The 72,089-nt window shown below is 38.9% G+C and overlaps 2 protein-coding genes and 1 pseudogene across 10 annotated transcripts; 1 reads left to right on the plus strand and 2 right to left on the minus strand.

Annotated features, from left to right (window-relative positions):
* Positions 1-6,773: 6,773 nt before the first annotated feature.
* LOC104119079 (pentatricopeptide repeat-containing protein At3g54980, mitochondrial-like) lies at positions 6,774-12,786 on the plus strand. Of its 9 annotated transcripts, none has more exons than XM_070187857.1 (4): positions 6,774-9,470; positions 9,566-10,421; positions 11,083-11,114; positions 11,400-12,786. In XM_070187857.1, the coding sequence occupies exon 1, from the start codon at positions 7,805-7,807 to the stop codon at positions 9,374-9,376; it is 1,572 nt and encodes a 523-aa protein (XP_070043958.1). In that variant the 5' UTR covers positions 6,774-7,804; the 3' UTR covers positions 9,377-9,470; positions 9,566-10,421; positions 11,083-11,114; positions 11,400-12,786. The 9 variants fall into 9 exon arrangements, with proteins under 9 accessions (XP_070043958.1, XP_009628786.1, XP_070043957.1 ...); XM_009630491.4 differs by having other exon boundaries at positions 9,566-9,630; positions 9,870-10,421; positions 11,083-12,786; XM_070187856.1 differs by having other exon boundaries at positions 9,566-9,630; positions 10,343-10,421; positions 11,083-12,786.
* A 793-nt stretch (positions 12,787-13,579) lies between these two features.
* On the minus strand, positions 13,580-25,328 carry LOC104119084 (tRNA (cytosine(38)-C(5))-methyltransferase 2-like; annotated as a pseudogene).
* Positions 25,329-51,736: 26,408 nt separating this feature from the next.
* Positions 51,737-52,654, minus strand: LOC138902063 (uncharacterized). The gene is made up of 3 exons (XM_070189874.1): positions 52,554-52,654; positions 52,268-52,466; positions 51,737-52,132 (listed from the first exon to the last, which is right to left on the minus strand). Exons 1-3 carry the CDS (start codon positions 52,652-52,654, stop codon positions 51,737-51,739), a joined length of 696 nt encoding a protein of 231 aa, XP_070045975.1.
* Positions 52,655-72,089: the final 19,435 nt, after the last annotated feature.

The raw sequence follows: 72,089 nt of genomic DNA on the forward strand, positions 1-72,089 counted from the left end.
ATTCGGGGCTAGTGTTATCCCGCCTTAACTAACTTTAACACTAACGAGTCCGCACTAGAGTGGTTTCCACAGATTCCTTCGTGAACTTCTTTCATGACATAATTAGCCTCGGAGGCTCCTAAACATTAGGCCAACGAGACTTGAAAAGACTTTCTATACAATTGGCCTCCCCAGAAACTGTATCGAGCTGCTTTGATGCGGAGTACCCGGGATGCCTTTAGGCTTCGGGTAGTTTACCGTGCTCAAGATAGTCGATGATCTCGTTTCTCCAGTCCTAGACCAAATAGGTCGTAGTTACTTCATAATAACCGTCCACATCCAATATCGAATGCATGAGTTGAACGACCGCACCGGAGTCAGATCCCTTCATTTTTGTGGACGAGCCCAGGTTGGCCAGTGCGTTTGCTTCTACGTTTTCTTCTCTCGGTATGTGGGTGATTGACCATTCCCTTAACCGTGCGAGAAAATCATGGACTTTCACTATGTATTACTGCATGTGTTCCTCTTTGGTGTCGAAGACCCCGTATACCGGATTTACTATCGGTTGTGAGTCACATTTGATTTCAATGACCTCGAAATCTAGTCCTCATGTCAGTTCAAGTCCTGCAATCAAAGTCTCATACTCGGCCTCATTGTTAGTTAAGGGAACATATGGCATGCCTTTGGGTTTCTCCCAATGGCATAATTAGTACTACCCCGAGCCTGGACCCTTTCATGTTGGAAGCTCCATCCATGAACAAGGTCCATACTCTCAATGTCGTTTCCGACACTATCACCGCCTCTTTGGTCGCCAAAGGCAACAGTCTGGGACTGAAATAGGCCACGAAGTTAGCCAAAACTTGTGACTTGATCGCAGTCCTAGGTTTATACTCTATGTCAAATTTACTAATCTAGACTGCCTATTTGGCCAGTCGACCTAAAAGTTCAGGTTTATGAAGGATATTCTGCAGGGGAAAGGTTGTCACCACAGTTATCGGGTGGCATTAAAAATAAGGCCTAAGATTTCGAGCTATAACTACGAGAGCTAAGGCTAATTAGGTGTGGGCAGCGAGTTTCCGCTCCCGTTAAAATTTTACTAACTTAATAAATAAGAGATTGCGTACCTTCGTCTTCACAAACTAAAACGTCATTTATAGCTTCCTCCAAGACAGCTAAGTAGACCAGTAATTGTTCGCAGTCCTCCGGTTTCTATAGTAATGGAGGACTCAATAAATACCTTTTCAAATCCTTCAAGCCTTGCTGACATTCTGGAGTCCATTCGAAGTCATTCTTCTTTTTCAGAAGTGAGAAAAAATGATAAAATTTTGCGAAGACCGGGAAATAAACCTGCTTAAAGCGACCAGTCTTCCCGTTAACCTCTGAACCTCTTTCACATTTTCTAGCTGGTCGGGAATGTCCTTGATGGCTTTAATCTTATCGGGATTGACTTTAATCCCCTTTTGTGACACCAGGAACCCCAAGAACTTACCGGAGCTGACTCTGAATGCATGTTTTTCGGGGTTAAGCTTTCATGTTGTGCTTCCTTAGGACGTCAAAGGTTTCTTGGAGGTGTTTAAGACGATCACTTGTGCTCAAAGATTTAATTAACATATCATCTATGTAAACTTTCATTGTTTTCCCTATTTATTTTTCAAACATTTTGTTCACATGATTCTGATAAGTGGTTTTGGCATTCTTAAGCCCGAAAGTCATCACATTATAGCAATATATGCCAAAGTTTGTTATGAACAAAGTTTTTTCCTAATCTTCCAGGTTCATTTTGATTTGGTTGTACCCGGAATAGGTATCTAGGAAACTCATCAACTCGTGCCCGGCCGTCGCATCAATCATTTGATCAATGTTTGGCAATGGGAACAAGTCTTTTGGGCACGCCTTATTTAGATCCTTATAATCTACGCACATGTGAAATTTATTATTCTTTTTCAAAACTATTACTACATTAGCTAACTAGTCATGATACTTTACCTCCCGAATTGAACCGATATCAAGCAATCGAGTTACCTCTTCTTTGACAAACCTATTTCTGACCTCGGCAATATGGTGTTTCTTCTGCCTTACCAGAGGGATGTTGGGATCTAGGCTTAACTTGTGCGCGACCACCTCTAACGGGATACCTATCATATCCACATGTGACCACACAAAACAGTCAACATTGAATTTAAGAAATTCTATAAATCCTTACCTGAACTCGGGGTTTATTCTTGTCCCCAAGTGGTTCCTCTCCAAGAATTCCTTGAACAATGAGACTTGTTCGAGTTCTTCCGCCGTGGATTTGTTTGCGTCCATTTCTTCTGGTACTTGGAAATACCTCGGTATCAAATAGGATTCCGATGACTCCCCCCCCCCGTCGACTTTGTTTGGATCGGGAGCAGGCATCGATTCCTTTAATTGCTACAACACATGTTCCTTCCATTTGCTACTAGAAACCGATATCGCGTTTATCTCTGTTATCGCCAGTTGATCTCCTCTTATTTGTCTAATTCCCTATGGAGTGGGGAATTTCAGAATTTGGTGGTATGTCGACGGTACAACCTTCATTTCATGTAACTCCCTTTGGGTAACCGATACCTTTGTCTTTTTTCGCGGATGAAAAGGTTACACCATTAACCTTGTTCCCTCCAAAAATCATGTTGATCGTTAGACGAGAAGAATCTTCTCCCGTCTTCGAGGGTTTCGAGTTATCCCGATTGCAGTCGTAGTTATTTTTAGCTCAGTTGCTTAAGAACTCTCTGAGATGGCCATTTTTCAACAATGTCACCACCTCCTCGCGCAAATGACAACAGTCCCCAATCTGGTGGCCATTAGTCTCATGATACTCACACCACATGTTAGTATCCCTATAGTTGGGGTTGGATCTCATCGGCCTCGGGAACCGTGCTTCCTTAATGTTCCATATCATCGATACCAGTTCTACTACGTTGGAATTGAAGTTATACTCGAACAATCTGGGGAAGGTAGAATCTCGGGACCTCATACCTCTTTGTCCTGTAATGATCTGTTATTCTGGCCACGATCAATTCTCCTATCGGTAACGAACCTATCCACCGATCGAAAATCTCTGTTGCGTCCTTCGGCCCTTTCGTAGGGCAAAAACCAGCCTTTAGAGGACCGTCGATCTATGTCAAAATCGTCCCTCAACTTTTCCTTATTTTTCTCTCGGTTCCGACCCTTGATTGATGCGAGTAAACCAAACTGGTTATCCTATATTCTTATCTTTGATTCGTAACGGTTGTGGACATCTGCCCATGTTATTGTCTGGAACTCGAGAAGACTTTCTTTCAATTTTCGGGAAGCGTCAGAGCTCATTTGGTTTAGCCCCTTAGTGAACGTCTCAAATGCCCACTTATCTGGCACGACCGGTAGCAACATCTTTTTCTTCTAAAATCTGTCCATGAACTCTCGCAGCAGTTTAGACTCTCTTTGTGCAATTCTAAATATGTTGGCCTTTCGGGCCTGCACCTTCCTGGCCCAGGCATGGGCCTTGATAAAAGAATCCTCGAGCATCTTGTAGGAATCTATTGAATGCTCGAGTAAAAGTGAATACCATGTTAGGGCCTCCTTCGTGAGGGTCTCCCCGAACCTTTTCAGCAAGACTGACTCAATCTCGTGCGGAGCTAAGTCATTTCCTTTCACCATCGTTGTATAGGTGGTGATGTTCTCCTCAGGATCCGAGGTCCCATAATATTTTGGCACGTTTGTCATTTTGAACTGCTTTGGGATTAACTCTAGTGCCGCGCTTGGTTTGAACGACAACTAGATGTATTTCTTTGAGTCCGGTCAATTCAACACTGGAGGTGCGCCCGAGATTTGATTCATTCAGGCGTTTATTTCCCTCATAAACCTTATGAGTTTGGTTTTAAAGAAATCATTCCCCCTGGCATCGTCGAAGCCAACCTCACCCCTAGGGGTGTTGTTATCAACCCGTTGTGCTCTTTGGTTTGCGGGAGTACCAGGAGGAACTGGTCTTCTTATATTCGCGTTGTTGGAAGCATCCAACAACGTTTGCCTCAATTCTGTCATGACCTGATCTTGTCACGAGAGATGACCCATAATAGCTTTTTGTTGTTCCCTTGGGATTCTCAATGTTTTCACAACGTGCTCGTCTTCAACATCATCAGGAGTTGCCTCCCAAACGTGTCATGGATATTGCCCGCCATGGACCGGCGTCGCTTCATCCCTCTCGTTGCGGATATCGCTAATCGAATCTTCATGTTGAGGTTGATTTCCTTGGGCCTCAACGTTGTGCGTGATGTTGACATCGTTATGTGCCATTTTTTAATGATTTTTTTGCTATGAAACAAAGAATTAAATATGCAAGGATCTACTCAATTACGCAACTATCTAAGCCTCACAGTAGGCGCCAAACTTTTTACCCATAAAACGATACAATTGAATTTGTAACGTGGTTTATAGACAAGCGAATCGATTTGATCCCAAAATGATAAGTAAATTAAATAAAATGCAAGACTTAGCATTGAAATCGAGATAAGACAACAAATATCTTGGTTCCGGGAGTAGAGTTTTCGAAGGCAATAATACAAATATCAATAGATAAGAAATCACGTATTATTGAGCTTTTGAATAGTATATAGCATAAGTTTGTGAGAAAATTTGTTTCCCTTACAATGACTGTTGAAGTCACTATCTATAGTTGTACCTAAGGAACAAGGTCCTAGGATCAAGCCACTCTTAAATGAAAATTACGGGGGCCATTGATGAATATGTAACAACATGCTATGAATGCCAAAATTCTCTATAACGGATTGTGTATTTAATACTGCAAAATATTGTTCATTGAATGTTATCGGGTGACAGATATTTATTTGTCTTCATTAGCAATACGCCCTTCGGGATCATCCCGGTGACAACCGAAGTTGTTGTCCCCGATCTTGGTTTTCACTTGTCTTATTTTTTGTCTGTCTCCAATTTCACGTGTCGTTCTATTATACGAGTATTTAATACGAATCGATTTTACCCGGTACAAAGCTAATTGTTCTTGGTTAATCATTTCTATTACTTCCATCGAGCAGTTTGTGACCTCAAGCGGTATGAGGTTATTCTCATACTGCTTCACTTCTCTAGGTATAACGAGTTTAAGAGAATGCTATCAATTTGATTATCAAGTAATTTTTTTTTACATTTTAATACCAAATCTTTTGAATTGCCATTGACATTCACGTTTTATTTTTCTCTTTAGAACCCATCTTATTACTGAGCTAAGTTTGAAAAACAACCCATCTTGGGTTTGGACTCACCTATTAGTCACTCACTTATAGAATTAATTAAAATTATTTTTATTAAAGTACAAAACTTATGTTCTAGTATGTGGGCGAATATAAAATTGTGTGATATATGGTAATTGCACAATTGATGATAGAATATGTTGAAATTATCATGATGATATTATTAAATATTAGAACTAAACTATTATGTTCAAATAATGACTTAAAAAAGTTATGTGTAGCCGAAGTAGAGATATTATAAAAGAAAATGATTTTTGCCAATTAGTGAGGGAGGTAAATTTATCACTACTCTTAAAAATAATAATTTAAATAGAACAAATATTTTGAACAATTAAGATAATTTCATCAAGAAAAAGTATTTTGACAAAATATTATTCTTCATATCAAAACATTAAATGGCAGAGTTAAAGGACCAACTAAAACTGCCAATGAAATGTTTCATGTTTGAGGACGAATAGGTGATGAATCTAAACATGAGGGCTCAAAAGAAAATTCCATCAAAACATTAGCCAATGAGTCAATAACACGAATTCTTTGTTTCCTGAGATGAAGGAAAAAGACAGCAACTGCTGCTCTGGGGATTAGGGTTAGTGTGCTTGCGGACTACTGGCGGCTTTAGCGCTGATAACAAAACTAGCTTAGAGCCCGTTTGGATTAGCTGATTTGAATTAGCTGATAAGTATTAGGTGCTGAAAAGCACTTTTAAGTGCTGAAATTGATTTAATAAATAAGCAGTTATGTGTTTGGATACAAGTGCTGAAATTGATAATAAGCTGCTGCAGTATTTGATTAAAAAGTGCTGATAAATTTTTTTTCTGTTAAAATGACTTAAATAACCTTAGAAGTGTTTACACCTATAAGGGCGTAATATCTTCAAAATTTTAGATTCCAAATCGATCCAAATACAAAATATTCTATTTGTCATTTTATTTTAAATATAATTGTGCTTAGATAAGATAACTTTTATGATAAATATAATTTATTTTATGATAAGCATATAATCATAAGTTATAATAATTAATAAACTGATAAAAGTTTTTCAGTAAAAAATAAATCTAAATAGGACAAAATATTTGAAGAGAAACAAATACTGTCTTTATCACTACAACACTTAGAAAGTAACGTACCAAAAATTTGATATGTCCTCGTTTATTACATACAGTCCAAAGATTAATACACAATAACATAAATATAAATATGCAAAGGAATATAGAATTTTTTATCTTAAATAGTCAATGAGCATTGCAGACTTGAAGAGACGGAGTGAGGGGGTTAGGTTGAAATAGTAATTGAGTCAGTGAGTATCGATACAACAGTTTTGTTCTAAAAAAGAATATTTTAAGGATAAAATAGTAAAAATTTTGGTCAAACTTAAAGTGCTTATAAGCTAAAAATTTATAAGTTGGGGTGATCAGCTTATGACTTTTGGCTTATTTTTAACTTATAAATAGTTGACTTATAAGCACTTTAACTTTAGCAAACGCATAAATAAGGCGAAAAGTGCTTATAAGCTACTTGCTTACCCAAACACCTCTAAAAATGAAAACTTTAGTCCTCCCTTCTTCTTCCTCACAGATTCCCCCATGGCTAATCCTCTTTTGCAGACACCATCTTTGCACTTCTTCAATCTCATCCTCACTAACAAATCAACACCCACAAATTCCTGAACTTTCCCCTTCAGATTCTCTTGAAAATCCCATCTTAAACACTCAAGATTCTGAAAAGCCTGTTCCTTTACATGACATTGACCATTCTTGTGACAAACCCATTTCGGAAGATGGCGGATTTACCAATAATTATGTAGTTGATGTACTTTTGAGCCACAGAGATGACCCTGATTCAGCTTATAGGTATTTTCAAACTGCTAGGCAACAAAGGAGTTTTTGCATACAAAATATGACCCTTTCTTTGTTTTGCTTCACATATTAGTAAGTTCTACAATGCATCAACATAAAGCTCGACGTTTGCTTGATAATTATGCTTTTAGTGACTCTGGTCCATCTGCTACTGTTATTTTTAATGGTTTAGTTAATTGTTGTAAGGCTTTTGATTTCGAGTTAAATCCTCGACTTTTTAATTTCTTGATAAATAGTTGTGTGAAAGTTAATAGATTGAATGATGCAATTGATTGTTTCAATGGGATGGTTGAAATTGATATAATGTCGCGGATCCCGATTATGAACAAGCTTTTAAAGGCATTGGTGAGGCAGGGCATGATTGAAGTAGTGCGAGATTTGTATGCTGATGTAGTGTCTAGAGCGATCTGTTATGATTGTCGTACTGTGCATATTTTGAGGTCTGCTTGTCTGAGAGAAGGGAGCATGGAGGAGGCGGTGAAGCTTTTTAAGGAGGCTTAGATGAGTGGGATTAAGCTTGACACAGGGTTGTATAGCCTTTGTGTTTATGTCGCTTGTAAGGAGCAGAATCTTAGTTTCGGGTTGGAGTTGTTGGGGGAGATGAAAGACAGGGGTTGGGTTCCTTCCGAGGGCACTTATGTGAACATAATTTCCACTTGCGTGAAGTAAAAGAATATGGTTGACGCGTGAAGGCTCAAGGATGAAATGCTTAGTAATGGGCATCCGATGAACTTGGTGGTTGCAACAAGTTTGATGAAAGGGTATCATGTGCAGGGCAATTTATCAAATGCTTTGGATTTGTTTGACAAACTGGCCGAGTATGGACTCACTCCAAACAAGGTGACATATGGAGTTTTAATAGAAGGCTGCTGTAAAAATGGGAATATTGAAAAAGCAGTAGAAATTTACAGGCAAATGAAACTTGCTGGAATCAAGCCTAATGTTTATGTTGAGAATTCGTTAATAAAGGGATTTTTGAGTGTTAACTTGTTAGATGAAGCATTGAATGTGTTTGATGAGGCAATAAATTTTGGGACGGCCAATGTTTTCACTTACAATAGTATAATAGCCTGGTATTGTAAGAAGAGTCAAATGGATGACGCTCAAAACGTGTGGGATAAGATGGTCGATAATGGAGTCGTACCTTCTATAGATTCATACAACAATATGATTCTTGGAAATTGCAGAAACGGGAATATGGACAAAGCATTGGATGTGTTCTCTCAGTTGCCAGAAAGGCAGTTGAAAGCTAATATTGTAACATATAGCATTTTGATTGACGGATATTTTAGAAAAGGTGACACTGATAAAGCGGGGAACACATTTGATCAAATGGTCTCTTCAGGAATTGCCCCTACTGACTGCACATTCAATATTATTATAAGTGGTATGTCCAAAGCTCGCAAAATGTCAGAGGCAAAAGATTTTCTTAAAAAGATTGTTGCAGGAGGTCTCCTTCCAACATGCATGTCTTGCAATAGCCTAATAGATGGATTTTTGAAGGAAGATGATGTCACCTCAGCATTGGCTGTTTACAGAGAGTTGTGCGATAGTGGGATTTCCCCAGATGTTGCAATTTACACAACTTTGATTGATGGATTCTGCAAAAGCAATAACATTGATCTAGCTTTAAAAATGTTGAATGAGATGAGAAATAGAGAAATTAAGTTAGATGCTATTGCGTATGCTGTTCTTATAGATGGCTTTTGCAAAAGAAGAGACATGAAAAATGCTTCTGAACTTTTTGATGAAATCCTTCAAGTTGGTCTACCTCCTAACCTATTTGTGTATAACAGCATGATAAATGGGTTTAGAAATGTAAATAATATGGAAGCAGCACTAGTCTTGCATGATAGGATGATCAATGAAGGCGTTACATGTGATTTGGAAACATACACCGCATTGATTGATGGGCTTTTAAAGGATGGAAAAATAGTTATGGCATCTGATTTGTTCACCGAGATGCTTGTAAAGGGTATAATGCCCGACGACATCACATATAATGTTCTTATACACGGTCTTTGCAATAAAGGTCAGGTTGAGAATGCGCACAAGGTCTTAGAGGAGATGTTTAAAAAGAGTACGACTCCTAATGTTCTGATTTATAATACATTAATTGCTGGATACTTCAAGGAGGGAAATTTGCAAGAGGCATTTAGGTTGCATGATGAGATGCTTGACAAAGGTCTTAAGCCTGACGATGCAACCTATGATATTCTTGTAAGTGGTTCATTCAGAGGAAACAGTTTCGCTCTTGGTACTTCATTGCCGCAATGAACTAGACACCCTCTAGCATGCCTGTTTTAATTTCTTGAAGATATATATTGTCCCTTGGATTTCACTCTTGTCACATGTCTCTGTTGTCTGCAAGGTAAACTGAACTTGCTAACTAGTGTTTACAGTGAATTGAGTTAGATACTGATGAGGTTTGGTTTCACTATGACCATTCATTTCTATATCTCTTAGGTTGACAGCTTTAATGGTTGGGGTCCAATGAACTACTTTCGCTTCGTCGCTTGAGTCCCTCGAAGGTATGAATTCTAGTTCATCTTTCTAAGATTGTCACCTGTTGCATTCATAAAAGAGAGGGTGGGGTTGGGGGGAAATCAAAAGAGAAGCAGGATTTTCCGCTGATTCATAATTTAATTTGGATATGAACTTGGGTCTTCTAAAATCTTGAAATTGAACAAACGAGTTCAAGCTGTCTGGTAAATGTTGATCAATAAGTGAACAACTGGATCTTTGTTTTTTGTTTGGTAAATTTTAATAGTTTAATTTGGAGATACTCGAGGCGTGCTGGTGCTGCATTGTCTTATTTGGACCTTATAGAAGGATGAATAGCAGATAACCTGTTTTTGATAGGTAAGCTTATTTTTATTAACACAAAAGCACTATTACTGAGCGCTGGATATTCACAGAGGAGATTGCAGCAAAAAGCCTCAGCTCCCTATTTTTTCAGCTGAGGAGAAATCTAATAAGCTATCTAGCCATTTACAATCTGCATCTTACACCAAAAATCTGGAAAAAGAAAGTCAATTTTATTTTTAAGCTATGAATATCCTCTCATCTGCTTGGGGAAAATCTCAATTCTCTTTCTTCTCAAATGATCGACTATAAATAGGGTGGGCTAGCATCCCAAATCTTCCTTCTGTCTTTATCTCTTCCTTTCCTTATCCAGCTATGCAGTTGTTCCTGCTGTTGTAGCCTTTTAGGCATTGCTCATCTTACTCTAAATATATTCAGGAAGCGGTACCAACAGTTCTGAGACCACTTTGCTGTGAAGGAACAGATGATTGCTATCTTAAGCCACCATTCTACGGAGGTATGATTACCCTCCTTTGAAATTCACCAAGTCAGGGCTGCCTCATAAGACACCACCTGACAGAAGCAAGCCCCTTAATATATAGCCTTGTTCCTCTAGATTCTCTTCCAAGGCCATTGGCCGTGTTGGTCAGCAGTAGATAGCAGGTTTTTACACTGAATTCTTCATTCGTAGTGACTGATGAGTACCTGAAGTTTTGGGGAATGTCTGATCTTTTTTCAAATCTGAAAAATTTAGTCTATTAGTTTGTTAGGCAACTCTTTCTTATGCAAAAAGAAGTGGTTGATGATTGAGGATCTTCCACAATTTTCTGGTTCCTTTGATATCAAGGGACTTTGCTATTCCCCTCTCTCTCTCTCTCAAGTGTAAGAATTGAGGACCTTGCACAATTTGTTGGCTCCTTCTACACCAAGCGATTTTGCTATCCCCCCCCCCCCCCTCTGTGTCACACACACACACACAAAGATCCTTCATGCTGTTTGCAAAATCATGATGTAACTTGACCTTAGCCAAACAATGTCATGATGTAACTTGATCCACCTTGTTGGTGCCCATCTTTTAAAGTCCTTTCATCAATCAAAATAGATTTAAAAAAAAAAAAAAGAAAAAATATTCTTGTTAATAACTGAATCTTATCTGTTCAAACAATTTCTTACTCTAGGTTGAAGGCATGATATGAGAAAGCTTAAAGAGGTACGATCATATTGAGTTCAAATATCTTGTCTTAAACTTTTTGCTGAAGTATAACAAAAAAGAAAACAAGAATTAGGAGGCTCATGGAAATAAGGAGGGAGAGACTTGCTGATTTCTTTTTCTTCTTTAACAAGGGAATTCCTAGTCTTTTTCTTGTTATATTTTGGTGAGACAAAATAAATCTTCCTTGTTAGTCATACTTAATGGTTGAAAAAGCTGATTAAAATGATTTGCAAATGATTGCCTTTTTCACTTAAACAGGGAAATCTGGCCTCTCCTTTTCAGGTTTTAGCCCTGCCTAACGTAGTGTAAGTTTACTTGGATTTCACTTTGTCTGTGAAGGCTACACTGAGGAAACACTAGATAAGTACTACAGCGAAATATTTACTTGGATCTCTTGAAATCTTGAAAAGCAGACTACAGAGAACTTCCACTGAACATGCGGCTGCTAAATTAATTGATAAATTTAGATAATTGAAGAATTTTGAATCGTAGACAAAGATTCGATACTAATTCGATTAATTGTGTGCCAAATGTCATCACTATAACATGTCAAGTTCAATTTTTTAGGAAAAAAACTCCAACAAAAGTTTCAAAATTATTAAAACGATACCAATTTTAAAAAAAATTATACTTCCTCCCACGTATAAGAAAAATTAAAACTTCCTCCCATGTTTGTTTGGTAATTTTTTTTTGATTTATTTATTAAACCTTGCAATGCAAAAAGAAATAAATATTTTCTCTCACGTTATTTTGTGCTGCAGTTTGTAATTTATTTATATATTTTTGTAACACGAAAACAAAACAAAAAAGAATGAAAAGATATATCAGCCGAAAATTCAATTCCACGACTATTGTCTTCCCAAATGTGTGCTTGGAACAATAATTCTAATCTACCTCCATAGTTGATTCATATCCATGTTCTTTTGTGCAAATAATTGTTTATGCGATTTTTTTTTTATGTATCCACATTAAGCCAAGTGGCAGAATAATAATAAGTTACTTGACATTGCTCAAGACAATTAGCAATATTAGGATAATATAAATAAATAATATAATAAAATTAATTAGTTTAGAATTAGTGTAGTTAATTTTGCTATATGATTGTGAAATGCGGCATTTTTAATTACATTAGACGTGATTTTTTTTAAATGATTTTATTCCTCAGATAAGAGATTGTTATAATGTCGTGTAATATGCTCTAAAATTAGATGTTTGAGTTGATTTGGTTAAAAATGCTAGCACATAACCTAGCAGATTTAAGTTTGTGATAGTTTGTTTTCTCCTAAAGTGTAGGAAGCTAGAAATTATATAGATTTATGGAAGAGAAAGATAGGAGTCTTTCGTTAACAGATTTTTATTATTCACATTCTTTAATTTGTCTAAATTTATAAATAATACTTCTACATATCAAGCATATTTGAAGGATCATCTAATTAGTTTGAATTGCAGAATTTAATAAACTACATGATTCCTACGTGGGGTTATCTATTTGAAGATAACTACCATATTAGGAAAAAAAACTACTTCCCAATTTGAAGTGACAATTTTTATTTTTGAGCTTTTATTTTAAAATAATTTTGAAACTCCAACTATGTTGAGCTTTGTCCTAAAAATTTACACTTGTCATCTTATAGTTATGCCACTTAGCATCATATAATTGTTTTGCTTCTATTTTTCCATATAGATAGATTAACAAATTTTTATTATTCATATTCTTCAATTTGTCTAACTTTATAAATAATAATTTTGTATATTATTTATTGACTTTATAATTTTAAATATCAAACATATTTGCAGGATCTTCAAATTAATTTGGATTGTAAAATTTTAAAAACTATATGATTCCTACGAGAGGTTATCTATTTGAAGATACTTACCATATTAGGAAGAAAACTACTTCCCAATATGAATTGTCAATTTTATTTTTTTAAATTTTCGATTTTTATTTTAAAATAATTTGAAACTTCAACTTTCTCGGAGCTTTGTCCTAAAAAATTATACTTTTCATCTTATAATTATGCCACTTGGCATCATATAATTGTTTTTCTTTTCTTTTTCTATTTATTTATTGAAGAAGATTAGTTTGTGTGTCATATCACGTGTTCCGCTGTGTATTTATTTTCTACTGTCCCAAAATTGAGTTCAATTTCTCAAGGAAAAACTTATTGCTCGCTTTTTAAACCAAAAATTTGTACAATAAATTGGGTTGGATACCAGATTGGGCTTCGTTTAGTGGACGACCAGATTTTTGGAAATTGAATGTATCTTTAACAAGAATAGGGAAAAACCTCATGCCCAGACAACCTTAGGATGAATTCACAAAAGGGTCCTTACACATATCCAGAATCAGAGAGAATATGTATTGGTGATAAAGTCCAATAAGGTTTTCACCATGAAAACTTGCTCATAACGACCAGCTCGTACTGTGGGTAACAAGTAATTAGTAATGTATAAGCTGAACATCGAGAAAATGTAGTTAGATAAAAGAAAAAAAAAGAGAATGTATTTAGCCAATGTTTGTAACTGGAAACAGGGGCGGAGCTAGAGCTTCGGACGCGGGTTCGGTCGAACCCAGTAACTTTGTCCAAACTCTATATTTGCCTTTAAAAATTCATTGAATATGTACAAATTATTAATTTAGAACCCAGTAACTTAGAAGGAATAAAATCCCGAACCTATCAGCTTCAAATCCTGGCTCCGCCACTGGAATTGATGAAACCTCCTTTCCCTTAATTCAAATGTTTTACTTCTTTCCTGACCTTGAACTATTTTGATAGCCCAACCCACTTTATCTTAGATATGAAATTAGGCCAGCATTCTTGCTGTTGGCAATGGCTTCAATCTTATACATTTCAAAGTATTGTGAGTGCAGTGAGAACCACTCTATGCACAAGGCCAATGAGCAGAACGCAGAAAGGGCATCTCAGTTCTCTCTCTTTAACACGGTTTGCTGAAGTCAGATGTAACCCTCTCACTTGGATCAGGATTAAATGTTCTTAACCGCGATGGCTGCAGATTGTTCTTCTGCATTAACGTGTCAGCACTGCTTCTCTATAGTGTATCCTACTAGACAATCAGGTTCAGGGAAAATGTGTTGGCTTTTGAATTTTCATCAAGCAAACCTTTTAAGGATGGAGCTTCAGATAATAGCAAGCAAATCTTTTAAAGAGATATTGAAGCAGTGGAGCGACTACTCCCACACTTGAACTGTTTCCTAGCATTGCATAACTGCAACAGAAAACCAAAAGGCATATCTTAGCAAGCAAATCTTTTATGAAACCCAGAAAAAAATTACTGAAATCTTTTGTGAAGTAAAAGCCAGGAAGAGCTCCTAGCCCTCCTCACTGAATTTAAGCTAATTAAAGTGACGACTCTAGTTTCACGGCAATCTGGTGTGGTATTACCATGTTTACTTGTTTGTTTGTTCATTTACTTGTTCACTTATAAAAATATGGAGTTTTAAATAAGATCTGAATGCCTTCTATACCGATTCAAATAATGAAATGATCAGAATCATCATATACTCTGTCTTTTTCTTGCTATATGGCACTCTTTCTGCTTTTGCCTATTCCAAAATGAATGACATGTTCTATATCTGAAAACCTTTTAACTTTAAACTTCCCGTTTTACCCTGAATGATATGCTCTTATAGCCATAAAAACGTCATGGCACCACAAGTTTTAAGAGTATTTTTTATGTCAAAAAGTCTTTCTTCTTTCTTAAACACAGTGCCCACGAGAAAAGCACCGCATAAAATGAAGCGGAGGGGTTACACTGTTTCTAAAATAGGAAAAGACACTATGTCTCGTAGCAGGATAGGGACATAAATTTTTTTCTAAAAGTTCAGTCCATCCACAAAGTCCCTATGGCCTATGCAATGTCAGCTTCTATGAATAACAAACAACAATTACACACTAACAATTTGAACTATAAAATCACAAGAGTTAAAAGAAAAAAAATGATTCATTACTATTGAAGTATGAGTACTGGGAAAAACGACATACCGTTGACGAAACTGGAAGTCTTCCGGAAAAGAATGCAAATTTGCAACCTACATCCCAAAAGAAAGCTATGAAGTAAGAAGAGAGTAGTTCATGAACTGAAGAGAATGAATACCTCCCTAGGTGTGAAGTATCTTAGACACAGATCCTGCAGTGAAGGCGTTCTATTCTCTGTCTTTTCCTGGATTTATGAAATGGTACCCAATGAAATCACTGGAGAGAAGTGTTTTTAAAGTGAAAAGCACAAAAAATGACAGTGTTGATGAGGCTTGAAGCGAAAAGCATGAAGTGAAGCGTACAAGTTACAAAAAGTTAAAAACTACTAAACACATATGAGTTTAGTACTATAATAACCAAATTGCAACTAAACTAACTAATTTCAGCCTCCAAAATACAATAATGCCGCTTTTAATCCAAAAATTCTCAAAGTTGAGATTCGACAAACCAACTGCTTCTTATTGGGAAGAGGGAGATATGAATGATGCATTATTATGAGCCCACAAATGCCACCTTGGCAAGCAATGACCATCCTCACACAAGTAATAGGAGTTGTATTTAACACACTGTAATATTTCTCCTCTCTTATAGTCTTCATTCCACCTTCATTGACCGCAAGAACATCCTTGGATGCTAAAACTGCTCCTACTAGTGTAATGTCTGACATCTACAACAAATTCGTTCTACAGAGAGAAGAGAGATAAACCTCCACAACCATCACAACTTGCAGTCAAAAAGAATCTATGTGATCACTGTTAACAAGATGTACATAGGCCTCATAGAAACAACACGCTCAAGTTGGGGTTTTCAATTAATGTAAATACAGAAGGAGGCATAAAAGAGAAAGAATAGATCTCTCGTAAAATTATAATGAATATGGAACTACTTAGGGGTTTTTTGGTTCAAAGAGAAGTTTAGGAATAAGTAGTTTAGGGATAAGTTATCCCGGGATTATAGTGCAGAGATTATTTCTTGTTGAATTTTTAATCCATGTCTGCTAATACCCATATTGTTATTCCACATCCTATCCGACATAAAATAATACATAAATTCCGCCATAACTTAACAAGTATTATTATAAGGAAAACCAAACTAGTAACCAAACAATGTACAGAACAATGCTGAGTTCTATGCGGTGATTATTTCTCCATACTAACCACCCAAACAAGCACTTATTGTAATGGGCTACGAAAATAAGCAGTAATCAATATATCCTCCCTGATACGCAGAATCATGGTTGCATGTCTGACATCTTATGTTCCTTAAAATTACCAAAAACTTGCATTCAGCTATTCAGTTTTCTTCTCCATTTCTATGGAATATCTAAACAAGAAATATCAAGGTAATCCCATAGAGTAGCAAAAGAAGAAATAAGAATATAAACCACTTTTCAGAAGCTACAGGGATTCTTTCTTAATTGTTATATTATAAAGACGAGAAAAAAGAACATATTCAAGGAGAAAAGTGAACAAATTGATACTTTAAAGCTTTACCTGGACGGTTGCCAGCAGGGAGCCAGTACCCTTCACATATCTGTAATAGCTTTTTGTAAAACAACAGCAACGCTTTGAATGAGGATAAACAATATCTCTAATATTTTCACCCCAACAATAACTGACAAGCAGAGAAAGCTATATTATGACATAAGAAACAGAGGAAGGAGTAGGAATCAACAGGAAGAAGGATACCCATGGCACTTCCCCATCTTTCAACCAAGCTTGATGAAACAAAGTACACATTACTTTCCTCAGCACTTCTATCTGATTTTGCTTAGTCATTGGCATGGAAAGAGGAAGTTGATGAGTCTTCCCCCTTGCCAAAAGTTTTAAATACAAGAAAATCATCCACAGGTTAACAAGCTTGAAGCAGCTCATCCCAATACTCTGCCAATTGCAGCTGTTCGTTTTCCATTGTGCTTTCAGTCTGTCCAAGTAAAGGGCCCGGGGTCCGAAGAAGCTGATTATTAAATTCAGGGACTTCAAAGGATAAAGGTTTCCTTTTGACCTGCAGTAACATATTTCCAGTGGATTCAAATTTGTGTTTTGCAAAATAAATAAATAAATGATCAATAACTCTTAGTCGATATACACAAGCATAGAACTTGCTATGAAATGCTTTTTGGTCGCCAATAAGCCACATTTGTGTTATACTAAAGTCCCATATCTAAACTCTTTAACAAGTAATAACGATGAAAAGTCTTGATTACTTATTTTCCAACTCAAGCATGTCTTCTGCAATCTATAAGCCATTGTTCATATTCACCGAAACTTTTTCAATACTAGATAGCTGTCTGTTGCCTGTGGTTCAAGAGACAGAACAAGTTTTATGAAAAATGGACTAACTTAAAGATAACTTGAAACAATTACAATTTTTTTGATAACCAAGAAATCCTTGAGGACAGTGGCGCACAGTTCGAAACTCGGTGGATGATGCCCCCCTCCCTCACCCTTCTCCATTTGAACATACATGCTTTTGTCTGCCACATCGTCCAAAACCTGCGACGTGTGCCTAACCCACACATTACGCGTTGCATTCTTACCGCTAGATCAAAGCCCGCTCTGGGGCAACTCAAAACAATTACACATTAGAACAGGTCAAGTGCTACGACAAGGTATACTAAGCTAAGCCTGGCCTAAAATCGAAACAGGACTGCATTTTTACCTTACAAATGTTTGTCAACTACGCGGCCCACGTTTTTATAAATGAAGTATCCAACATAATATAAAATGTAAGAACTTGTAATGACTATTTAAGCATATAAAAAAAGGTAACTGAGAAGCAGTTAACAGAAAACCATAATGTACTGAATATAATTCGAAAGTTAAGAGGAACCATGTTAGTTACTTACGTATTTGACTAAGATTTTTATCTTTGCTCGTCTTTGCCAAATATGAACATTGCCTTTGACTTTGTAATCAAATACAGCAATCTTTGCTCCACATAACATGTTTACTTAAGCACAATTCACTTTAGGTTGTGAATGATGCAACTTAGAAGTTTCATGTCAAATTTAGTATTTGAGAAGAATAGACAACAATCAGTAGGTAAAACTGCCTATCCCTTCCCCATTTGCTGGGGAAAAGAGAACTTTTATTTAAACATGTGGGTAAGCTTCATAAGCCAGCCAAAGGGAAAAAAATGCCCAAGTTCTTCCAATTTCTTTAATTATTTTCTTTGTTCTCCTCATTAATCTGTTTCCCATAAAAGACTTTACTTTCTAAGAAGAAATTTTAGTCAGTTCCCAAATACACCTCAGTCACTTCTCATTAATCATAAAGTGTGATCCATCAATCAATTAATTGTGACTCAATCAGAAACAAGTTGGGTAGGGTATACGAAATCCTTTGGTACTATTCCACTCTATTCAGCTAATTCCTTTCAACACATTGACAAATGCAATACATTCACAAAATATTAACAACGTTACAAATATACAACTCTTTGAAAAAATGAAACAAGTCCAAACATGCAAAATGAATGAAAACATACATGTGATGACGATGTATATTAGTGATACAAACCCAAAGAGGAAGACATACCAAGCAGTAATAACGAGGCCGAGAATATGGCAGTCCAAATTGCAGCGGACTCAAAATAAATTCTTGTGTAACAAAATTATTCTTTTCCAATATTTCGACCAATATCTCATGGGTATCAGAAGTCTGCAATAAAGAAAAAAGTATAGTATATTCCAAGATGACCATCTTTGAAAAGTATAGCAAAAGATAGTTGGGTAGACTTAATGGAGCATGGATTGGAAGGATACAAACCTCAAATCCTACAACATTTTCCACAAAAAGATATGAGGGAGGCTGCAATAGCTGTGGTATAAGTTCCAGAATTTTAATAAAAGATGATGCCCGCGCATCACTGGAACCTTTCTGGAGCCCTGACACAAAAATGTAACAAAAAGGTTTCAGTTAATGTGACAATACGAAGAAGACGAAAATAAAAGGGAAAATTGGGAACACAATTCATCACCTTGACGAGTATTAGGAGAAAGTAACCAAGCATCAGCATTGTAGCGGTCAAGATCAGCGGCATTCAGAGTCTGAATGTTACCCTAAGGTCATCCAAAAACATAAACTTTACCAATACTATTTAGTGTCACAAAAACATCTGACACTTACCAATGGATGAATAAATTCTCAGCGACTTTCTCTTTCGATAAGTACACATTGTCAGCTACATTCCTATAAAAATCAACAGACTAAAATGCTCTCTCCATTTCAAATTGAGTTTCACATTGTTGTTTTTAATCCATTTGATAATAAAATGGTACACTTTTCATACATAGTAATAGAGGACTCACTTCTACTTTTCTCTATAAACTTATTCTCTACTTACTAAACATAAAATAGAAGATACCTAAAATGCTAAAGCATGCCATGCATATGATAGTAAACTGTATTTGTAAAATAATTCTGGAGAAGATAAAATAACATATAAACAGAAATGTAAAAGAAACAGAATTTAATCCGAGCTCATTGAATTCACAGTGTTTCCTTAAGGAATTTAATCCCCTCCTAGTACCCAAGGTTGTGGATTATTTCCTCCCAGGATAGAACGAATTACACACTGGTGTAGCGGTATTTCAAACCCCAGTGTTTCAGCGAACATAAAGATCGGTAGCAAATCACACTTACTGTTGTTTTCTTTGTAGTTAAAACAATGCAGAAAAAAGGAGGAGAACTCAGAAATTCGTATTGAAAATCTGAGAGAATGGACTGGTATTTATAGCCAATGTTGAGCTCAAACTAAAGAGTTGCAACTCTTCAAAACTGAAGAGGTGCAACTCTTCAGAAGGGCTGTTTGTGTAAAACGGACATAACGTAAATGACTTTTACAAAAACCGAAAGGGCATATAATGTTCCGTTGGATTTAATATTAATTTTTCGTTTAAAAAAAACGGATATTTAATAACATTTCTGTTAATATTTACTATTAATAAATAAATTTGGTCCAAAAAATTAATCAATCAATCGATCATTTGACCAAATCCAAATCCAAATCCAAATCCGAAGCCGAGTCGAGCGAGCGACGACGGCGGCGCGAGACTTGCCTTCTTCTTAACTCTTTAAGAGCTAGAAGAAGAGCAATTGTATATATACCCATCAAAACCTTTTCCTCTTCCAATATGGGACAATGTCCCTTTGTCAAGGAGGGAAACTCAAATATTTTCAATTTCCCTCTATTTCCCATTCACCCTCTTTTAAGCTATATTTAAGCTTAAAACCCCAACAATCCCGCACATGAACGGGGAATGGCTATATCACGGAAATATGCATGAAAAACTGTGTGATTCGCAAGCAAAGATTAATTGCATCTGGATAAGTAGGTTTCCCTTTGAACTTTCCGTAGTGAACTTATGTCGGATATACTCGGTCAATCGGTAGATTTGATATCTTTGAACCGTCGAACTTTGGTGTATACCTAGACAACCATAAGTCACATAACCAACCCTTAACCGTCTTTGGCTCTCATTGTTGTGTTCGTTTCAGCCATGAACACCGCTTGGTGTCATAAGTGCGTAGAGAACTGGCCTTACAAAATTCTCCTTGAAGCGGCTAACACTTCACACTTACATAGGTGATTCCTAAACGTGTTATCCCGTAGATACACTATTTGATATACCCCGTATCAAATTTAGAAATCATTAAAAAGCCTTAATGCTTTATCCTTGGTACTAAACATTGTCTCATCACGAGAATGGACCAAACTTTTAGTTGACAATGTTAAACCGTCATTAATGACTTTGTTTGATCTCCTTGAACCTAGATTTTGGGATCTCCAGTCTTCTAGGTAGAGTTACCGCCACAATGGCTTGTTCTCGACCATAGTCCCATTCCCCACGATGATTTTTCAACTACCTCTCTAGTTAGGCCTTTTGTAAGTGGATCTGACACATTATCGCTTGACTTTACATAGTCAATCGTGATAATTCCTCTAGAGAGTAATTGCCTAACGGTTTTATGTCTTCGTCGTATATGACGAGATTTACCGTTATACATCACGCTCCCAGCACTTCAAATTGCCGCTTGACTATCACAATGTATGCATATTGGTGCCAACGGTTTGGGCCAAAATGAAATGTCTTCCAAGAAATTCCGGAGCCATTCAGCTTCTTCACCGGCTTTATCTAAGGCTATGAACTCAGCCTCCATTGTACAGCGGGCAATACAAGTTTGCTTGGACGACTTCCAAGATACCGCTCCTTCACCAATAGTGAATACATATCCACTTGTGGACTTAGAATCAGTTGAACCGGTGATCCAATTTGCATCACAGTATCCCTAAATCACCGTAGGATATTTACTGTAGTGCAAAACAAAGTCCTGGGTATGTTCTAAATATCCCACAACTCGTTTCATTGCCATCCAATGAGATTGACCTGGATTGCTCGTGTATCGACTCAATTTACTTATAGCACAAGCTATATCTGGTCGTGTACAATTCATGATATACATTAAGTGTTGGGTTTTTAAGATTAAATGTAGCTTAAAAGAGGGTGAATGAAAAATGGAGGGAAATTGAAAATATTTAAGTTTCCCTCCTTAACAAAGGGACATTGTCCCATATTGAAAAATGAAAAGGTTTTGATGGATATATATACAATTGCTCTTCTTCTAGCTTTTAAAGAGTTAAGAAGAAGGCAAGCCTCGCGCCGTCGCTCGCTCGGCTTCGGATTTGGATTTGGTCAAATGATCGATTAATTTTTTGGACCAAATTTATTTGTTAATAGTAAATATTAACAGAAATGTTATTAAATATCCATTTTTTTTAAAACGAAAAATTAATATTAAATCCAACGGAACATTATATGCCCTTTCGGTTATTGTAAAAGTCATTTTACGTTATGGCCGTTTTACACAAACAGCCCTTTTGAAGAGTTGCACCTCTTCAGTTTTGAAGAGTTGCACCTCTTCAGTTTGAGTTCAACATTGGCTTTAAATACCAGTCCATTCTCTCAGATTTTCAATACGAATTTCTGAGTTCTCCTCCTTTCTTCTGCATTATTTTAACTTTTAACTACAAAGAAAGCAACAGCAAGCGTCATTTGCTACCGATCTTTGTGTTCGCTGAAACACTGGGGTTTGAAATACCGCTACACCAGTGTGTAATTCGTTCTATCCTGAGAGGAAATAATCCACATCCTTGGGTACTAGGAGGGGATTAAATTCCTTAAGGAAACACTGTGAATTCAGTGGGCTCAGATTAAATTATGTTTCTTTTACATTTATGTTTATATGTTATTTTATCTTCTCCAAAATTATTTTACAAATACAGTTTACTATCAAGCTTAAGGAATTTATTATTTTCTGTATTTGTGTTATACTCGTTGTTCTGGAGACTAAAACCTTTGTGGTTTTCTACCCCATTGGATATTAAAATCTACGTGATTTTACCGTTTTTTTGTGTCATTCTTTTACAGAAATGACGAATGACAACGGGAACCAGACTGTTCCTATGGTAACTGCCAATGCATCGACAAGCCTAAGAACACCGGCATTGGCACCGGCAGAAAAACCCGAAAAATTTTCCGGGATTGATTTCAAGCTTTGGCAGCAGAAGATGTTCTTCTACTTGACGACTTTAAGTCTGCAGAAGTTCATTAAGGAAGATGTTCCTGTTTTGCCTGATGAAACTCCAGAAAATGAACGCTTTCTCGTGACTGAGGCGTTGAAGCATTCTGATTTTCTATGCAAGAATTACATTCTTAACGAACTGGAGGACGATCTGTATAACGTCTATAGTAATGTGGAGACGTCAAAACAACTGTGGATAGCGCTTGAAAGGAAATACAAAACGGAAGATGTCGGGTTAAAGAAATTTGTTGCCGCTAAATTTTTGGACTACAAAATGGTAGATAGCAAGTCTGTTATTACCCAAGTCCAGGAATTGCAAGTGATTATTTACGATCTGCTTGCTGAAGGTCTTGTCATCAATGAAGCATTCCAAGTTGCAGCGATGATTGAGAAGTTGCCTCCTTTGTGGAAGGACTTCAAAAACTACTTGAAACACAAACGCAGGGAGAGGTCCCTTGAAGATCTCATTGTTCGGTTGAGAATCGAAGAGGACAACAAAGCTGCTGAAAAGAAAGGCCGTGGAAACTCAACAATAATGGGAGCAAATATTGTTGAGGATACTCTTCAAAATAATAGTGTAAGGCCCCGTTAAAATTTTCTAATAATTTAATATTTTAAAGTGCGACAACGGTATTCGGGAATAACGTATTCGAGTATCAAATGAGACCTATGGGGCGGAACCACATTATTTGAACATCAAAAGTGTTTCAACAACATTGCTTCTTCGAGTATAAGTGGTATCACATTAATCAAATGAGCTCCAAATTCAGTTTTGATTGAAGCATTAGATCCGTATTGAAATTACGGAGCCATAGCAAAAATAATCGTCGAATTCGAACATCGTCTGAGAGAGTTATGCCCATTCCCGTGTCATAAAAAAATCATTTCCCGTCGCCAGCGCCCAGGGTAGCGCGGGCGTTGTCCCTGGCGCTGGGGTTTCTTTCAGCTACTGGAACCAGCACCACAGGCAGCCCCCGGCGCCACTTGTGGCGCCCGAAACGCTATATACTCATTTCGGGGTTCATTTTACCCCATTTTTCTTGGCCGAACTTTGGGGTTTTCCTCCACTCTCTCAAGACCTCCAACTCCCCCCATCTTCAAGGTGAGTAATCCCTACTAATTTTATGTTTCATTTCATCAATTCCACCCTAAGACTAACTCAATCCTCCATAAAATACATATATCTTCAAGCTTGATACATAGATCTCCAAAAGGTTTTAGTTTCCAGAACAGTGAGTATAACACAAACACAGAAAATATTAAATTCCTTAAGTTTGATAGTAAACTGTATTTGTAAAAATAATTCTGGAGAAGATAAAACAACATATAAACAGAAATGTAAAAGAAACAGAATTTAATCTGAGCCCACTGGATTCACAGTGTTTCCTTAAGGAATTTAATCCCCTCCTAGTACCTAAGGTTGTGGATTATTTTCTCCCAGGATAGAACAAATTACACACTGGTGTAGCAGTATTTCAGACCCTAGTGTTTCAGCGAACACAAAGATCGGTAGCAAATCACACTTACTGTTGCTTTCTTTGTAGTTAAAACAATGCAGAAGAAAGGAGGAGAACTCAGAAATTCGTATTGAAAATCTGAGAGAATGGACTGGTATTTATAGTCAATGTTGAGCTCAAACTGAAGAGGTGCAACTCTTCAAAACTGAAGAGGTGCAACTCTTCAGAAGGGTTGTTTGTGTAAAACGGCCATAACGTAAATGGCTTTTACAAAAACCGAAAGAGCATATAATGTTCCGTCGGATTTAATATTAATTTTTCGTTATTTAATAAAATTTCTGTTAATATTTACTATTAACAAATAAATTTGGTCCAAAAAATTAATCAATCAATTGACAAAATCCGAAGCCGAAGCCGAGCGGAGCGAGCCACGACGGCGCGAGGCTTGCCTTTTTCTTAACTTTTTAAGAGCTAGAAGAAGAGCAATTATATACCCATCAAAATGTTTTCCTCTTCCAATATGGGACAATGTCCCTTTGTCAAGTAGGGAAACTCAAATATTTTCAATTTCCTTAAATTTCTAATTCACCCTCTTTTAAATTACATTTAAGCTTAAAAAACCAACAATATGTTCCTTCAACAAATACTGAATAATTTAAATTTTTTAGTGCAAACACGAACAAAACTACTCCATTAAACTGAGAATACATGCCAACATTAGGAATGATGTAATGCACTTTGTAAGTTTCTAGTTTAAATACAAGTTGTCTCGTTACCAACAAGAAAATGGAATTATGTGGTGAATTTTCTCAAAACCTGAAAGGGGCGGTGACCGAAATTGTGCTGGTAAACGTCATTAGCGACGTCGTTTCGTTTATGTCGAAAGCCTCCACAACTGTGGCGTTGACGGCGGCTTTGAGCAAAGAATATCGCATGCCGCCAATGCCTCTGTAGAACTCCAGCACTCGCCATGGCTTTCTAGAAGCTTCCAACTCCATCAACTTGCTGTTCCAACAATTTGAAAGGGATTCACTGAGTTTGCAACTTGCAAGTTGAATGATATTTATTCCGGCGAAAGCAGCTCGATCGGATGAAGCTCTTTAATTATTAGAGTTGTTAACTCAAATGGTCCCTTAAGCTTGGGGAATGATCTTTGTTGGTCCCTATAATATATCGCTGAACATTTATAATACTTACGTTTAGAAAACTAATACGCTTTCACCAACACGAGAGTAGGGGCGGATGTAGCCCTAAAATACCGGATTTAATTGAACCCGTAATTTTGACGCATAACATAAATTTATATGCAAAAAATTACTAAAATCGTAATAAATTATAGGTATAAGCCCATAACTTTGAGGATAATGAGTTCAATATTAAGAACCTTAAAGGTTGAACCATAAAATTTAAATCTTGGATCCGCTTATACATGAGAGCCCCTCAAGTCCTAATACGGGAATGAACAATAAATAGTAAGTGAAGAATATAATATGTCCACTTAAGATCAAAGATGAACGCCTTAGAAGGCAAGTAGTGCCAAAGCATTAATGCCCTCGTGGAGTTAATACTATTACATGTAGTAATTTATCTTTTAATATACTAGTTTTTAATATATCTGTTCATATTATTTTATTGGCAAACACCTTTAGTAGTTCAAGGTCGAAACAATATTGGTCAACCAATTAATGTGGCTTGTGAGGTACAAAAGAAACTATCAAAAACCTTAGCCCGACAATAAACTTCTTTGCTAGTACATCGGCACCCTATTTTGCTTCATGTGATAATGTTTGAGATGAATTCCCTAGCTGGTGCAACAACAAATCAAGATTCAGAGATAATAGGACCAGAAGGTAATTGTCCTTGGTTAGGCATTTCTATTACTTCCATCGAGCATTTTGTGACCTCAAGTGGTATGAGGTTGTTCTCATATTGCTTCACTTCTCTAGGTATAACGAGCTTAAGAGAATGCTTTCAATTTGACTGTCTAGTTTTTTTTCACATTTTAATACCAAATCTTTTGAATTGTCAATGACATTCAGTTTATTTTTTCTCTTTAGAACCAATCCTATCACTAAGCTAAGTTTGAAAAACAACCCATCTTGGGTTTGTGTAACGACTCAACCGGTCATTTTGAGTATTACAGTCCCGTTCCCCCATTTACTGTTCAATTTATGCCTTACAGTTGATTTATAACTTATCGGGTTAGTTGGTTCGGGTTCGGAGGATTTCGGAGTGAAATGAGACACTTAGTCTTATAATTGAAAACTTAAGTTGGAAAAGTTGATGGTATATTCACTTATGTGTAAACGACCTTGGAATTGAATTTTGATGATTCTAGTAGCTCCGTATGCTTACTTTGCACTTAGGAGCATGTCCGAAAAATTATTTGGAGGTCCGTAGTAGAATTAGGCTTGAAATGGCGAAAGTTGGATTTTGGAAAGTTTGACCGAGGGATTGACTTTTTGATATCGAGGTCGAAATTCGATTTCGAAAATTTGAATAGGTCTGTTATGTCATTTATGACTTGTGTGCAAATTTTGAGGTCAATCGGACTTGATTCGATAGGTTTCGGTATCGAATGTATAAGTAGGAAATTTCATAATAGACTAAGGTTTCAAGTGAGTTCGCACAAGACCTAACTTCAAATGAGCATAACTCTCAGGATATGAAGTGTTATATGGTGTCAAATGAAAGATCTTCGAGTCTAGTTTCTAACGCTTCAAACCGTTCGTCATTTGGACATTCCTATAAGAAGTTATGACCAAATTACCAAAGGCTGGAAAAATGCGATTCTGCGACCAATTCTGCGATCGCAAAATCATCATGTGATCGCAGAAGTAGTTATGTGACCGCAAAATGGTCCCAGACCTGTCCAGTGAAGCCCATTTCTGGGCATCGATTTTGCGGTGCATTTTGCGACCCTCATACCCATTCTGCGGTCCATTATGCGACCGCAGACCTGCTTTCGGAGGGTTAATTTTTCTATTTTCATAACCCGACCCCATTTTGATAAATAGGTTTTGGGACTCATTTTGGAGCAAAAATCTGGTTAGAGAGAAGGAAGAGTGTTCTAGAAAGAGGAAGAAGCTCAAGTGGGAGAGCATAAACTCAGGAGAATTTACCGATTACGTGGTCGTTGCACCCAGTGCAGCGTCTTTGGAAGATGTCAGTAAGGAATTCCACAGGTGGGTTATCTCCTGTGAGCAGTTAGCGGTGGTGTGATATTGATTAAGCTTCTGCGAGGAATATTACTTGCTACCCGATAAGAGGTCGGGTGTGTGACTGTAGCTAGTGATTCAGAATGTTCATGAAAAGCTTAACAAAAGACTTTGAGAAGTTTGGTGGGTTAACGGTGCGGGATCATGGTAATTGAGAAGGAGAAATCCTTGCGGGATCTAAGTTTATATAATTGCAGCTTAAAGCTAAGTGGGGGAGCCAGCTATTGACAATTTGATTTCATGGTTATGTGTTAAAAATTTTAGTTGTTCGGAAACATACTTGTGGATCAGTTATGACTTGCAAAGATGGAGATCGAGGATGACTCGAGTAAGGAAATTCCTGAATACGGGTTATATGGCACTTTATAGAAATGCGAAAATCATGGGATGATTAAATTATTATTTTGAAGAACGTAGTGCACACGAATTATGAATTTGATTGGTGGTGTTAAGGCATGGTTACTTCTTTGGGGGTTGTTGTGCTAATGGGGCTTGTGCCTTTCGGCCCGTTTGGGCGGTGCAATTTAGATTGGAGCAAAGTGGGTGACTCCCGAGAAAATTCTAGTGGGTTTGAGAATTTTATATAGCAATTGAGAATGTTTCCGGACTTGTATGGATAAAATCCGAGATTTGCATTTGAAGGTGTCGGGACTTGCGGTAATTTTGTATGACTATGGATTCTATATTTCAGTATAAGAAAGGAAAGAAGAACAATTTTAAATTCACATAAGGTATTTTCAGAGTGAGTGTTACGGTTATGGTATTTATGGGGTAATTATGATGTTGTGAGACTTTACAGAAATTTTGGTGGCAATATTCTTGGATTTGGTGACCTGCGTGGCTTGGCCAAGTTAGAGGGATTCAGTTCTGATAGCTGGGTTATGTTCAAATGGATTTCAAAGTGTTCTTAATGGTTTCTACCATAGGTTGAACCGGATATATTCTACCGGTGTAGGGAATGTGTTTGTGTATTATGAATTCCTCCTGGAAGGAAGCAAGATGAAGGTTACTAAATTACCGGGTATGTAATTTGCTGGTTACCCAAAGTTGATAATGAGATTCTCGTGCTTGTCACATGATGACATGATAGATGTGGTATGTGGCGCGAGATTAAGATTTACATGTACAAGGTGGCAGTTCATTCTTGAAAGGAAGATCACGAATTTTGGACAGAATGGTCAATTTCAGATAATTAGATGAAGGTTATAACTGCTCAGTAATCCCTGAGAAAGGTGCGCATTTCAAAAGGCGCATTATGTTTTGACTTACGGATGCTCATTGGTATTGCAGTACTCATCTGGTTGATAGACTGTTGATATTCAAATTATTGCTATGTGGCATAGGAGAATTATGAAAGTATTCCTTATGGGAAGATAGTGAATGGAAGATGCGTTAGTCATTCTAGTGCTGGAGTTGGGATCAATTATGGTGATTCATGTGTTTGATGAATTTGGAGACTGGGAGTTCTCAAAAGTATATTGTTTCGGGTTGCGGCCTATTTGAGGTGAGTAATTTATTTTAACTCAGTGGAGGCACTAGTTGTGTTAATTATTTGTGATAGCTACGTGCTATAAGTGTGCATATATGTGAGGTTTGAGCCAATGTGCGGGCATCGGGGCAAGTATTCATACTTGAAAGAATTCTTAGGCTACTATATGTCTAGAGTTGACTGTTAAGCGTAAGTTTATAACGTTTCTCGTGTTCGTACCTTTGTTGAGAACTGTCTAGGCTACATTTGAGGTTACAAGAGGCTAATTCCCCTGAATAAATGGGGTAGTTACTATTTCTGCGTTAACTTGCCGATTTAAAGTGTGATAGCAGACTTTACACATGCTTACTCTATGGCGTGTTATTTATACCAGTACAGGAGCCTGAGAATATTATTTCATTATCATATACATGTGTACTTGTTTAATTGCTCCTGTATGATATGATGAGACTGGAGGCATGTGACCATGCCGGGTGATTCATATTATTGGCACGTGAGTTGTCTGTGCCGTGTGTGGGAATTGTATTTCTATAATAATTTATCTGATCTATTAATTTCCTTCCTCTACAATTGTGGACATGCACCTACGGTTATCCTCTTCACGAAATTTGAGGAGTTGGTTGTAACATTGCGGTTGTGGTGGTGCTTGTTGAACTTGCAATACGGTTCTCTTTCTTGAGACATCTCCCATATTTGGGTACACAGATTGCGCAGTTGTGGCTTGAGTTATATTGATGTGGCATGTCTGTGGGTTAGTTGTGTTTAATAATATAAGGTCATTGAACCTAGAACGAGTACTATCATGCTTGATTATGGTATATTCGGGAGGATAATATTGAAAGTCGACCTAGGAGAGGATTATGGTTCTGGTTGGGGCGAGAGAGCTCCATGGCTAGTTGATCTGATGAGTGGTTATGAGTTTTTGATTGTTTCTTTCATCATTGACAGCGTACGAAGGTTTCAGAATGAGGTTCTGTTGAATGCAAGGTTTTATACTAGTACTTGGTTGATTTTGAGTAGTTACTGTGATCAGAAATGGTGCTACGAGTATGCGAGTTGTGTAGTATGTTATGTGATTATATCTCGGATTATGGTTATGGCTGGATACAACTTGTTCAGGCTTATACAATGAGTAGATGTGAGGTTTGGATCTTGAAAAGAATTCTGGATGTTAGAAATTTGGCTCCATGGTTTTTGGGCTAAGGTTAAATTAATTATTTTCAGTTATATTGTGTGGTCAGGTCTATATAGAATAGGGTGACGTGATATCACCCCCGAGTATATGCGTGGTAAGGTGGAATAAAGATTTGAAGGTTAAGAACAACTCTTGGCACGTTCGAGGACGAATGTATGTTTAAGTGGGGGTGAATGTAACGACCCGACCGGTCGTTTTGAGTATCACAGCCTCGTTCCCCCATTTACCGCTCAATTTATGCCTTACATTTGATTTATAACTTATCAGGTTAGTTGGTTCGGGTCCGGAAGGATTTCGGAGTGGAATGAGACACTTAGTCTCATAATTAAAAACTTAAGTTGGAAAAGTTGATCGGATATTCACTTATGTGTAAATGACCTTGGAATTGAATTCTGATAATTCCAATAGCTCCGTATGGTTATTTTGGACATAGGAGCGTGTCCAGAAAATTATTTAGAGGTCCGTAGTAGAATTAGGCTTGAAATGGCGAAAGTTGAATTTTGGAAAATTTGACCGAGGGGTAGACTTTTTGATATCGAGGTCGGAATCCGATTTCGAAAGTTTGAATAGGTTTGTTATGTCATTTATGACTTGTGTGCAAAATTTGAGGTCAATCGGACTTGATTCAATAGGTTTCGACATCGAATGTAGAAGTTGGATATTTCATAATAGACTAAAGTTTCAAGTGAGTTCGCACAAGACCTAACTTCAAATGAGTATAACTCTCAGGATATGAAGTGTTATATGGCGTCAAATGAAAGATATTCGAGTCTAGTTTCTAACGCTTCAAACCGTTAGTCATTTGGACATTCCTACAAGAAGTTATGACCAAATTACCAAAGGCTGAAAAAATGCGATTATGCGACCAATTCTGCGATCGCAGAAGTAGTTATGCGGCCGCAAAATGGTCGCAGACCTGTCCAGTGAAGCCTATTTTTGGGCATCGATTTTGGGTGCATTTTGCGACCCGCATACCCATTCTGCGGTCCATTATGCGACCGCAGACCTACTTTCGGAGGGTTAATTTTTCTTTTTTTATAACCCGACCCCTTTTTGATAAATAGGCTTTAGGACTCATTTTGGAGCAAAAATATGACATTTTTAGAGAGAAAGGAGAGTGTTCTAGAGAGAGGAAGAAGCTCAAGTTCTTTGTTCATCAAGATCTCGTTCAAGCTTTGAAATCCAACAAGAAAATATCACAAGATTTTCACCCAAGAGGTAAGGTTTTAACCCCTAGTCTTCAATTTCGTGTTTGGGTAATGATGGGTGATTAAGAGTATGATTCTTGGGTGTAATAGTATTATTTATACATATCAATAAGGTTTATGGAAAGATTGTTGAGTTCAAATGGGTAAAGATTGGGTTGAAAATGGTAAAAATCTTCAATGACTTTAATTGAAGATTTGAGGGTCGAGTTGATGTCGGAATTTGGTGAAATTTGTATCATTGGACTCGTGCTTGGATGGGCGTTCATATTTTGTAACTTTTGTCGGGTTCCGATACGTGGGCCCCACGGGCGATTTTTGAGCTAAAATTCGGATTTTTATGAAAAAATTGTATTTTCATATGAAATTAATTCCAATAAATTTTATTGACTGAAACAAATTATTTGTGACTAGATTCAAGGCATTCAGAGGCCGATTTGAGAGGCAAAGGCATAGTAGAGTAAAGAATTTCAGGCTCTGAGGTAAGTAACAATTTTAAATCTGGTCCTGAGGGTATGAGATCCCGGAATTTTATGTCATGTGATTATTTTGGAGGTGACGCACATGCTAGGTGATGGGCGTGTGGGCGTGCACCGAGGGGATTGTGACTTGGTCCGTCCCGTGAAACTGTAAAGTTGAATAACTTGTTGTTAGCTATATGCTCTCTATGTGTTGAAAAAATTTGACTGTAAATCATGTTAGAAACTATATTTAGGCTATATGTTGGTACTGTTGGGACCCACAGAGGTCGTGTATTTTTTGAACTATTTGCTTAATTGTTGTTTTGTACTCAGTCACAGTTTACTTGATTATTTTATCTTAGACTCTATTGTTCATTATTGATGCATCATATTATTGTTGTTTGGGCTGATTTCACGATTGTTGAGAGCCCGAGAGACCGGAGAGATTTATGACTGAGCGAGTCGAGGGCCTGATTGTGAGATATTATATTATAGCACGCGAGTTGTCCGTGCAGCACGTGAGTTGTCCGTGCGGATCCTTATATTATATTATAGCGCGTGAGTTGTCCTTGCGGATCCTTATATTATATTATAGCACATGAGTTGTCCGTGCAGCACGTGAGTTGTCCGTGCAACACGTGAGTTGTCCGTACAGATTATAGCGCTTGGGCTGTAGGAGCCCATCCAGAGTCTGTACACCCCCAGTGAGCGCGGGTACCCATTGAGTGTGAGTGATGAGGGCTGAGAACCGAGTGGTTGAGCTGTTATGATGAGTTGAGTGACTGTTGCCCTGAGAGTGTGTACTTGCTCTTCATTTGTTGTTGCACTTAGTTGCTATCTGTCATTGTTGTGAATATTTCTGAAAGATTTTATATCCGGAATACATGAACTTGAACTGTATAGAATTGATTTGACTTAAACTGCTGGATTTGAAAGCATGTATATTCTTCGCTGGAATTACTGAAAGCGAACTATAATTGTGTAGCTCGTCACTATCTTCAGTTCTTTATTTATTATTGTTACTTGCTGAGTTGGTTGTACTCATACTACACCCTGCACTTCATGTGCAGATCTAGGTGTTCTCGGATATAGCGGGTGTTGATTTTTTCGCACGGTTGACTTTTCAGAGATTCTGAGGTAGCTGCCGTGTTTCGCAGACCTTGCCTCTCCTTCCCTACCTTCTTATTTACTGCATTTAGTCTCAGACTATTATGGACTGTATTTCTAGACTTGTATTCATATTAGATGCTCATGTACTTAGTGACACCAGGTTTTGGGGAGAGTTTATATATGTAATTGTGAATTTTCTTCCGCTAAATTTAATCATTTTGTTTTTAAACATAAAAGATATGGGAGTTTATTGAGATTGTCGGCTTGCCTAGTATTGAGATAGGCGACATCACGACAGGTGAGATTTTTGGGTCGTAACAAGTGAGTTGGCCGTGCAGCACGTGAGTTGGCCGTGCGGATCCGGATTTTTATATTATAGCACATGAGTTGTCTGTGCAGCACGTGAGTTGTCCACGCAGATTATATTGGATGGGCTGTAGGAGCCCCTCCGGAGTGTGTACACCCCCAGTGAGCGTAGGTACCCATTGAGTGTGAGTGCCGAGGGCTGGGAGCCCAGTGAGTGATTGTTGTCCTGAGAGGTTGTACTTGTTTTTCATTGGTTGATGCACTTAGTTGCTATCTGTTTTTGTGGTGAAATTTTTGAAGAATTCTATATCCGGATTTCATGAACTTGAATTGTATAAAATTGATTTGACTTAACTGTCGGATTTGAAAGCATGCCAATTCTTTGCTGGGATTACTGGAAATGAATTACAATTGTATAGCTCGTCACTATTTTCAGTTCCTTATTTATTATTGTTACTTGCTGAGTTGGTTATACTCGTACTATATCCTGCACTTCGTGTGCAGATCCAGGTGTTTTTGGATGTAGCGGGTGTTATTTCTCTCGTGCAGTTGATCTTCCGGAGATTCAGAGGTAGTTGCCGTGTTTCGCAGACCTTGTCTCTCTTTTCTTACCTCCTTGTTTACTGTATTTTGGTCTTAGACTATTATAGACCTTATGTTCGAGACTTGTATCCATATTAGATGTTCATGTACTCAGTGACACCAGGTTTTGGGAAGTGTTCGAATTAGTATTTGTGGGATTTTGTATTGTATTTAAATATTATATTTTCAAACTTAAGAGAAATTGTGGTTTATTGAGATTATCGGCCAGCCTAGTAATGTGATAGGCGCCATCTCGTCAGATTGGGATTTTGGGTTGTGACAGTTTGGACTCACCTATTAGTCACTCATTTCTAGGATTTTTTTTTCATTCTGTGCGTGTTTAATATTAATTAAAATTATTTTTATAAAAGTACAAAACTTATATTCTAGTATGTGGGAAAATATAAAATTGTGTGATATATGGTAATTGCACAATTGAGGATAGAATATGTTGATAATATCATGATGATATTCTTAAATACTAGTTTTAGTATTGCACGTGTATTCTGTGCCTATCGATTAAAAAATATATGGAATATTGAATAAAAGTAAATTAAGTGTAATAGCAATTGATGTAGAGATAGATACAACGGTCATTTAAATTAAAAAAAAATACTTTATCTAAAAATACAAATGTACTGACAAAGTAAATTCTAGGGATAAATTTATGCTTAGAAGCACTTTGGCCATGCTTATCGGAAAATGTACTTTTTTCAGGTTCTACTACTATTCGAAAGCACCTCAAAACACCTTAACTCTCTAAAATAAGTATATTTAAAAAAGAAATATTTACCTTTGACTTCCCAAAAACTTGGTCAAACAGGCTGGCCTACATATTTTGGATGTGAGCAATGTGGCAGGAATCGGCCTTTGTCTAACTCAATTTAAAGTTTGATTGTCCAATTCGTAGAGGCGTCAAAAAGCCACCAAACAACCAAACTAAGTTATCTTAACGAATCCATTCTACGGGCTACTGTAGGTTCGATAACTTTGGGAAAAAAGAAAAGAGAAATTAAAACACAAACCTAAAATTTGTGAATTCTAATCAACCTAAAGCTGTGTGAATTTTCTTTTATAAGATTCAAGTATCATAGTATATTGTGATATAACATTGTCACGACCCAAAATTCCACCACAGGCATCGTGATGGCACCTAGTCTCTAAGACTAGGTAAGCCGATTTTCATTACATTTCGAAGATATTTTAAAAAAAATAAGTAATCAAAACTAACTGCGGAACAAATATGAATATACAATCTCCCAAGACTGGTAGTATTGAGTCACGAACTCTAAATGAATACATGGAATGATCACGAAGACCTAATATGCAATACTTTTTGATTAAAAATTAACAGTACAATGAAATGAAAAGACTCCAAGGGACTGTGACGACTAAGCAGCTCTACCTTGAATCCTTACGATCCCGCTTTACTCTGTCCAAGTCCGATATCTCCAATACCTGGCTCTGCACAAAAATATGCAGAAGTGTAGTATGAGTACACCACGGTCGGTACCCAGTAAATATCAAGACTAACCTCAATGGAGTAGAGACGAGGTACAGTCAAGACACTCACTAGTCAAATAATCTGTGCAATATAGCATACAAAAATAATAGAAAATAAATAACAATAAGCCCAATACAATCAACTAGTGATTTAAACAGCAAGGCAACATGAACATCATAAATATTACTCAAACGAATAATAAACACAGGTACAACCAATTAATCAAGTCCTTCAAAATATACATCTTTTATCTATAAGTTTTTCAATAAAAGTCTCTAGAATATAATCGTTTTCAATAAATATATTTCAAATATACTTCCTTCAAATAAATATCTTTCCATTATAATTCTTTCAAATATATATCTTCTGAATATAATTCTTTCCAATCAATATCTTTCGAATATAATTCCTTCAAGTAAATATCTTTCAAATATAATTCTTTCAAGTAAATATCTTTCAATTATAATTCTTTCAAGTAAATATCTTTATAATATAATTCTTTCGAATAAAAGCCACCATGTGACACCTCATTTAACTTTCCTGGCGTGAGAAATATATTCAACATATCACATCAAATGGCACGACAATACCTTCATGCACTTATCTCATTCTCACCTAATATATATATGTAAATCAAATCAATTGGCACAGCAACACCCTTCGTGCATTTATATCTTTCTTACCGTACATACATATAACAGTACCAACTAAGTGGGTGAAGTGCCAATGACAATAAAAAAAAATAAAGTAGAGGCACACAGGAAGCAAAACGATTACAAGTCACATAGAAAAGATAGGTGCACAATAACATCTTAATATAAAGGCATGAATTATACACAACAAAATGATATCACAATATAATGTATGTCTCTCATCCTCTCCTGCACGGAAACACCCTTTGTGCCATGAGTATATGATAATATAAAAATATTTTTACGGTATCACCCTTCGTGCTTTTACTCTCATCCTCACCTGATAATATAAATGAAACGGCACGGCATCACCCTTTGTGCTTTACACTCTCAAATGGCACGACATCACCCTTCGTGCTTTACACTCTCAAATGACACGACATCACCCTTCGCGCTTTACACTATCCCTCACATGATAATATAATTCAAATGGCACGATATCACTCTTCGTGCTTTACACTCTTCCTCACCAAGCATATGTATATCATTAACAAGCAAGGTAGGAAGCATAAATAACGTCAATGAGAGTGTTTAATCCACAACACAATACAACAATTCATATCACAATTTGCCACTGACCACAATCAAGTTCCAAATATGTAGCAGAATCAATAAATTTCTCAACAAATAGCCCAAGGCTCCACACAACGTATATAAAACCACAAAACAATCAACAGAGGTGAAAAATACTCAGTATAGGGCAACACCTTCATTAATCCAAATTCTTGATAATTATATTAACTCCTCAATTTAAACTTATTTAATGAACATTTGCAGATAAGGATTCCATCATGAATTTAATTTCAAAAAAAATATCAAATCACAAACACACGGAATTCACATAAAATCCAAATAACAATAACACCAAATTATTATATAAAATACAAACTTGACAAATAAGGAATGAAGCATGATAATTCAAGGATTTACTAATGCCAACAATTATCCAATTTAATACATAAAAATGCCTAAAACTTTAAACCAATAAAATTTGCACATATAAGCCCGAGTACGTACTCGTCACCTAACAATTTCCACATAAGACTCAATGCCTAACGGGTAATTCCCCCACTCGAGGTTAGGCAAGATACTTACCTTTTTGAAGTTATGCCAATATTCCTAAATCGCCTTCTTACTTGAATTGACCTCCGGACAGCACAACTCTATCCAAATTAATTGTACAACTTCATTAAAATTCATTGGAAACAATTTCGGATAATAATATGCTGACTTAAAAATTTATTCCAAAATCAACAAAAGTCAACACTGGTCCCGCCTCTTGGAACCCAACATAATTTTTATGAAATCCGAATACCCATTCCGATACGAGTTCAACCATACCAATTTTATCAAATTCTGATAAAAACTCGACCTCCAAATCTTAAATTTTCGTTTTTGGAAGGTTTAGCCAAAATCTTGATTTCTTCCATTAAAATCTGAATTAAATGATGAATATAATCATATATTCATTAAATATAAATACTTTAGGATATAGAACACTTACCCCAATCCATACGGTGAAAATTGCCTAAAACATCGCTTTAATCCGAGCTCCATAGCTCCAAATATGTTAAAAATGGTTGAAACCTCGAAATATAGCTACTGCCCAGGTATTTACTCTTTGCGATCGCGGAAAATGCTTCGCTATCGCGAAGCACAAATTTTATCAGCCCAAAATTTGCCTTTCGCGATCGCGGACAATGCTTCGCGATCGCGAAGAACTAGTGCCCAGCACTTCCAGACAGCCTCTAGTATAATGATCGTAACTTTTTATACAAAATTCCAAATTGCAAATGGTTTAACTTTATGCAAAACTAGACACCAAGACTATAACTTTCATTTGTTGGTCATCTCCCAATTTCTTATAGATTGCTAGATATAAGCTTCCAAAGTCAGCCCCGTGCAACAGAGATTTCCAAACTCTTCCCAGACAGCCTATAGTATATCCACCATAACGTTTTGTAAAAAACTCCAAATGACAATGGTTTACCTTTCTGAAAACTAGACACAAAGAGCTACAACTTTTATTTTTGTATCATCTCCAAATTCCTTATAGATTGTAGCTATAGGCTTCCAGAGTCGGGGTCAGTGCAACATAGATTTTCTCTACGCGATCGCAAAAAGGCTTCCGCGATCGCGATTCACAGTGTCCAAACAGCAAAATTGCTCTTCGCGATCGCGACCGTTTGTCCGCGATCGGGTTGCATACCTCTGTGGCCAAAAATTAGCAACTAAAAATGGCCTAGAAATGGTATGAAACCACCTCGAAACTCACCTGAGCCACTCGGTTCCCCGTCCGAACATACCAACAAGTCTCAAAACATATTACGGACTTAGTCAAAAACTCAAATCACATCAAACAATGCTAAAACCACGAATCATACCCCAATTCAAGCTTAATGAAACTAAGAAATTTTAACTTCTACATTCGACGCTGAAACCTATCAAATCAAATCCGATTGACCTCAATTTTACACACAAGTCATAAATGACATACTAGACCTATGAAAATTTTCAGAACTGGATTCCGACCCCGATAGCAAAAAGTCAACTTCCCAGTCAAACTTCCAAATTAAACTTTATATTTTTGCCATTTCAAGCCTAATTTAACTACGGGCTTCCAAATAATTTTTCGGACACACTCCTAAGTCCAAAATCACCATACGAAACTATTGGAATAATCAAAACTCTATTCCGGGGTCGTTTACTCAAAAGTCCAACTCTGGTCAACTCTTTTCATTTAAGCTTCAAAAATGAGAATTGTTCTTTCAATTTAATCTCGAATCTTCCAAAAATCAAACTCGACCACACCCGTGGGGCATAATATATATTACGAAGCTGATCGAGACCTTAAGTCACTGAACGTGGCGTAAATTCTTAAAATGACAAGTCAGTTCGTTACATTCTCCACCTCTTAAACAAACGTTCGTCCTCGAACGTGCTAAGAATTATTCTGAGGTTACCAAATTGATGATTTTACTTTTACACATATACTCATGGTTGATCCCACGTTACCGCAATTGAGATAAGCCCGAAAACACCATCTCATTTGAGATTATTTCTTTTATCCATATTTGTAAACTTTAAGACCAATTTATTACACCCCAAACATTTTCAAAAGGCCTGATTTTCACAACAACGCACGGTATTAGTCTCAACTGGCTATATCAATTCGTGCATACGCACACATCAACTTTCTTGATAGTGTTGAAGTACTTCGAAATATTTCCGGGTTGTTACATTCTCCCCCACTTAGGATCATTCGCCCTTGAATGAGAAGTAGAGTCCGCCCTCAAACACATAACATAACTTATCTCTTCTTTCGCACGTCTCAATCCCCCAAATTTTACTAACTCCCAAATTTTTAGAAATTTCGGCAGAGTCTCCCCTGTAAATGGGGCCTATCCACCTGCAAGAGTAACATCAAAACAACTCCTAACAACACATCCTCAACCCAACAAAGCACCACAATATATATATATATATATATATATATATATATATATATATATATATATATATATATATATATATATATATATATATATATATATATATATATATATATATCAATAAACTAATCTTAGCATTACAAGCACTGCATTATCATAATGATATCAGGACATGAAGCTCATCATATATATTCCTATCACCACATCTCTGGTCTTAATAGTTGTTCATAATCGATTACAACTTCGCCAATTAACCTCATATTAACCAAAAACTCGTTTGGAATTTTCACAACACTGATAGCAAAAATGTGAGGCATGAAGACCTCATAACTATTTACCCGACTTAATGAGCCACATTTAACGCCACCTAGGCACTCATTTCGTGGGCTAAAACTCAATATTTTCCTCACAATCATGGATAAATATGCACAGAAACACATAAAAGAATTATCAAATAAGCCTAACATGCATGACTCCTTATTAATACTATAGTACAAATTTTAATTTCACAAAAGGAGAATTTAAACTCATAAGTTTTTTCACCACAAAGACCTCGTCCTTATATAATTTCCACCGCGGATTATAGCCCGGTTTAATTATTTCACACCATATAAAAAAAATAAGAGGATCTCGTCCTCAACTCCGAATCATAAGTATTTTTGCACATTGTGCCCACTGAAATTTTCAATTTCCTTTTTTTCTTCTTTTAAATAAATTTCGTAAAGATTTTTTTTTCTCAACACATAATGAACCCTCATACCGGTAGGGAATATAATTCATAAAATTGAATTCAAGTATTCCGAAATCACATTGAAACCCACAGTAGAGAGTAATAGAAAGTCACTTTTGGACTCATAGCGCACAATAATATACAAAACAAAAATGATACATACGGGCTAACACCATAAAATCTCCCCACAGGGATAAACATATAAGTGGGTCACAAAATTACGAAGCTCATCCATAAGTGGAGCATAATAGGAGGACTCACCTCAATATTCAGAACCGAATCAAATTAAGCGAAAATATCCTTTTATAACAAATCGGGATCGTACCTGTAACGACACCATCTGGTGTATCGGCCTCAGCCAAATCATAGCGATTATTTCGGGTCGGGCCTCCACCTTTTAGGCGCCCTCTACCTGCCTATCCTCCATCCTTAGCTGGCTGTGCACGTGGAGTATTAACTGGAATAAAGTTTGTAGCCTGAGTGTTCTGATGAAATCTACCCCTCCCAAGTCTGGGATAATTTTTCTTGATGTGTCTAGTATCACAACTCTCATAACAACCCCTCTGCGAGCGCGATTGCTCATAATCTCTGCCGGATAACTGGAATAACCACTGTAAGAACCACGTGCTGGTGGTGCATTAAAAGAACTTACTGTAGCAGCCCAAATATTCTGAAAATGTTTTTGTGACCCCGCTGGTACTAAAATGTAGAATTATTAAGGACGCGGAAATACCGCAAGCCCCAGTATCATCCCATACAAATCTCACCTCTTAATCATATACAAGTTTCAGAGAACCTTTCAATACCACATAAATACATCTCAGGCCTAAACTAATATAGCACATGACCCCGCAATCTGATCGTTGATAGTGGACTCCACTCACTTGGAGCGAAGCCATAGGACACATTCCGATGATCCACAGTACTAACCTTATCGCTCGTAGGACACCGTTCATAAGATACCTCAAGTCATTTATTTGGCGCATGTGATCCTCGTGACAGTTAAACTCGCTTTCTCCAGTGCTTTGGCTGCTAGTATGTACCCTTTGCTAAATAGAAATTCCATACGAACTACATAGTCTCTAACACCACCAACTATCTTCATATCTATATCCACCTCGTGACCCTACCACGATTGTGTCACGACCCAAAATCTCACTAGTCGTGATGGCACCTAACCCAACCCGTTAGGTAAATCAATTTCCATATATCCAATTCCAATGAAATTAATTAAAAGAAAATATCTAAAAATAATACATCTCCCCAAGAATTGGTAGTATAAATCATGAGCTTCTAAGAATAGAGTGTACAAAGCGGAAATGAAATAAATACATAGTTCATTTAAATAATACATAAACAGAGCTTTTATAAATCTAAGGCTACCCTGAACAAGAGGCAGCTACAATAGGAACGCAGGTACATCTTCAGATCCCGCAACCATCGAGCACAACAACAACAATAGCCAACATCTGCACGAAATGTGCAGAAGTGTAGTATCAGTACAATCGATCCCATATACTGAGTAAGTAACAAACCTAGTCGTAGGTTGAAAGCAGTGACGAGCTTCTACCAAGGTCGGGTCCAAAACCACTAGTCCACAACAGTCCATAACAACATAAAGCAAATAGTACCAGAAGAAACACAAAGATAAAAATGCTCAGCCGAAACATGATTTCAAAAATAATAGTTCTTCCTTTCAAATACATCAGTGAAAACCCAAATCGTTTGTCGAAGTTGCCAAAAATATGAATAATTTGAGAACAGTAATTCTTCCAAAAATCATTTCAATAGTAAATAAAATATCTCATTTTCTTTCCCAGATAACCAATGTAAAACAAATGCATCACTATGCACATCTGTCAACATGTGTGAAAAATCATGAATAATGTGATACCGTACAACATGAGGAAAATACATCTCTATGCATATATGTCATGTGTGCATGTCAATGCAATGTATCTCAGAGATTGCACTCGTGTACTCATAGTCTCAGAGTACTCAATCTCATTGTCTCGCATTCTCTCTCACTGTGCTCAGCACACTCAATCACTCAGTGCTATACAATACCTGCTGCGGCGTGCAGCCCGATCCTTGTTTATAGTCGACTGTGCTCATTGGGGGTGTACAGACTCATGAGGGGCTCCTACAGCCCAAGCGCTATAAGCACGGACAACTCGCGTGTTGCATAATATCATATCTGGATCCGCACGGATAACTCACGTGCTGCACGGACAACTCACGTGCTATAATAGTATCTGGATCCGCACGGCCAACTCACGTGCTATAATAATATCTGGATCCTTACAGCCAACTCACATGCTATACGGCCAACTCATGTGTAATAGTATAATATATAGATCCGCACGGCCAACTCACGTGCAATAGTATAATATATATAAAGCAAACATGGCCTGCTGCGGCGTGCAGCCCGATCCCAAAAATATCCTCCCAATCAGGCCCTCGGCCTCCCTCAGTCATCAATCTCTCCAGTATCTCTTTCATGGGCTCACAATGTCATGAGAATAGCCCAAAAATGATGATATGATGTATCAATAAATAACAACAGAGACTGAGATATGATATGCAATGAAATGAATATGACTGAGTATAAATTTTCATTTTAAAATAAATATTTCACAATAATATGACCTCTGTGGGTCCCAATAATACTGGCACATAGCCTCAACATGATTTTTAATATGCTTTTCAGCTCAATTTCTTTAACTCATAAAATAGCATGGAAAATGCCAAGATCATTTAAGTACAAACTTCCACAGAAACAATTATGTCACAATTTCTATAGTGCACGCCCACACGCCCGTCACCTAGCACGTGCATCACCTCCCAACAATTCACGAAATACATATATTCAGGGTTCATACCCTAAACTCCAAGATTAGAAGAGTTACTTACCTCGAACAAGCCAACTCCAATATCGAGCAAGCTAAGCAATGCTCCATAAATTTCATTCTGCGCATATCAACTTCCAAACGGCTCAAATCTAGTCATAATTAATTTGATTTAGTCAATAAAATTTATTGGGATTAATTCCATAAGAAAATGCTAATTTTCCATCAAAATCCGAAATTTAGTTCAAAAATCGCTCATGGGGCCCACGTCTCGGAATCCGATGAAACTCACAAAATCCGACAACCCATCTAATTACAAGTCCAACCATACCAAAATTACTCAAATCCGACCACAACTCGGCCTTCAAATCCTCAATTAAAGTCTATGAAGTTTTCTACTATTTTCAACCCAAAACACTAATTTGTTGATAAAAACAATAATAGATTCATGTAATTTAACCAAAACCGAGTTAGAATCACTTACCCCGTTGTTTCCCTTGAAAAACTCCCGAAAATCGCCTCTTCCCGAGCTCAAATCCGTCAAATTGGAAAATGGAACGAAGTCCCATTTTCATAACTTAAACTCATTGCCCAGGTTTTTTCTTCTTCGCGAACGCGGTCAGTGCCTCGCGTTCGCGAAGCACAAAATAGTTCCCGTCCAAATTCCTCCTTCGCGAATGCGACATCACCCTCGCATTCGCGAAGCACAAAGTGCCTCTGCCTCAATGCCTTCTACGCGAACGCAATGCTTCGTTCCCCCTCACTACGCGAACGCGACAACCCCTACGCGAACGCGTAGACCAATTGCCTGGGGTCCTCAGCTACTTCCTCTCTTCTTCGCGAACGCGTAACACCTCTCGCGTTCGCGATGCACACCGAGTCCACCCTTCGCGAACGTGTTCTTCTCTTCGCGAATGCGAAGAGCAAATATTGCCAGCCTCTCAGTTCCTCTTCGCGAACGTGAGGCTCCACTCACGAACGCGAAGAAGGAAACCAGATGGTGCATCAGAAAAATTTCAGCAGAGTTCCAAGACCAAAATCCAACCCGCTAACCATCCGAAACTTACCCGAGCCCCTCGGGACCTGAACCAAATATACCAACAGGTACTAAAATATCATACGGACTTAGTCGAACCCTCAAATCACCTCAAACAACGCTAAAACCATGAATTACACCCCAATTCAAGCCTAATGAACTTTGAAATTTCTAGTTTCTAGAAACGACTCCGGAATCTATCAATTCACGTCCGATTGACCTCAAATTTTGCGCATAAGTCACATTTCACATTACGAACCTATTTCAATTTCCAGAATCAGATTCTGACCCCGATAACAAAAAGTCAACCCCCGGTCAAACTTTCCAAAAATTCAACTTTCGGCATTTCAAGCCTAGTTCCACTACGGACCTCCAAATAATTTTCCGGACACGCTCCTAAGTCCAAAATCACCATACGGAGCTATTGGAATCATCAGAATTAAATTCCAAGGTCATTTACACATAAGTCGACATCCAGTCACTATTTTAACTTAAGCTTTAAACCTTGGAACTAAGTGTTCCAATTCATTCCAAAACCTCACCAGACCCGAACCAATTACCCTGACAAGTCACACAACAATTGTAAAGCCCAATTTGAGCAGTAAATGGGGAAATACGGTTGTAGTACTCAAAACAACCGGTCGGGTCGTTACAGATTGTGATGATTAGGCAATTAATTAAACCTTCTTAAGATCATACTTATTAACCGGATGTCAGAACCTACTGCACCCCCATGTGCATAGTTGAATGATCTCTAAATACTTCCGCATCCAAGATCTGGATGACACGTTGTAGCAATAGTTGAACAACCCTGGCGCCCTTATAACCCCTATGTAGTATCACAAACCGTTGGCACATAGTTGATACCGAGTGCGCAATTTCATACACGAGTGGATGCAAAAGAACATAAGATATATGATTCAAGCTAAATAAATGCCGCACGATAAGGAATGAAAGAAGTGAATTTTTCCTACTAGCTCTGTAGCCTCTCGAAGATAAGTACAGACGTCTCCGTACCGATCCACAAGACTCTACTAAACTCGTTCGTGACTCGTAGAACCTATGAACCTGGCTCTGATACCAACTTGTCACGACCCAAAATCCTACCACAGGCATCGTGATGGCACCTAGTCTCTAAGACTAGCTAAGCCGATTTCCATTACATTTCAAAGCTATTTTTTAAAATAAGTAATCAAAGCTAACATCGGAACAAATATGAATATACAATCTTCCAAGACTGGTAGTACTGAGTCACGAACTCTAAATGAATACATGGAATAATCATGAGGACCGAATATGCAATACTGTTTGATTAAAAATTAACAGTACAATGAAATGCAAAGACTCCAAGGGACTGCGACGACTAAGCAGCTCTACCTTGAATCCTTACGATCCCGCTTTACTCTGCCCAAGTCCGATATCTCCAATACCTGGCTCTGCAAAAAAATGTGCAGAAGTGTAGTATGAGTACACCACGGTCGGTACCCAGTAAATATCAAGACTAACCTCAATGGAATAAAGACGAGGTACAGTCAAGACACTCACTAGTCAAATAATCTGTGCAATATAGCATACAAAAATAATAGAAAATAAATAACAATAAGGGCAGCACCAATCAACTAGTGATTTAAACAGCAAGGCAACATGAACATCATAAATATTACTCAAACGAATAATAAACACTGGTACAAACCAATTAATCAAGTCCTTCAAAATATACATCTTTTATCTATAGGTATTTCAATAAAAGTCTCTAGAATATAATCATTTTCAATAAATATATTTCAAATATACTTCCTTAAAATAAATATCTTTCCATTATAATTCTTTCAAATAAATATCTTCTGAATATAATTCTTTCCAATAAATATCATTCGAATATAATTCCTTCAAGTAAATATCTTTCAAATATAATTCTTTCAAGTAAATATCTTTCAAATATAATTCTTTCAAGTAAATATCTTTATAATATAATTCTTTCGAATAAAAGTCACCATGTGACGCCTCATTTAACTTTTCTGGCGTGAGAAATATATTCAACATATCACATCAAATGGTACAACAATACCTTCGTGCACTTATCTCATTCTTACCCAATATATATATGTAGATCAAATCAATTGGCACGGCAACACCCTTCGTCCATTTATATCTTTCTCACCGTACATACATATAACAGTGCCAACTAAGTGGGTGAAGTGCCAGTAACAATAAAAAAAAATAAAGTAGAGGCACACAGGAAGCAACAACGATTACAAGTCACATAGAAAATATAGATGCACATTAACATCTCAAGATAAAGGCATGAATGTATACACAACAAAACGATATCACAATATAATGTATGTCTCTCGTCCTCTCCTGCACGGAAACACCCTTCGTGCCACGAGTATATGATATTATAAAAATATTTGCACGGTATCACCCTTCGTGCTTTTACTCTCATCCTCACCTGATAATATAAATGAAACGGCACGGCATCACCCTTCGTGCTTTATACTCTCAATGGTACGCCATCACCTTTCGTGCTTTACACTCTCAAATGGAATGACATCACCCTTCGTGCTTTACACTCTCAAATGACACGACATCACCCTTCGTGCTTTACACTCTCCAATGGCACGGCATCAACCTTCGCACTTTACACTCTCCCTCACATGATAATATAATTCAAATGGCACGGCATCACCCTTCGTGCTTTACACTCTTCCTCACCAAGCATATGTATATCATTAACAAGCAAGGTAGGAAGCATAAATAACGTCAATGAGAGTGTTTAATCCACAACACAATACAACAATTCATATCACAATTTGCCACTGACCACAATCAAGTTCCAAATATGTAGCAGAATCAATAAATTTCTCAACAAATAGCCCAAGGCTCCACACAACGTATATAAAACCACAAAACAATCAACAGAGGTGAAAAATACTCAGTATAGGGCAACACCTTCATTAATCCAAATTCTTGATAATTATATTAACTCCTCAATTTAAACTTATTTAATAAACATTTGCAGATAAGGATTCCATCATGAATTTAATTTCAAAAAAAATATCAAATCACAAACACACGGAATTCACATAAAATCCAAATAACAATAACACCAAATTATTATATAAAATACAAACTTGACAAATAAGGAATGAAGCATGATAATTCAAGGATTTACTAATGCCAACAATTATCCAATTTAATACATAAAAATGCCTAAAACTTTAAACCAATAAAATTTGCACATATAAGCCCGAGTACGTACTCGTCACCTAACAATTTCCACATAAGACTCAATGCCTAACGGGTAATTCCCCCACTCGAGGTTAGGCAAGATACTTACCTTTTTGAAGTTATGCCAATATTCCTAAATCGCCTTCTTACTTGAATTGACCTCCGGACAGCACAACTCTATCCAAATTAATTGTACATTCGCCCCCACTTAAGAACATTCGCCCTCGAATATTTTGCAAGTCATTATTAGGAACATCATTATCCTCCTCTCACCTTAAGCATCATTCTTAATCATTCCTGACTTCATATGGGTCTTAGATATTCTTTCAAAATTTCGACTTCCTTAAGGCCCCAAAATTTTGCTAACTCTCTAAATTCTTAAAATATTTGGCAGAGTATCCTCTGCAATTGAGACTATCCCAAAACTTCAACATGTCCAGAACAAGCCCCCACACGAGCACCAATTTCAACATAATTCAACAACCAAATATCTTTACATAATATGATGTCTAGGTCCCATACGACCACACATATATGCTCAATGTACAACAACAAATTATTTAGGACCCGCACGACCACACATACTTCATCAACGTATAACAACAAAATATCTAAGTCTCACATGGCTGTGCATATACCAAAATTGCATCAAATAATTTTTTATTATTTTAAACAGTTGCATATCTATACCTCTCTCATTCCAACACCGGTTACCCTATATTGCAATACATATTACTACCATACATCTGTATTCTCTCTTTATTATGTGTACACCAAGTCACACGTGAAAGAGCATTTCTTGCCTATATTAAAATTCTATTTCTTCCATTCAAATATTTTCTCATAAATATAAAATTACTTCTAAGCATAGTTTGTACTCATAGGACCCTTGATTCTCTAGTTGTCTACTCCTTCCATAATACTCTTTTATTCCATCCGAATATCAATAAGATATTTTTCTTACTTAGATCCATTCACGTGGGTGATTTATGCCTCCACTAACATTGTAACTTTTGAGTTTCCTTTAGATCTCTAATTGTTTGATACGGTTGCTAACAATTCCGCTATATGAGAAATGTTCAATCCACTTCATTCTCTTTCATTGCACAAGTTTCCATTCATTCTCGAGCATCATTGTACATATTTCTATTTTTTTTAACCTTAACCAATTCATAGATACCACCATGTCCTTTGTGATATTTATCTTCCATAGATTCATATTGTATTTGTTATTATGCCTACCATAGGATTATTACCATTAATTATAGGCTTCCAACTCCCAAGTGACAATGCTATTAGGATAATACTTGTACCATTTACTCTCTTTTTCTTTTCTGACCCCGTGCTTCTTACTAGAGCACATTATTTTGATTTGCAAAAGTATTTCGTATTTGGGAATATGCATAATATAACATTTTTTTTTGCCTCATTTCATGCCAAACCAATATAACTCAAACCACAACTGTGCAATCCATGTACCCAAAAATGAAAAATGTCTCAAAGAAGAGAACCGTATTGCAAGTGCAATAAGCACCACCACAGCTGCAATGCTCTAAGCTCATCATATATAGTAGAGCCAAGACACACGAATCTAACTGTCATGACCCAAAATCTAACCATGGTCGTGATGGTGCCTATCGTGTTACAAGGCAAGCCTACTTCCAAAAATATTACTACTAAACCGATTATAAGAATTTAATAAAATATTTTCAACATTTAAATTTATCATAAACTATATCAACTCTAATTATAATATAGAAAAATACGGAAACGAGCCCCAAACATCGGGGTGTCACTAAGTCATGAGCGTCTAAATCTATGAACTAAGAAATGAAAACTTTCTAACTGTCAATACAGTCCAAAAGAAGAAATGATAAAAGGGGTAACAAGGTCCTGCAGACGCTAGCAGCTACCTTGCAATCTCCCTAGATAGCCGGCCTGAACTCAACGATCACCGCGCTCTAACTCACCTTGATCAATACATAAAGTGCAGGGTGTAGTATGAGTACAACCACCTCAGTCCAATTATTTATTTTCACAATTTAAAAATAAACAGAAATAAATAGGTAAATTCCATAACTCAGTAAATGTCACAAAGAAGTTTAACAAAAAAATGCAGCAACAACACAAATAAATATAACCTCACAACAGTGTCACTCCATCACTCATCACTCACACTCAGCACTCAATACTTAAAACACTGAACACTCTGCGCTCGCTGGGAGTGTGTACAAACTCTGGAGGGGCTCCCAAAGCCCAAGCGCTAAGCACAGACAACTTACGTGCCATTATATCAATACCTGGATCCGCACGGTCAACTCACGTGCTACGCGGATAACTCACCCACTATGGTATCAATACCTGGACCCGCACGGTCAACTCACGTGCTACGCGAACAACTCACGCGCTATGGTATTAATATCCTCACAACCAGGCCCTCGGCCTCACTCAATCATGCACCTCACTAGCCTCACTCATCATCAACAAATAAGGGAACCGAACCCACATCAAGTATTATCGCATATTAGCAAATAATAGAGACTGAGGTAAACATGTACAATAATTTCTATGACTGAGTACAAATAATGTGAGCATGAATAAAGCCTAAGCATGATCTCTATCATGAAAGAAAAAAAGTTCAACAACAAATAAACACATAACTACAGATAATAGCCATTAGGCCTTACAGTCTCACGGGACGGACCAAGTCTCAATCCCTCACGGTGCACACCGACATGCTCATTACCTAGCGTGGGTATCACTTCCAAACAATCACGTGATGTCAAATCTCTGGGTTTATACCCTCAAAGCTAGAGTTAAAACTGTTACTTATCTTAACAGCGTAAAATATCCTACTCCGGGATTCCCTCGTCTCTGAACTTAGTCTCCAAATGCTCTGAATCTATTCACAATCAGTACAATACCATCAATATACGCTAATGGAATGAATTCTACAAGAAAAACTATCAAATTAGACAAAAACCCGAAATTGGATCAAATCCGGCCCCCGAGCCCACGTCTCGAAATTCGACAAAATTTACAAAACTAGAAAGCTCATTCACTCACGAGTCTAACCATACCAAACCCATCAAAATCCGACATCGTTTGGTCCCTCAAATTCTTAAATTAAACTCTTAAAAATTCCAAGCCCTAACCCCTCATTTTCACTAATTACAATGATTAAACAACAGAGAATCACCATATATACAAGTATTAGGGCTCAAGTAACTTATATCAACGAAACCCCCTTGATTAACTCTTCAAATCTCTCCCAAAAGCTCCAGAACCGAATAGAAATGGTGAAGAATGCACCAAAATTCGCGAAGTGTGCAATATGTACCCTCTACCCAGGCTTCTCGCACCTGCGGCCATTTTCTCGCACCTGCACAACTCACTTAATTCCCCAGCTTCCGCACATGCGGACACCTTTCTCGCACCTGCGGACTCGCATCTGCGGTCCCAGATGCACATCTGCGAAAGTCACTTAGATGCCAAGCTTCGCACCCGTGGCTGCCCCTTCGCACCTGCGGGCTCGTAAGTGCGATCCTCTCTTCCACACCTGCGCTCAATGCCAGGCCTCCATTTCTCGCATCTGCAACATGCCATCCATACCTGCGATCATCGCACCTGCAATCATCGCACCCGCGGCTCACCATCCGCAGGTGTGGCCACACCAGTAGCCTTACACCAGTAGCTTCCAGCTGCATTTCTCAACTTCGACAAATCCGTTAACCACCCGGAATCACTCTGAGGCCCTCGGGACCTCAACCAAAAATACGAACAAATCATATATCAACATACCAAATTAGTCAAACCTTCGAATCACTCAAAACTACATCAAATCATCAAATTACCCTCGGATTCAAGCCTAAGAACTTCTAAATTTCTAAATTCGGCAACCGATGCCGAAACCAACCAAACTACGTTCGGATGACCTCAAATTTTGCACACACATCAAAAATGACACTACGAACCTACTCCATCTTCCGAAATTCCATTCCGACCCCAAAGTCAAATTTTTCCACTGCCGATCGAAATCGCCAAATTTCCAATTTCGCCAATTCAAACCTAATTCTACCATAGACCTCCAAATCACATTCCGGATGCACTCCTAAGTCTAAAATTACCTAACGGAGCTAACAGAATCATCGGAATTCAAATCCGAGATCGTTTACACATAGATCAACATCTGGTTGACTTTTCCAACTTAAGTTTCTACTTAAGAGACTAAGTATCTCAATTCACTCTGAAACTACTCTGGTCCCGAACCAACTAACCCGATATAACATTATATAGCTGAATAACACAAAAAGAAGTAGAAATGGGGAAAATGGGGTTATAACTCTCGAAACGACCGGCTGGGTCATTACATCCCCCCTCTTAAACATACGTTCGTCCTCGAACGAGTCTAACAGAAGAACATACCTGAAATCACAGCATCTGAAGCAGTAGCGTCTGGCCTGGCTGAGAGGGCATAGAAACGGGCCTACCTCCCCCTCTCAGGCGACCCATAGCTAACTAGGCTCCGCCCCTAGCTGACTGAACTCCACCCTTAGCTAGTTGGGAAAGTGGTGGAGGAACTGGTGCTAGTGCCGTTGGCCGAATACTTTGCTGTGGAGTCCCACCCAACAGCCTAGAGCAATATCTCGCAATGTGACCAAAATCCCCGCACTCGAAACAACCCCTCCTCTGACGAAACTGCTGCTCCTGATGCCCAAAAGAATTACCCGATGATACCTGAGCGGGCGGGGCATAATGAGAACCCTGCGCTGGCAATGCACTGAATGATGACTGACTCTGCTGAAACTGGTCCTGTTGAAACTGACCTCCCTGAGGAGAACCACTGAAATCACCCTGACCACGAGGCCTCTTAGCCTCCCTCTCAGTCCTCTCCTGACCTCGAACCATCTCAATCTGTCAAGCAATGTCGACAACCTCATCAAAGGTAACCCTAGATACTCTCTCCCTGGTCATAAGAAATCGAAGCTAAAAACTGAGGCTATCTATAAACCTCCCGATCCTCTCTCGGTCTGTGGGAACCAACCAGACCGCATGACGAGCTAACTCGGAGAACCGCATCTCATACTGTGTAACAGACATCTCACCCTGGTGAAGCTGCTCAAACTGCCTGTGCAGCTCATCTCTGCAGGACTCAGGTACAAACTTCTCCAGAAAGAGAACGGAGAACTGCTGCCAAGTAAGGGGTGCTGCACCAACAGACCTACGCTTCTCGTAAGTCTCCCACCATCTGAGTGCAACCCCAAAAAACTGAAAGGTAGTGAATGAGACCCCACAAGTCTCCAGAATACCAGCAGTACAGAGTATCCTCTAACACCGGTCCAAGAATTCCTGAGCGTCCTCTCTCTCTATGCCACTGAAAGGTGGCGGTTGAAGTCTCCCAAACCTCTCCAACCTGCGCTGATCATCCTCAGGCATAGCAGGAACCACATAATCTTATACAGTTGCAACCGGTTGGGCTGGTGGTGCCTCTGGTGTCTGAAGTCCCTGAATAACCTGCTCGGGTGTGCGAGCGATGGAGTCTGAGTGCCTCTCCTAGCCTGAGAAGTGGCTGCGGCCGTCGAAATAGAGACCGCCTGAGCAAGGCCGGTACACGCTGTCAGAATCTGAGCTAGGGCCTCCTGAAGGCCAGGAATCACAATTGGCACAGGTGGTGCCTGAGCTGGTGCATCAACAACTGGAACCCGGTCTTGATCTGAAACAACCGGTGGATCTGCAGGTACTGTCCAACTGCTGTATGGGCTGCACCTTTGCCCCTACCACGGCCTGTACCGCGGCCCTGGCTGGTGGTATTGGTGGCTGGCCATCTTGACTGGTAGCACGAGTCCTCACCATCTGTGAGAGAATGAAATACAGATGTTTAGTTACTAGAATACACATAACACATGATAAGAATCCAAGAATGCGAAATTTCCTAAGGGTTCTACAGCCTCTCGAAGATAAGTACAGACGTCTCTGTACCGATCCGCAAGACTCTACTAAACCCGCTTATGACTCGTGAGACCTATGTAACCTAGGCTTTGATACCAACTTGTCACGACCCAAAATCTAACCATGGTCGTGATGGCGCCTATCGTGTTACAAGGCAAGCCTACTTCCAAAACTATTACTACTAAACCGTTTATAAGAATTTAATAAAACATTTCCAACATTTAAATTTGTCATAAACTAAATCAAATCTAATTATAATATAAAAAAATACGAAAACGAGCCCCAAACATCGGGGTGTCACTAAGTCATGAGCGTCTAAATCTATGAACTAAGAAATGAAAACTTTCTAACTGTAAATACAGTCCAAAAGAAGAAATGATAAAAGGGGTAACAAGGTCCTGCGGATGCTAGCAGCTACCTTGCAATCTCCCCAGATAGCCGGCCTGAACTCAACAATCATCGCGCTATAACTCACCTAGATCTGCACATAAAGTGCAGGGTGTAGTATGAGTACAACCACCTCAGCAAGTAACAGAAATAACTAAGAAACTGAGCAATAGTGACGAGCTAAGTAAATCAGTCCAATTATTTATTTTCACAATTTAAAAATAAACAAAAATAAACAGGTAAATTCCATAACTCAGTAAATGCCACAAAGAAGTTTAACAGATAAATGCAGTAACAACACAAATAAATACAACCTCACAGCAGTGTCACTCCATCACTCATCACTCGCACTCAGTACTCAATACTCAAAACACTCAACACTCTGCGCTCACTGGGGGTGTGTACAGACTCCGGAGGGGCTCCCAAAGCCCAAGTGCTAAGCACGGACAACTCACGTACCATCATATCAATATCTGCATCCGTACGGTCAACTCACGTGCTACGCGGACAACTCACGCGCTATGGTATCAATACCTGGACCCGCACGGTCAACTCACATGCTACGTGGACTACTAGCGCGCTATGGTATCAATACCTGGACCCGCATGGTCAACTCACGTGCTACGCGGATAACTCACGCGCTATGGTATTAATATCCTCACAACCAGGCCCCCGTCCTCACTCAATCATGTACCTCACTAGCCTCACTCATCATCAACAAATAAGGGAACACAGCCCACATCAAGTATTATCGCATATTACCAAATAATAGAGATTGAGGTAAACATGTACAATAATTTCTATGACTGAGAACAAATAATGTGAGCATGATCTCTATCTTGAAGGAAACAAAGTTCAACAACAAATAAACACATAACCACAGATAATAGCCATTAGGCCTTACAGTCTCACGGGACGGACCAAGTCTCAATCCCTTGCAGTGCACACCCACACGCTCGTTACCTAGCGTGGGTATCACTTCCAAACAATCATGTGATGTCAATATCCGGGTTTATACCATCAAAGCCAGAGTTAAAACTGTTACTTACCTTAACAGCGTAAAACATCCTACTCCGGGATGCCCTCGTCTCTAAACTCGGTCTCCAAATGCTCTGAATCTATTCACAATCAGTACAATAACATCAATATACACTAATGGAATGAATTCCAAAAGAAAAACTATCAAATTAGACCAAAACCCGAAATTGGTTCAAACACGGCCCCCGGGCCCTCGTCTCGAAATCCGACAAAATTTACAAAACTAGAAAGCTCATTCACTCACAAGTCTAACCATACTAAATCCATCAAAATCCTACATCGTTTGGTCCCTCAAATCTTTAAATTAAATTCTTAAAAATTCCAAGCCCTAACCCCTCATTTTCAATAATTACAATGATTAAACAATGGAGAATCACCATATATAAAAGTATTAGGGCTCAAGTAACTTATCTCAACGAAACCCCCTTGATTCCCTCTTCAAATCTCTCCCAAAACCTCAAGAACCGAATAGAAATGGTGAAGAATGCACCAAAATTCGCGAAGTGTGCAATATGTACCCTCTACCCAGGCTTCTCGCACCTGCGGCCATTTTTTCGCACCTGCGCGACCGCACCTGCGCAACTCACTTAATTCCCCAGCTTCCGCACCTGCAGACTCGCATCTGTTGTCCCAGGTGCGCATCTGCGAAAGTCACTTAGACGCCAAGCTTCGCACCTACGGCTACCCCTTCGCACCTGCAGGCTCGCAGGTGCGATCCTCTCTTCCGCACCTGCGCTCAATGCCAGGCCTCCATTTCTCGCATCTGCGACATGCCATCCGCACCTGCGATCGTCGCAGCTGCGGCTCACCATCTGCAGGTTCGGGCATACCAGTAGCCTTACACCAGCAGCTTCCAGCTTCATTTCTCAACTTCGACAAATCCGTTAACTACCCGGAATCACCCCGAGGCCCTCGGGACCTCAACCAAAAATACCAACAAATCATATATCAACATACCCACTTATTCGAACCTTCGAATCACTCAAAACAACATCAAATCATCAAATTATCCTCGGATTCAAGCCTAAGAACTTCTAAATTCCCAAATTCGACAACCGATGCCGAAACCAACCAAACCACGTCCGAATGACCTCAAATCTTTCACACACATCACAAATGACACTACGAACCTACTCCAACTTTCAAAATTCCATTCCGACCCCAATATCAAATTTTTCCACTGTCGACCGAAATTGCCAAATTTTCATTTTTGCCAATTCAAGCCTAATTCTACCACGGACCTCCAAATCATATTTCGGATGCACTCCTAAGTCCAAAATCACCTAACGGAGCTAACTGAATCACCATAATTCAAATCCGAGATTGTTTACACATAGGTGAACATCCGGTTGACTTTCCAACTTAAGTTTCTACTTAAGAGACTAAGTGTCTCAATTCACTCTGAAACCACCCCGGTCCCAAACCAACTAACCTGATATAACATAATATAGCTGAATAATACAATAAGAAGTAGAAATGGGAAAACGGGGTTATAACTCTCGAAACGATCGGCCGTGTCGTTACACTAACAATGGTAACCAGCTTTTCTAGAGCTCACATTAACATCAACCGCACGGACAACTCACGTGCTATAGTTTCAATATTTGGACCCACAAGGACAACTCACGTTCTAATAATATAATCTTCCTGGCATCGTCACATGCCTCCATTCCAAGCATATCATACATGAGCGATCAAATAAGTACACATGTATATGATAAATTAATTTTGATTCTCATGCTCCTGGACTGGTACAAATAACACGCCATGGAGTAGGCAGGTGCAAGGTGTGCTATCACCACTCAAATCGGCAAGTTAACGTAGAAATAGTAACTACCCAATTTATGCAGGGAATTAGTCTCTTTGCAACCTCAAGTATAGCCCAGATAGTTCTCAACAAACGTACAAATACGGGAAACGTTATAACTTTACGCTTAACAGTCACATCTAGGCATATCATAGCCTAAGCATTCTTTTGAGTATGAATATTTGCTCTAATGCCCGCGCATGGGCTCAAACCTCACATATATGCGCACTCATAGCGCGTAGCTATCACAAATAATTAACACAACTAGTGCCTCCACTGGGTTTTAAATAAAACAGTCACCTCAAACAGGTCGCAACCCCGAAACAATATGCTTATGAGAACTGCAGTCTTCAATTTCATAGAACACATGAATCACCGTAACTGGTCCCAACTTCAGCACTTGAATGACTAATACATCTTTCATGCATAATCTTCCCATTAAGAATACTTTCAAAATTCTTCCGTGCCACATAGCAATAATTGACCATCAACAGTCTATCAACCAGGTGAGTACCGCAATACAATAAACATTCGTAAATAAAAAACAATGCCCTTTTGAAATGAGCACCCTTCTTAGGGATTACCGAGAAAATTCATACACGGGGCACACTACATCCATCACGAATGACAACTTAATCATTCCATGATTTTTTTTTTATTATTTCATAAGTGCATTATATCCCATATTCAAGAAATTTCCTTACTCGAGTCATCCTCGATCTCAGCCTTTGCAGTCATAACTTCTCCACAAGTATGTCTCGGACCAAAACTTTATTTAACCTATAACCATAAAATCGAATTGACAATAGTAGGCTCCCCCACTTGGCTCAAAGTCGTAGATCAAAACATTTAATAATTCACAATACCCATACTTTATTACTGCCATAATACTGCTATCAGTTCAACGAAAATTCTTCTCAAGCTTATGTAACACCCACCATAAAATACCTCAATCATCCGCTAAACTCGCATTCATTCTCTTGACACTCAAGTCAACTTTGTCAACCAGATTCAAATTCAAGTCTCAACACCTATGCCCTGCTGGCAGAAAAGAAACTCCCCACTCAACATTATAAGAAACACACCTACATAAATTACTCCGCAGGAGATAACCCACCTGCTTAGCCTCAAATTGGCATCTTGTTATACCCTTTTGCAGTCACAATTACTATGCAATCACTTAATCTTTCTAAGTTTGAACTCGACAACAAGACAAGAAAATTTAATTTGTTCCACAATCACACCACGTGAAAGATCCTTCAACACATTCAACACTCAAGATCTTACATCACATCAAAATAGGAATCAAGTACCCAATAACAAACTCTTATTTCACAAGTAAACTTTATTTGTCTCATTCAACCCATCTGAACACATCCCGCATTCACATGATACTTATCATATAGTCATTCAATCGCTCATCGAGCCACAAATTCCACTCATAGGAATACTACCAGACGCATAAGTCCAATCGCATAGGTTCTCACAATCGAAACTGCCGAACTTAAGCTGTGGTTTCACTCCGGCCTCTAGTCCTCCAAACTGACAAGTCAACAAAACACAGAATACTCATCTCGAACCTCGTTCATAGAATCACAAGACAATGATGCACAGCTGACACTGAGCGCTCACATGCACACACGAATACGTGAAAGGAATTCAAAGAGTTATATATCAAGCTGAATCAATTCCGCACGATAGAATATAAGAAAGTGAAATTTTTCTAAGGGTTCGGCAGCCTCCCGAAGATAAGTACAGACGTCTCTGAACCGATTAGCAAGACTCTACTAAACCTGCTCATGACTCATGAGACCTATGTAACCTAGAGCTCTGATACTAACTTGTCATAACCTAAAATCTCACCTGTCATGATGGCGCCTATCTCAATACTAGGCAAGCCGACAATCCCAATAAACCACCATATCTTTTAAGTTTAAAAACATAATATTTAAATTCAGCAGAAGAAATCTCACAATTACATATATAAAAACTCCCAAAACCCGGTGTCACTGAGTACATGAGCATCTAATATGAATGCAAAGTCTGATTGACAAAACACTGTCTGAAAGTATAGAACAGTATAATAACTTAAAGAAAGGGAGTCAAGGTCAGCGGACTCCATGCAGCTACCTTGATAGTCTCCAACTGATAGTACTCTGAAATCTAATGGTCGCCATGCCCGAAAGCACCTGGATCTGCACACGAGGTGCAAAGTGTAGTATGAGTACAACCAACTCAATAAGTAACAAGACTAACCTTTGGACTGAAAATAGTGACGAGCTCCGCATGTACAGTTCAATATAAATAATAACAATACATAAATATAGGCATGCTTTCAAGTTCAATAGTTTCTTTTAGTACAAATAAAATAGATCAATTCTGAACAATACGAGGAATATGACATCCCTGTATCTACATGCCAATGTACATACTGTATGTGATGCACCTTAATGAAAACTCTGTGTACTCAAAATCTAAAATACTCAATCACTCAGTACTGCATATGATGAATCCAGACCAAAGAAGATTCATCCCAAATATATATGTATATCCATCAACTGACAGTCAGTCACTCAGTACTGTATAAGGCCAATCCAGCCCAGGGAATATCCATCCCAAATATATAAATTCTTAGGGCAAGATCCATGCCCAGGAAAAATCCTCCCCTCAATATAAATGCTTCGGGCAAGATCCATGCCTAGGGAAGATCCATCCCTCAATATAAATGCTTCGGGCAAAATCCATGCCCAGGGAAGATCCATCCCTCAATATAAATGCTTCGGACAAGATCCATGTCCAGGGAAGATCCATCCCTCAATATAAATGCTTCGGACAAGATTCATGTCCAGGGAAGATCCATCCCTCAATATAAATACTTCAGACAAGATCCATGTCCAGGGAAGATCCACCCCTCAATATAAATCAACCGCGCTCACTGGGTGTGTGCAGACTCCGGAGGGGCTCCTTCAACCCAAGCGCTATATAAAGCCGATATGGCCTATTGCAGCGTGCAGTCCAATCTCATAATAATAATAAAGCTTATAAGGCCTACTGCTGGCTGAAAGCCCTGATCTATATAATAATAATACATATAAAGCCAATATGGCCTGCTGTGGTGCGCAGCTCGATCCCATAAATATCCTCACTCAATCATCAATCTCTCCACTCTTTTGGGCTCAAAATGTCATGAAAATCAGTCCAAAACGATAATATGATGTATCAATTAATAACAACATAGACTGAGGTATGATATGAAATGAATGAACATGATTGACTATGGAATAACAATTTAAAACAATCAATTCAACAGCAACTCGACCCCATGGGTCCCAAAATATCGGCACGTAGCCTAAACATGATCTTTAATAGGAGCCTAAGCTAAATTTCTCTAACACGTGGAGGATACACGGATAATAACATGATTCTTTAATTTTTCAACTCCACAGAATTTATTCAAGTCACAATTTCTATGGTGCACGTCCACACGCTCGTTAACTATCGTGTGCATCACCTCCAAGCAATTTATATAACACCAAATTCGGGGATTCAAACCCTCAGAACCAAGTTTAAAAGTGTTACTTACCGCAACCTTCAAGCTCCGAAAATAATACAATGCTCCAATTGATTAAAATGTCTAAATATCACCCACAATTCAATACCTACCATTAGATATCCCAACTACATCAAAATAAATACGAAAAGATTCATAAATATCCATGTAGGTTTTCACAATTAGGCAACAAGCCATCAACCATCACAAATTATCCAATGGGCTCACCCATTAGTCTATTCAATTCCATTCTTATCATTTAATACTCATTTTCAACATAATGAAAATATTAATTTTCCAATAAAAATTTGAAATTCCACTCAAAAATTGCCAATGGGGCCCACATCTCAGAACCCGACAAAAGTTACAAAATATGAACGCCCATTCAACCACAAGTCCAACCATACCAATGTTTCCAAATTTCGACATCAACTCGACCCTCAAATCGTCAATTTAAACATAAGGGTTTTCACAATTTTTTCCAACTTAGAACACCAATTAAATGCTAAAAATAGCAATAGATTCGGGTAATTTGACAAAAAATGAGCTAAGAATACTTACCCCATTGTTTTTCTTGAAAATCTCGAGAAATCGCCTCTCCCCGAGCTCCAAATCTTTAAAAATGGAAAATTTTAAGAACTTAAACCCTTCTTCTCGAACACGGAAACTCCCTCGCGTTCGCGAAGCACAAAATTTCACTGCCCAAAAATTCCTCTTACGATAACGCGAGGGTCCTCTCACGAACGCGATGACCAGAGATCCCAGGTCACTCGCGAACGTGTAGGCCAACACTCCAGCCCTCTCTCTTCTTCTTCGCGAACGCGACCGCCTTCTCGCGTTCGCGATGCACACTGACTCTCAACCTTCGCGAACGCGTCCTCCTCTTCGCGAACACGAAGAACAAATCCTCGCCTACCTCTAGTTTCTCTTCGCGAACGAGAAGATGGAAACCAGACAGTGTATTAGAAAAATTCCAACAAATTTCAAAGTCCAAAAATTCAATCTGTTAACCATCCGAAACTCACCCGAGGCCCTCGGGATCTCAACTAAATATACCAACAAGTCCTAAAATATCATACGAACTTAGGCGAACCTCTAAATCACATCAAACCATGCTAAAAATATGAATCATACCCCAATTCAAGCTTAATGAAACTAAGAAATTTCAAGTTCTACATTCGTCGCTGAAACCTATCGAATCAAGTCCGATTGACCTCAAATTTTGCACCCAAGTCATAAATGACATAACTAGATTTCGACCCCGATATCAAAAAGTCAACTCCCCAGTCAAACTTCCAAACGTAAACTTCCTATTTTTGCCATTTCAAGCCTAATTTAACTACGAGCTTCCAAATAATTTTTCGGACTCACTCCTAAGTCCAAAATCACCATACGGAGCTATTGGAATAATTAAAACTCTATTCTGAAGTCGTTTACATATAAGTCGACATCCGATCAACTATTTCTACTTAAGCTTTAAGTCTTGGACCTTATTGTTCCATTTCATTTTGAAACCTCCCCCGACAAGTCACATAATTATAATTTAAAACAGGATAAGTAGTAAATGGGGGAACAAGGGTGTAGTACTCTATTTATCTTTAAAATTAGATAGCAATTAAACTTATAATATGGTTTTAAGGACACGTGATTTCACTTAATACCAGTTGATAAATATGAAGATTAATAACAGAAATGAACTATAAAGTAAAGCAAATCAGTGTTAGAATAAAACTTAGCCCTCAAGTTTAGATAACCTCGAACTGGTTGATGCAAGAACTATTAAATTATAACAAGCTGATGAACAATAGTATAAACGAGAAATAGAATTATATTGCTTTGATCTGTAAACCATGTGTCTTACAAATGATTAGAACCCCTTTAAATAGTAGAGAAATTTCACTTATGGTATAATTCTAATTACATAAAAAATCCCATGATTAGCTAATTAACCGTTTCTGATTTGATCCATTCCGAGATTTACGCCATGATCCTCGACCAGTCACGATATCTCGCATTTCCGTTATTGCGCTATCTTCGATCTTGCTCGACGTTTGTCTCATTTGGCTTCGATCACTACTAGCCTCAATCTCGACAGGTACCTCGATTCTAAACTCGGTACCTTATCCTCGTGATTTATTTTATTCAGTTACGAGGCCATCCTTCGATGCAACTTCCCGGTCTCGGTCAAATATTAAAATCGGGTAGGCTTGATTTTAACTGTATACAGATAGTCCCCTCATTTTTTGGAGTGAAATGACAAGAAACGAATTTGAGCCTTTGATTTTCTACCTCGACCTATTATGACGTCATTCTCGTGACGTAAGTGATGGGAGTGACCAAAACGTCCTGTCGGTACAGTTCCCCAAGTCATTAATGAGTGTCAGTTGGTGGTCGGCCACTAGTGCCTTTGAACCGTCGCCGTGAATCCAATAAATAGACCCCTTCCTCATTGATTCAAACTTTACTTCCTTCTAATCTCCAAAGCTTTTACATCTCTTAATTTCTTCCCTTTTACAAATATTCAATTTTTGTTGTTAATCCTTTTCTCAAACGTTAAGTCCTATTGCCTACCTCTTCTTCAAACTTACACAAAAATGGCAAAAATATCGAAAACGGTACCATAAAAAGAAGCTGCTTCATCTTCTTAACCGGCCGGCGGGAAAATGCCAGTGGAACCCTGTCTTGAGGAATGCATTCCTGTGGGTGCGCGCTAAACTTCGATTTCAAGACCGATAAAGCCTCTTCGATTCCTGATCGATGCAAGCCAGTGTCGAGGTATATATGCTCGATAAGTGAGGGATACCTTAAGTAGGTAAAGAAAGACTGCAACTGGGAGGGCAAAAAGGCGGTGATCCCGACCCTCGAATAAGACATCACCAACCATATGGAAGGGTTTTTAAGTGTTTACACTTACCCGTTTATGCCGCCCCCTCGACCCTGTCATTGTTGATTTTTGCTGTCAATATCAAATAACCCTAGGCCAAATCCATCTTTCCTTTTGGCGAATTATTATTCTGCTCCGATTCTCCATGAGCAAAGTCGAAGGGCTCCCTTTCTCCCTCGATCCCCTTATCAGATTGTATAGCCCCCGCATCTATCGAGGCGGGTTAATAAAACTCTAACGTCGGGCTACCAACGTGTTGTCCGCGAGCATAGACAAGGATAAGGATCGAGGCTGGATGGGCCGGTTCATTCGAGTGCAGACTTCCGACCTAATCCCAGTCGAGAAGATGCCATTTCCTAAGAAATGGAACATGAATCGTAAGTACCGTTTCACTGTTAGCTTCCATATATTATTTGTTCCTTTGTATTTTCTCAATGATGTCTTTTTCCATGATGTAGCATTCGCTTGGATGCCCCATGCGATTCCCAACCTCGAGATCTGGGTTCGGAACCTGGCCTCGACCTCTACATATTCCGAGCGCTCATGGCGCGATTTAGCAAAGGGCCGATGGGAGGCCAAGACTCATGGTCAGCACACTTTTTGTGTATTTGATGATTTGATTAAGATGCCCTTCTTCTACTTATTCAATTTTCTCATGTACAGGCCTATGCAAGGATGCGGTCATGAGGACCCTGTCTGGTAAGGAGGAGACTTCGACCCCAGTTCCGAAGCCGGCGAAGGATAAGAAGAAGAAAAGAACCTTAACTTCCGAGGATCCAAAGCCTAAGAAGAATATGGTCCGTAAGCCGAAGAAAGACACCATTGCCCTACCTACAGATGTGATTAAATGGCTAAGGGAAGAAGAAGATGATGATGAAGATGATGGCACGGAATTGGTAGCCCGAGTGAAGAAAACCTTTGAGGCCCCAAAGGCCGCTGAGTCAGTGGTGCTTGAGGAGATTCCGCCTCAAGCCGAGGGGGTCTTGGAAAAGGACTCGGGCAAAGTCCCCGAGTCATCGAAGATGCCTCTCGCCGAGATGAGCAAAAGGTGGGTATGTCTGAAGGGACCGGCTCTGAGGCCCTTCACAGCGAGGAGAATGCCCCAAGTGTCTCACTTGGGGCAATAGATATTGGAGACTTGCCAATTCTCCCTGCGTTTTTTGAGGAGGCAATTCGGGAGGCCCAAGCTATGAGGACTCTAGAAGTAGACGAGGCTCATGGAGGGGAAGACCCCTTCCGTGGTTACTTTATTGGGGTCCAAGATGCTATCGACCTGAATTAAGCATCGAGTCTCTTCGATGAGGCCCAACAAGCCTTGAATCGGGCTTAACTCCCTTTGTTGATATCATACTTAGTTTATTTTTCTCTTCCTGTCTAATTTCCTTTATATTTTCCTTATAGGCTTTGGCGCTCCATCAAGAGGCATATTCAAAGTCCCGAACAGATCTAAGTCGATGTGAGGCCGACCTCCGAGGGCTCACGGAAGAGAGAAATGCCTTTAAACTTCTCAGTGGGCAAAAAGAAGAGGAGATCAAGGACCTCTGAGCTGAGTTGGCTAAGGCTCACCAAGACCAGACCGACTTGGTCGAGCAGGTAATGAAAATCTTAAAAGCTCATGGGCTCGATTCGGGAACGGTGGCTAACATTTCAATCTCACAGCTACAGCAAAAGGTCGAGAGGATCAATCAATTCCGCGAGAAGGTCGACATGATGAAGGCGGAGACTTTGGGGTGGAAAGAAAATATGGACCGCTTTGCTACTGAACAAGAGGCTGCTCGAGCCCAATTGTCATCAGTCGAAAGTCAGCTTTGAGGGATGAAAGAGAAGAGCTCAGCTACGGAAAAGAAAATAGAGGAGCTCGAGGCTCGGTTGGCTTCCGAACTTGCAAAGGCCAAATCTGAAGCCGAAAAGGCAAAGGCTGAGGCTGAGGCGATCATGGCCGTCTACCGGGCCGATGCTGACGCCGCTCAAGTCCAAGCGAGAGAGGTAGCCAAGACCGCTCAAACTCGAGCTTATTGGATTGCTGAACTCGCCAAATGCCAATCTCAGAGGGAAACCCTCGAGGAGATCCATGCTCGAGGTTTCGATCTTACCGACGAGATAATAAAGGCTAAAGAGCATGAAGCTGATGCTGGAGCGCTGGTCTCTTCCGAGAATGAGGAGGACTTCAATGGAGAAGAAGCTGCCCCTGAGGAAAATTAGGAATCTTAGGCTTTTGTTTTCTTTTTTGATTTTTTGTGCGGGATCCTGATTTGTCCTTGTAAATATTTTCGTATAGATAAAAGATCTTTTCTCTCTTTGACTTGTCTTTATTCTATTTCCCGCCTCATAAAAATTCTATTTCAGTCATGCCTTCATGCCTTATGGAGATTTTGCTCACAAGTTTGGGACTTTAGGCAACTAGAACGAAGTTGGACCAGTATGGTCTTTAAAATCGAGTGAGTACTTGCTCGAACTCGAAGTAGAGTGACCCCTAGGTTTTAGTTGAGTAAGGACGATTTCTCAAACTCAAAAAATAAAATGGCCCTTAGGCTCTTGAATTAGGCCGATATGGCCTCAACAGAATGACTTTTCCCCTTTTTTGACTTGAAAAATTAATCATAAAAATTTATCATGCCTTATCACAAGATAAATTTGTACCCATTAGATTTTTCAAGGATTGGTGTTATCGAAATGCTTTGCTTTGTTATGCCTTAGCACAAAATTTCCGGGAGTTCGAACAATTCGCTATCCCTTAGGGTTTTTCGAGGGTCAATATTATCGAGACCCTTAGTAATTCAGTCGAGGGTTTCCTTTTTTAACCGGTTTATGAGAATATTTGAAGGCATGTTTTATAGCGGAATTCGGACGTCTCCAAAATGTGTTAATTTGGCCGTAGCCTTTAGTTTGGGATTTTCCCCTTAGGCTTGTTTCCCTGCTATGCTTCAAACTCGTTCGAAGTGTCAGTCCCCGAGTGGGGTGGTCGTGGCCTATAAAAATCGAGGATTTCCTTTTTGAGGTCTTACAATTTTGAGGTTTAGTAATTCGATCATGTCATTTTTTGGATAGCAGTCCCTGAGTATAGGGTAAATTGTTTAAACTTAGTTGTGATCGTCCCTTAAGCTAGTTTCTACGATAGATCATAAGTATGAAATTATAAAGTACAAATTTCTCTAAGGCATGGAACATCTGGTAAGGAAAAATACTTCTTTCAATAGATTATACATGCGTACATGTTTTCCCATTAGGGCTCGAGTAATCTACATGGACACAGTTCATTTGACCGTTTGGTTCTTTACCTATAGAGACCATGTCGACACGAAGTATGTTTTTTGTAACTATCTGAAGGTGATGCCCCTTAGTATTCGAGGTTGATTGTAAAGGAGCCTCAGATACTGTTGAATTACTCTAAGGTAGCACGAACAATGGTTTTCTCGTTAAAAACCTCGCCGGGAAAACCCATATGGGACAAAAACCGGTCTAAGGGAAAAAGAGTGCAACGCGTGCTTTCAGACCTAAGGACTTTGTATTTGAAGAATCCTTTGGTGTCTTCAATTAAACACCTGCAAATGGTTAGTCTAAAATATAAACGAAAAAGGAAAATGTCGTACCTTAGCAGTAATATCGTTTGAGGAGTGATATATTCCAATTGTTTGGTAATTGTTCATTGTTCATCGTGCCAAGTTTGTAGGATCCCTTTCCGATTATATCGAGGACCTTATACGGTCCCTCCCAGTTCGGGCCAAGTTTTCCTTCATTTGGGTCTCGAGTATTGAGGGTGACCTTCCTCAGAACCAAATCCCCGATTTTAAAGTGTCAAAGATTGGCTCTTCTATTGTAGTACCTTTCGATCTGATGTTTCTGTACGGCCATTCGAACGAGGGCGGCTTCCCGTTTTTTGTCTAGCAATTTGAGGCTTGTATTCATAACCTCATGATTTGACTCTTCCGTTGCATATCGAAACCTGACGCTAGGTTCTCTGGCTTCAACCAGGATCAGAGCTTCAACACCATATACTAAAGAGAATGGTGTTGTGAATTGCCCCTGTATTGGATTTTGACGTTATTTGATACGCCCAAAGGACTTCGGGTAATATTTCTCTGTATTTTTTCCTTAGCGTCGTTCAATCTTTCTTTAGATTTTGAATGATGATCTTGTTTGTCAATTTGGCCTGACCGTTCCCACTAAGATAATATGGCGTCAACATGATCCTTTTTATTTTGTGATTTTCGAGAAACTGTCACTTTGCTACCGACGAATTGCTTTCCATTGTCGCATACGATCTCAGCAGACATCCCAAATCGGAATATAATGTGGTCCCAGATGAAGTCTATGACTTCTTTCTCTCTAATTTTCTCGAAAGCCTGTGCTTCAACCCGCTTAGAAAAATAGTCAGTCATAAACAAAATAAATTTAGCTTTACCTGGGGCCGATGGTAGAGGGCCGACGATATCCATTCCCCATTTCATGAATGGCCATGGGGATAAGACTGAGTGGAGTTGCTCTCCGAGTTGGTGAATCATCGGCACATACCTTTGACATTTGTCGCAGTTTCAAACAAACTCTTTCGTATCCTTTTCTATATCGGCCCAATAGTATCCTGCACTGATGACTTTGTGAACCAATGATTCGGCACCAGAATGATTTACGCAGGTGCCCTCGCGGATTTCTCGTATGACGTAGTCGATATCTACTAGTCCCAAACATATTGCCAATGGTCCATCGAACATCCTTCTATATAGTGTTCCATCTTCGGCCAATGTGAATCGTGCGGCTTTCGTACGTAGAGTCCTCGATTCCTTAAGATCTGATGGAAGCTTCCCGTTCTTTAGGTACTCGATATATTCGTTCCTCCAATCCCAGGTCAGACTTGTGGAGTTGATTTCAGCGCGGCCTTCTTCGATTACTGACCTTGAATGTTGTACGACAATCCCCGAGCTAATATCGTTGTCTTCGACTGATGACCCCAAATTTGCAAGGGAATCGGCCTCGCTGTTTTGTTCTCGAGGCACATGTTGTAGGGTCCATTCTTTAAATCGATGTAGAGTCACTTGTAGTTTGTCCAAGTACCTCTACATTCGATCTTCTCGAACCTCGAAGGTTCAGTTGGCTTTGTTTACCACAAACAGGGAGTCACATTTTGCCTCGATGACCTATGATCCCAAACCTTTAGCTAGATCGAGACCTACAATCATGGCCTCATACTCGGCCTCATTGTTAGTTAACTTGGATGTTTTGATAGCTTGTCTAATTGTATTACCCGTGGGTGGCTTCAAAACGATGCCTAGCCCGGATCCCTTCACATTCGAAGCACCGTCTGTGAATAGGGTCCACACCCCCAATGATGCACCCAACTTTAATAATAGTTCCATTTCGACCTCGGGTACGAGGGCTAGTGTAGAGTCGGCCATGAAGTCCGCTAAGATTTGAGACTTGATGGTCATTCGGGGTCGATACTCGATATAGTACCCACTGATCTCGACTGCCCATTTGGCCAATTGGTCCAAAGGTTCGGTCTTATGCAAAATATTGCGAAGGGTATAAGTAGTCACCACACAGATCGGGTGACACTAAAAATATAGTTTTAATTTCCTAGAGGCGCTTATTAAGTCAAGCGCTAATTTTTCTAAGTGTCGGTACCAGGTCTCGGCCTCATCTAAAGTTCGACTAACATAGTAAATAGGAAATTGCGTACCTTGATCTTCTCGAACTAGGACCCCACTTACCGCGATTTCTGAGACTGCTAAGTACAAGTGAAGTTGCTCGTCCACTTTCAGAGTATGAAGTAGTGGCGGGCTCGAGAGGTACCGCTTTAATTCTTCCAATGCTTGTTGGCATTCCGGGGTCCATACAAAATTGTTCTTCTTTTTGAGCAGTGAGAAGAACCTTTGACTTCTATTTGAAGACCTCGAGATGAGTTAGCCTAGGGCGGCTATGCGCCCTGTTAATCTTTGTACGGCCTTAACGTTGTCCACGACTGTGATGTCTTCGATTGCCTTGATCTTATCGGAGTTGATTTCGATCTCCCGATTTGATACCATAAAGTAGAGGAACTTGCCCGAGCCGACCCCGAATGCACATTTCTTTGTTTAAATCTTTATAGTCTACACACATTCTAAGTTTATTTTCCTTTTTAGGGACTACGACCATGTTTTCTAACCATTCAGGATATTTTACTTCCCGAATGGAATCCCATTTTGAGAATTTTGGCTACCTCGTCCTTGATGAATACATGTTTTACCTCGCACTGGGGCTTTCTCTTTTGTTTTATCAGGCGAAACTTCGGGTCCAAGCTCAGTCGATATGTAGTGATCTCTGGCGGGGATCCCTGTCATATCTAGGTGGGACCAAGCAAATTAATCCATATTATTGATAAGAAATTTAATGAGGTTTTCCCTGAGCTCGGGGGTTAACCCCGTACCCAGGTATAACTTTCGATCGGGTAGATGCTCGATCAGTATGACTTGCTCCAACTCTTCGAATGTCGATTTGGTGGCGTCAGAATCCTCGGGGATTATGAAGGATCGAGGGTTCCAATAGTCATCATCCTCGTCCGTTCCCTGCATCTCCGACTGAGTCGAGGCTGGTGGTTGTGGTTGCTATTTAGCTTCCTATTTTCCTTTGGACTCCGATCCATTTATTGACGAAAGTGCCGATACCGGTATTACTTCGTCGACTGCAAACATCTCTTTGGCAGCATGTTGTTCCCCATACACCATTTTTACTCCATCCGGTGTTGGGAACTTTAACATTTGGTGAAGGGTTAAGGGGACCGCCCTCATGTTGTGAATCCAGGGTTTTCCGAGCAGTGCGTTGTATCTCATATAGCCCTCGATCATATGGAACTTTGTTTCTTGAATAGTTTCGGCTATATTTACTGGGAGGGTGATTTCACCTTTAGTTGTTTCACTCGCCATATTGAAGCCATTGAGAATCCGAGCTTCGGGTACGATCTGATCTGGTATGCCGAGCTACTCCACGACCCTCGATCGAATAATATTATCCGAGCTTCCTAGATCAATTAAAACACGTTTAACCTGAATTTTATTCATAAGGATAGAGATTACCAAAGCATCATTGTGGGTTGTGAGATCCCTTCTGCTTCCTCATCATTGAATGATAAAGTGCCTTCTGGCATATAGTCTCGAGTTCATTTTTCCCTGGTGATTGATACTTTAGTGCGTTTGAACACGGGCACTTGTGGAATATCGACCCCACCAACGATCATGTGAATCACGTGTTATGGTTCTTCCTGCTCGATTTTCATGTTTGCATCCCTATCTCTGAAATGGTTTTTAGCTCGGTCACTCAATAATTCTCGAAGGTGACCCTCGTTGAATAGACGTGCTACATCCTCCCTTAGTTGTCTACAGTCTTCGGTTCTATGACTATGTGTACCGTGGTATTTGCATATTTTATTGTGGTTTCTTTGGGATGGATCGATTTGTAGGGGTCTGGGCCATCTAGTATCTTTGATTCTCCCAATGGGTGACACAATACCTGATGCGTCGATGCTGAAGTTGTATTCTAATAATCGTGGTACTTCTGTGGGATCGACATGTTTATCGAAGCCACTTTTCCTCATGAGCCCTCGAGAGCTCTGTCCTCGATCGTTCCTTCAATCATTTCGGATGGTATTGCGTCCTGGGACGCTGTTTCTACGATCTGCATTGTATGGTTGATACCGATCTCTGTTCGACCAGGGTTCTCTGTTGATATCCCTTTGAGTTCCGTCGACGGGCCTGTTTGGATAAACGGAACCGGAAGGGGTCCCCAATTGATCATCCTCGACCCTGATCTTTGACTGACACCGATTATGTGCATCGGCCCAGGTTACCACCGAATATTCAATTAAATTCTGTTTTAGCTGTCGTGATGCCACCGAACTTGATTCGTTCAAACCTAGAGTAAAAGCTTGAACATCCCAATAGTCTGTGATCGGTGGTAGTTCCATGAGCTCCATCTGGAAACGAGATACGAATTCCCTCAACATTTCATTTTCTTTTTATTTCACCTTGAAGAGGTCTGACTTCTAAGTCGCAACCTTTATTGCTCCGGCATGTGCCTTTACGAAGGAATCTGCAAGCATGGCGAAGGAATCGATGGACTTAGGCGAAAAATTGTGGTACCATATCATTGCCCCTTTCGACAAGGTTTCTCCAAATTTATTCAGTAGAACACATTCAATCTCATCGTCTTCCAAGTCATTCCTTTTTATTGTGCATGTATAAGAAGTGACATGCTCATTAGGGTCGGTGGTCCCATTGTACTTAGAAATTTCTAGCATTCGAAATTTCTTCGGAATGGGTTTCGGAGCCGCACTTGGAGGGAAAGGCTTCTGTACAAACTTCTTTGAATCCATACCCTTTAGAATCGGCGGTGCCCCCTGGTATTTGGTAAGAGGTGGAGAATGTAATGACCCAACCGGTCATTTTAACTTTTAGAACCCCGTTCCCTAAAATAAAACTTCCCGTAGGTGCTTGTAATGATTTATAACTTACGGGGATGGTTGGTTCGGGATTTGAAAGTGTTTGGGGTGAAACCGGAACATTTGATTCCTTAAGTTGGCCTTAAAGTGCTAAGTGTGACTTCGGTCAACATTTTGAGAAAACGACCCCAGAATAGAATTTTGATGATTCCAACAGCTCCGTATGGTGATTTTGGACTTAGGAGCATGTTCGGAATTAGAATTGTACCTGGAGTACTGAATAAGTGTGGATATCTGCTCTGCATGTCTTCCTCGGCCACCCAAGTCGCTTCCTCGACTGGTTGGCCCCTCCACTGGACTTTTACTGCAGAAATCCTCTTGGACCTCAACTGGCGAACCTGTTTATCAACAATAGCAATTGGCTCCTCTTCATAACCCAAGCTATTATCTAGCTGAACTGTGTTGAAGTCTAACACATGTGATAGGTCGGCATGATACTTCCGGAGCATAGATACGTGAAAAACCGGATGAACTCCCGATAGGTTGGGAGACAATGCAAGCTCATAAGCAACCTCCCCAACTCGTTTCAATACCTCAAATGGGCCTATAAACCTTGGGCTCAACTTGCCCTTCTTCCTGAATCTCAAAATTCCCTTTATCGGCGAAACCTTCAAGAAAACTTTTTCACCTACCATAAATGATATATCACGCGCTTTCTTATCCGCGTAACTCTTTTGTCTGGACTGTGCTATACGAAGTCGCTCCTGAATCAACTTTACCTTTTCCAAGGCACCCCTTACCAAATCACTACCATATAACTTAGCTTCACCTGGCTCAAACCATATGATA

The sequence above is a fragment of the Nicotiana tomentosiformis genome, chromosome 11 (assembly GCF_000390325.3).
Source record: "Nicotiana tomentosiformis chromosome 11, ASM39032v3, whole genome shotgun sequence".
Classification (NCBI taxonomy): Eukaryota; Viridiplantae; Streptophyta; class Magnoliopsida; order Solanales; family Solanaceae; genus Nicotiana; species Nicotiana tomentosiformis.

Excerpts from the sequence above, each read along its gene's own strand:
- LOC104119079 (XM_070187855.1), top strand. The coding sequence starts at position 7,805 with ATGCTTAGTAATGGGCATCCGATGAACTTGGTGGTTGCAACAAGTTTG.
- LOC138902063 (XM_070189874.1), bottom strand. The coding sequence starts at position 52,654 with ATGCCTGAGGATGATCAGCGCAGGTTGGAGAGGTTTGGGAGACTTCAA. Across the intron at positions 52,467-52,553 it reads GCTCAGGAATTCTTGGACCG|ATGGTGGGAGACTTACGAGA; the intron begins GTGTTAGAGGAT and ends GGTTGCACTCAG. Across the intron at positions 52,133-52,267 it reads CCGAGTTAGCTCGTCATGCG|ATTGAGATGGTTCGAGGTCA; the intron begins GTCTGGTTGGTT and ends ATTGCTTGACAG.